The 68,338-nt window shown below is 47.3% G+C and overlaps 2 protein-coding genes across 2 annotated transcripts; both read right to left on the reverse strand.

Moving 5' to 3' along the window:
- Positions 1 to 6,218: 6,218 nt before the first annotated feature.
- S100A10 (S100 calcium binding protein A10) lies at positions 6,219 to 21,506 on the reverse strand. Its single transcript, XM_056121594.1, has 3 exons — positions 21,417 to 21,506; positions 9,282 to 9,429; positions 6,219 to 6,630 (listed from the first exon to the last, which is right to left on the reverse strand). The coding sequence occupies exons 2-3, from the start codon at positions 9,411 to 9,413 to the stop codon at positions 6,469 to 6,471; spliced, it is 294 nt and encodes a 97-aa protein (XP_055977569.1). The 5' UTR covers positions 9,414 to 9,429; positions 21,417 to 21,506; the 3' UTR covers positions 6,219 to 6,468.
- Positions 21,507 to 51,228: 29,722 nt separating this feature from the next.
- On the reverse strand, positions 51,229 to 57,031 carry S100A11 (S100 calcium binding protein A11). The gene is made up of 3 exons (XM_056121485.1): positions 56,958 to 57,031; positions 52,730 to 52,882; positions 51,229 to 51,528 (listed from the first exon to the last, which is right to left on the reverse strand). The coding sequence occupies exons 2-3, from the start codon at positions 52,874 to 52,876 to the stop codon at positions 51,373 to 51,375; spliced, it is 303 nt and encodes a 100-aa protein (XP_055977460.1). The 5' UTR covers positions 52,877 to 52,882; positions 56,958 to 57,031; the 3' UTR covers positions 51,229 to 51,372.
- Positions 57,032 to 68,338: the final 11,307 nt, after the last annotated feature.

Genomic DNA, 68,338 nt, shown 5'->3' on the forward strand with positions numbered 1-68,338 from the left:
CGTACCTTATGGATTCCGGTCTGATGTTGAGGTCTTTAATTCATTTTGATCTGACTTTTGTGCATGGTGATAGGTAGAGGTCTGAGTCCATTTTTTTGCATGTGTCTGTCCAGTTTTACCAGCACCATTTGTTAAAGAGGATTTCCTTGCTCCACTTTACATTTCTTGTTCCCTTATCAAAGATTAGATGATCATATATTTGAGGATGTGTGTAAGGATATTCAACCCTGTTCCCTTGGTCTGTGTCTCTGCTTTTGTTCCAATACCATGCTGTTTTAATTATAACTGCTTTGTAGTAGAGTTTGAGGTTGGGGAAAGTGATGCCTTCCATTTTCTTTTTCCCAAAAATTGTGTTAGCTATTCTTGGGTATTGGGCTGGAGCGATAGCACAGCGGTAGGGTGTTTGTCTTGTGCACGGTAGGCCTGGCTGAGCCGGATTCGATTCCTCCGCCCCTCTCGGAGAGCCCGGCAAGCTACTGAGAGTATCTCGCCCGCAAGGTAAAGCCTGGCAAGCTACCCATGACATATTGGATATGCCAAACACAGTAACAACAAACTCTCACAATGGAGACGTTACTGGGCCTGCTCGAGCAAATTGATGAAAAATGGGAGAACAGTACTACAGTGCAGTACTATTCTTGAGTGTTTTTTGACAATGTTAAGTCTCCCGACCCATGAGCAGGGGATATCTTTCCATTTCCTCATGTCCTCTTTTATTTTGTGAAGCAGCATTTTGTAGTTTTCTTTGTACAGGTCCTTTACCTCCTTAGTTAAGCTGATTCCAAGGTACTTGGTTTTCTGGGGTATGATTGTGAACGGGATTGATTTTTTCATGTCTCTTTCCTCTGTCTCATTATTTGCATATATGAAAGCCATGGACTTTTGGATATTGATTTTAGAGTCTGCGACTTTACTGTACAAGTCTATTGTCTCTAGGAGTTTATTGGTGGAGGCTTTAGGGTTCTCTAAATATAGTATCATATCATCTGTTAATAGTGAGAGCTTGATTTCTTCCTTTCCTATTTGGATGCCCTTAATATCTTTTTCTTGCCTAACCGCTATTGCAAGTACTTCCAGAACTATATTGAACAAAAGTGGTGAGCGTGGGCATCCTTGTCTTGTCCCTGATCTTAGAGGGAACTGCATTCTCTGTTCTTGATGTTCCTTAGAAAGAGAAATATGAGTCCCCATCCTACTTCATCAAATTCTGAAAGCTGGAATGTGATAGGACATGGGTGCTGTAGATAAGGGGTGATATATATATATATATATATATATATATATATATATATATATATATGTCCCCTTTTCAAAGAAACCAAACTTTACACGGGTGGAGTTAGGGATAGAGTGACTTCACTGTCACATTCACTTACCGTTTACTATTTCCCAGTGAGGCTCTGCTTATCACAGCTGCCCTTTCCTGTTCACCTTCACAGCCCTGGGAAACACAAGTGTCTTGCCTGGCCTCCTGGACAGGACCTTTCTTTGTGCCGTTTTTTTTTCCAGTTGGAGAAGGAGCAAGAGAGAATAGCTAAAACCTCAGACAGCTGGTTCATATCTTGCCTCTACCATTTACTAGCTCTGATCCTTGGCCAAGTCAACCGAAGAATAGGATTAGCACTTGACCCCATCACAGAGGCTGCCAGATGAGCACATGGGCCAGACAGAACCGGGAAACTGGGTACTCATACTCAGCCTCAATCTGATATTAACTTGTTTAAACTTTAAAGACGAGACAATCTTCCCTTCTGACCTAAATTTTTTTCTGACTAGACTTGTTTACCTCACAATGATCTCTTTATTTTTAAAAAGCATAAAATGTTTAAAAAATGCAAATCATAGGGACTGGAGAGGTGGTACATGAAGGAAGAAGCTTGTCTTGCATATGGCAGCTTTGGCCAAGCTTGGATTGATCCCCAGCACCACACTGGTTCCACTCCTATCTCCAGCACCCATGTCCTATCACAGTCCAGCTTACAGAATTTGATAAAGCAGGATGGGGACTCATATTTCTCTTTCTAAGAAACATCAAGAACAGAGAAGGCAGTTCCCTCTAAGATCAGGGACAAGACAAGGATGCCCACGCTCACCACTTTTGTTCAATATAGTTCTGGAAATACTTGCAATAGCGGTTAGGCAAGAAAAAGATATTAAGGGCATCCAAATAGGAAAGGAAGAAATCAAGCTCTCACTATTCACTTGAGCATCACCAAGGGTCACTCGTAACTGGAACAGCATTGAGTACCACTGGGAGTGCCCACATCCTCCCAGATGGATGAATAGAAAACCCCAAGAGGGTAATTATGAGGGCTAAATATAATAATATTTAAGAAGTTTTTCAGGACAGGAGAGATAGTATAAGGGGTAAGACATTTGCCTTGCATGCAATGAACTCCTGTTCTATCCTGGCACTGCATAAGGCCCCTTGACCACTGCTAGAAGTGATCCTTGAGCACAGAGTCAGGCGTAAGCCCTGAAAACGGCTGGGTGTGACCAAAAAAAGAACAAGAAAAGGAATAAAAATTTTCTCATATACCTGAGTCATGGTAGACTCTCTTGCTTAAAAAAATGATTTGAGGGGCTGGAGAGATAGCACAGTGAGTAGGGCATTTGCCTTGCACAAAGCCGACCCGGGTTCAATTTCCAGCATCCCAGATGGTCCTCTGAGCACTGCCAGGAGTAATTCCTGAGTGCAGAGCCAGGAGTAACCCCTGTGCATCACCGGGTGTAACCCAAAAAGAAAAAAAATCATTTTAATAAAAATATTTAATTTGGAGAACTGTTTTCCAGTGTAAAAGTAAAATGGTAGAAGAAAGCTTAAGAGAAAACATGAAAAAAACCTCATCAACTTTTCCCCTGGAACAGCAATGTCTAAAGCCAGCCCTACCCTGAAAACTGAAGCACAGCTAGCTGGCTGTCTTTCCTTTACTCTTTTCCTTTCTCTGTGTATATACTGACACACAAAATTTTATGGAAGCTTTTTGAAAAAGTGGCGCATGGGATTGAACCTAGGGGCTTCACATGTGCAAGCCAAATGTTCTATCATTGAGCTACATTTCCAACCAGGCGTACAATTTTAAATGAAAGGCATTTCAGAGGGGCCGGGAAGCATACTCAAAGGCCTAAAGCAGCACAAGCTTTGCAAATGGGAATATTAGGTTTGATCCTCAGCACTGCTTGGTGTGGGCCCCCCCTGGGAAAAATTCATTATAAACTAATTTTGCAACCTGCTTTACTTACCAAGTACTTACCAAGGATTGGAGTCGAGCATCCTCCACCCAGATCCTCCAATTTCCAGTAGGCGGGGGTCACACCCACCAACTGCCCCCCTGGTGCCGTGTAATCCCATCAGCGGCCAAGACTCAGAGACTATAAAAACCAGATCCTGGAACTGTGCGGCCACATTTGCGGCCGCGCGACATTTTATTATGACATCTCATTCCTACTTTGACAAACTGGCAGGCTCCCGAATGTAACCTGCCCACACGGCAGAGTCTGGCAAACTCCCCGTGGCGTACCCAATAGCCAAATACCAGTAACAATGATGGGTCTCATTCTCCTAAAGAGCCTTGAATATAATCTCAAGGCTAGGATGAAGGAGATGTTACTGGGGCCTGCTCGAGGCAATCGACGAATAACAGGATGATCTGTGATCTGTGATCTGATCTTTACTTACCATTTCACTTAGTGTTCTTCAAAATCATGGCTTTCAGGAACTATATAATATCCCAAGTACACCCATATTTTTAAAAAAAATTTTTTATTAGTGAAACACCATGAGGTACAATTGTAGACTTATAAATTTTTGTGCTTGGGTTTCGATTATATAACGATCAAATACCCATCCCTTCACCAGTACCCATTTTCCATCACCATGGATTCCAGTATCCCTCCCACCCCCATCCCCCCATCCCACCCTGCCTCTGTGGCAGGGCATTCCCTTTTGTTTGTACACCCATATTTAATTAACCCTAATACTATTGTTGCCTTGAGATAATGTTCAGGTTTTGGCCACCATAAATAAGACTGCATCAAATATCTTTGTGTAACCATCTTTGTAAATATTTTTCATTACTTTATTAAGACAAGTTCCTAAGAATAGAAAAACTGGGCCAAAGAAAGCATGAAAAAGATCCTGGCACATACTGCTAACATTTCCTCCCCAAAGCATGTGCTGGTCATGGATGTAAAAGTGACCATGGAAGCTTATAGCATCTCACCCCTGGCGTCTCTTGAAGTTTTCCTTTCTCGTCTGCTTCATATATTACTTTTCAGTCTAATTTCCTTAAGTGGGCTCTGTGGCATTGGTTTCTTTATATTCGCCCTGATTAATATCTGCCAAATTCCAGTCCACAGCTCTCCCTCTGGAACAAAGGGCTGGGGAGTGTTTGAGCAACCACTTTTGAATGGATCAAACCGAGGTTTCTAGACCTGCCCTTGCTGTCCCACTGGGATGAGTTGGGTAAAAAGTCACATGAGTCACAGCTCCTGTTAAAGGACCTGGACAAAGGGCTGTGTCCAAGAGATAAAATGGTCTTTTTTCTTCTTTAAAAAAAATTGTGGAGCTTATTTTAAGCCCCACAACTTACAATACTATGGCTGGTAGTTTTATACGCACACCCTCTAGCAGGGTGCCAAGTGGGGCACTTTTTAAGATCAGCTGTGTATTGTACCATGTTTGAAATCTTCCCCTTCTTGGATGGGTGTGGAGGGGCAGGAACTGCTTCACAATGCAACCATGGAGTGGAATTTTCCAGATGATTCCTCTTGATGGCTGTTAGCATGATTGTCCCTTCGACCCTCTGGGAGGCATTAGGCTGCAGCTGATGCCTCTGTGGCTATTTCAGTGGGTCAGGTTGTGGGATCTGTGTTTTTGTTGGCAGGGAGAGCCACGCTGTTTTCAAGCCATAAATATGATCTAAATTTTCCTTCTACAAGCGCCCTACTTTTTGAGCAATAGGTTCAAAGTGAGAAGTGTCATTCTCTCCCATTCTTTCCCACCCAAGGGACAGTATAGTCCCCTTCCCCTCAACCCCCACATACACACACAAGCACCCCCCCCACACACACACACACATACACATACACCAAATACATAACCCAGATGATTCTCTGGCATCTCGTGCCTTCCTGAATGTCAAGAATCTGGAGTTTCCAGGAAATAACACCTTGCTTTGGAATTTTTCTCAAAGTTACATGCCCACTATCAAGATAAATTGATATTTCTTTTCTCTTCCTCCTCTTTGGAGACTCCCTCTTGAGAGGGGATTCTTTATCTGCAGATACAGAGGCTCAGAGTGAGAAATTTGTTATAGATTTGGCGTCTATTAGAGTCCAATGTTAATATTTTCATCTAGCCATTTGCAAACTGAACCCCTGTCAGTAATACCCAGGGCTTATGTAGAATAAATCAGAAGATTCAATCTGGCTGATACATGTTCTCACAGACAGAGATGGTTTACCTGTGGTTTCTCTAAGCCCTGTAGCTATTAAAGAGATTATTTTTTTATATCCTCCCTTCCCTAGATTCAGTTTCCCTTTCCATTTTTGATCTTTGGGCCACACACCATGATGTTCAGGGCTTACTCCTGGCTCTATGCTCAGGGATCACTCCTGGTGAGCTCAGAGGACTATATGGGATACCGTGGATAGAACCTAGGTCAGCTGCATGCTAGGTACAGCCTTACCTGGTGTGCTATCAGAGTTTCATCTAACAGAATGGAAGACTTAGAATCAATCAGTGTGTCCATGGCAGGGTTGGTGGAGAGGCACTCTAGTTCGGAGTGAGAGGTTTAGAATGTGGAATACTTCATTCCTGACTCCTTCCACAGCCTGGGAATGTGACTGAAGTTCTGCTAATTAGAGGCATTTCCTTGAGACTTGGATGTGGGAACCACATCCCACGTGGGAAGAGCCTTACGGTGTGTGTCATTTGCCTGCCAGTATGAACTATGGCGAATGCTTCAGGAATTACTAAGCCTGAATAGAGCAGAGACCCAGCCCAGGAGCCTCCCTCTGTCCCTCTGTTCCTTCCTCCCTTCTTTTCTGTTTTTGGATCACACCCAGGGGTGCTCAGGATCACTCTGGCCGGGCTCAGTGGACCACATGGGGTGCCAGGGATTGAACCCAAATCAGCTGTGTGCAAGGCAATGCCCTACCCACTATACTAGCATATTCTAGGAATAAGCCTTTCTGAAGAAGGAATAAACATACTGTCAAATCAGGAAATAAAAAAGGAACTTGTTTATTGAGGGTAAAGGGAGTGAAGCAATACAAAAATCAAAAGCTTATCTGGTAATTTTTCTTTCTCTTTTGGCCAAACGGGGGTTGGATTGTATTGGGACATTTTCTAAGGGTCCAAGTCTGCTCATAAAATCCTGCCATGGGGGAAGCTGTGGAGCTGATCCTGGGGGCCCTTCGGGGGACTCCCGTGTGGGGCGGGAGTCACTTCACGCCATCTGCTGCCTACTTCTTTCCCTTCTGCTTCATATGAACAACAAAATAATCATTGCAGGCGATAGTGAGCCCTGCGATGAGTGAGAAGAAGCTCTGGAAACCCACTCTGCCATCCCGGCACTGGTCCAGGTCCTTCATAATTTTGTCCACAGCCAGAGGGTCTTTCTGATTCTGAAATGAACAAACACAAGAAATACCCATCAATGTTGGCAAAGATGAGCTTCCATGATCTGTACTGCTGACGACATGTATTATACCTCCCAGTTACCTAAATTCTTGTTTTAGTCCTACTGAGTTTTGGACGTCTCTGATGCATATTTGCCTTGACATATTTCAATAAATTTAGATTTTAAGCATGTGAAGGTGTTTAAATACATTCTTTTATGTAAGTATAAAAGAGAATGGCAGAAATATCCTGATTCAGGGCCGCAGCAATAGTACAGTGGGTAAGGTGCTTGCCTTACATGTGGCCAATCCAGGGTCCATCCCTGGTATCCCACAGGGACCTCCAGGCCTCACTTGGCGTGATCCTGGAGTTCAGAGCCAGGAGTAAGTCCTGAGCATCGCTGGCTGTGGCTCCAAACAAAACAACGAATAAAAGAAATGCCCCAATTCTAGATATAGGAGGAAGGTTAGTGAGCTGCAGTCAGGCCTCCAAATTCTCATTCTATCACTCCTGTGGCTTGGAAGAACAGAACCTGGCCTCTGACTCGCTCTGCTTCTCATCAGCTGTTTCTACAAATCTCAAAATCCCCAAGATTCTGTGTGAGAATCGCTCTAAACTGCCTTTTGTGTAGTTTAAACTTTCTATTCTAATGACATTTCATTCCGGATAGCTTGGTTAAATCCTTGAAAGAGGAAAATTTGGGGGCTGGAGTGACCATACAGCAGGTAGGGTGTTTGCCTTGCATGCGGCCAACCCAGGTTTGGTCCCCAGTATCTCATATGGTCCCCTGAGCCTCTCTGGGAATAATTCCTGAGTGCAGAACCAGGAGTAACCCCTGAGCACTTCCAGTGAGGGGTGGCCCCCAAAACAAACAAAAAAAAATAGGAAAACATAGGACAAGACCTCCTAAATGTATTTTAGGCATCAGTTTCAGATATTCATAGTGCTATTTTATAGTGGGGCTCGTGAGGTCAGAGTGTGGAGTGGAAGGCTGGATGGTTGGCACTCCATGGCACAGCTGAGGCCAGGTCAGTATGGTTTTATACCATATTAGCCACGTGGCTGGTGAGCAGTCACATACTCAGTGGGCCTTTGTGGACAACTAAGAATGGAGGAGTGTCCAGAATGTCAGCAGAGCTTGGAAATCAGTATGAGATGAAAGGCCAAAGTGACCAGCCTGGGCCCTCCCTTCTGGGGTGATGATGCTTAGAAGTGGGAGAGTGCATCTCCTGCAAATGATTTATGAATTCTGCCAACTGTACATGAATAAGGGAGCAGGTTCTGTGTCACCAGGGTGCTGGCTGGGTGTAAGCTGCACTGCATTCATAAATCCCTACTGCCGTATTTCCTATGTGCCCTAAGTATTCCGTTACTGCATGTACAATGCTGCAACCTCCAACTCGGATGAGCAGACTCAGTCCACTCTGGCCTCACCTTTCTTCCAGTCTGTGGTCAGGAGTAAATGTGAATGATATTAGGGGTCCACTTTAGAAAGAAGACACTCTTTCAGTACACTGCAAATGTATGCATGCATGGAATAAATGACATGTGTCTGGAATAAATGACACTGCATCTCCAGCATTCTGTGACACACACCCCCTTTCTGTTTTTCATGCCAGAAAGCCTTCTGGGATGAAGGGTCTGTGTCTCCTGTGAGATCTATCTGGTTTCTAATTTCCAAAATGGTACCATTAGTGCGTGTTTAGTGTGAGAACACCTCTAGTCCTTGGGGACAGGCACAGAACATTCTGTCCTTGTATCTATGTCTGCTTGGAAGGACTGGAGGAAATGATCACCACTTTGGAGGGAAATGCATGCTGCCCTCTCATTTCAGAGGAGGGAGATGAGGCTTAGAGAGCTGTCTGCTGTTAGGGTTTAGCTGGATCTCTAACTTCTGGTCTAGGTTATAACTATGTAAAACAAGCAAAAAAGCAAAGCATGGGGCTGGAGTGATAGCACAGTGAGTAGGGAGAGTAGGGAGTTTGCCTTGCACGCGGCCAACCCGAGTTTAATTCCCAGCATCCCATATGGTCCCCCGAGCACTGCCAGGAGTAATTCCTGAGTGCATGAGCCAGGAATAACCCCTGAGCATTGCCGGGTGTGACCCAAAAAGCCAAAAAAAACCCAAAAAACAAAAAACAAAACAAAAAACATCAACAATAAAAAACACCAAAAAGCAAAGCACTTATTTCTGGAGTGATGCTTGGCTCTCATTCACAGCTGACAGAATTGGAAAAAAAATTTAAATGTCTAATCTTTTTTTTCTTTTTTGGTGGTGGTGGTGGGGCTCACCTTGTAGTGCTCAGGGCTTAATTCTTGTTCTCTGCTCAGCGGTCACTCTTGGTGGTGCTTGGGGGACCACCGGTACTTCCAGGGATGGAATAGGGGTTAACCATATCAAGGCAAGTGCCATCATCCCTGGACTGTCTCTAAGCCCTCTATAAAGTCTTAATCTTAACTGACTGAAGATAAGAGGGGCAAATTATACAAAGCGGATGTGCTACACACCGGCGCTGCTGCTGTGGTGTATGAAGCACTAGGAATTGAACTTGGAGCCTTGTACACACAGGGCATGCCTCCCTCCCTTTGAACTATCTTCATAGCCTCTAGAAGCATTGATGTTCAGGTCTGATTCTTTGAGCCTGTCAACACTTACTTCCAAAAATCCAGGGAATTCCTTTTCCATGAGTACTCTCAGGTCTTCCTTTGTCAAGTAGCCTTTGTCCCCAGCAAACTTGTGAAATGTGAACATCATGGTTTCCATGGCATGCTCCATTTGAGACGGCATTTTGGTCTGTTGAAATCTATTTAAGGATGCAAAAAGAGAGAGAGAGAGAGAGGGTGAGGGTCGCTATAGCTGCCAAGTTCCTGGGGACCGTTTTTCATGATCAGGGGTGTAGCCACTGGGGCTTCAGCAACAGGACAGTCCTCAGCTGCTGCTCTGACCAAAATCTAGGAAGTCACTGGATTCTTACACCAGAATTCATAAATTTTAGTCCGAACATTAGATTCCTCACTTTCTTGTCCAAGCATTAGATTCTAGTCCAAACTGGGAAATGTTCACTTCATATTTGGACTTAGGAAGATACAGATGTTATCCCCAAAGAAAGAGGTGGAACGGTGGTCAGCTATCCTCCAGAAGAATGACAAAGAGCATACATCGTTACTAGGGCACTGACAGGAGAAGGCCCCGTCACCGGAGTAATGGTCGAGTTGGAATTGCTACTTCCTCTTGTGGGAAGGAAGATGTGGAAGAGATCAGGAGGACCAATGGTCAAACATGTGAGGAAACTGAGGCATAAATCGGCCTGCTGGGCTGCCCTTCTATATGCTGAGGTGAGTGGGAATAGGGGCTTCACACGGCAAGGGGAAAGAAAATGCAGATTCCTTGAATCCTGAATGAATTGCAAGGTTGAACCTTCACAAAATGTTGACTGTTACTTAGTTCTCTGAAAATAAGCTTTCAAAGACGTTGGTGAAGATGTTATGAGAGATAACAAGGAAAGAGTACAGTTAATATATTTATCTCGAGTGAGATTCTTCATAAACCCATTTCCCTTTTTTTATTTCAGTTATATGTTTCTTTCACTTTCAGTCTTTTCATTTTAAAAGTAACTACAACATTTTGTCATTACAATGACAACGTAAATTCATTACACGTTTTTTCTTTTGTCTTGGAAATTACTGTAGAACTTTTTAATTTTTTATGGTAGAAATTAGAACAATTTTCTTCTATGCATTTGCCTTCTACCAAATATGACTTTTCTCCAAGTTTGCATTTAAATCATTATTACTGAAGAAAAAAAATCAACATGTTTTTGTTGTGGTTACCCTCTGGGGTTTCAATTCTTCAGAAATAACTTTTCTGATAGATGGAAAGTAATGAGCAATGAACAACAACTGAAAAAAATGTAAAGATTAAGATCACAGGGTAGCTCTTAGGCCACATGGAAGGCCTTTGTTTTCGTTTTTGTTTTGAAGCTAACTGGAAGATTGGTAATTGGTGGATGATCCTTTCCAACTACCAAGTTCAATGCAACTAAAAGCCTCAGATCCTCTGGGGGCTACCGCTGATGGAAAAAGACACTCTAGTTAACCTATTTGGTAATCCGAATGGGGGATTTATGAGCCTACTAATTCTACTTACCCTCCTAATATAAAATAAAAACTATCTGGAAAAGCAAGATTCACGTGGCGTGTTTTTATTTTAAAAATAGAATAAAGCACCTATCAAAAAACAGCTGCTTCTTCATTTCTTTGGTGCTGGAAAATGGACCGGATGCCAACAGCCCACTCAGTCAAGTGTGGCTGACAGAAATTTATCAGCCCCTACCCCTGCTCCCCAGATACACAGAGTAATCTAATGCACACTAATCTTCGGGCTTGGAAATCTGCTCATAAAGAAATTTCATCTGCTGAGAATTCTTGACTAAAGTTGGTAAAATTTAGTAAAATTCTTTACTAAAGTTAAATTCTTTACTAAAGTAAATTCTTTACTAAACTTATCACTGATTGTAAGAGACATATGCATTGTTGACAGTAAAATGCAGCTGCCAGATCCAAAGCCCATATAGGAAAAAGTAATAACATGACTCGAACAGACATATTTTTTGTGGGACTAGACAGAAGTGCAGACGAGCAAGAACTGTTCATCATTAAGCATTTAATAGGAATGAAAGTCAACGTGTCAGCTCGATAGATCAGGAGAATAGACCATATACCTCATCAAACCCACTGCCTGATATTTTACAGGAGCTCAGTGGATTTTAGCTTAATTAGAAGGCATGCTTTGTATTCCCCTAAAATTTACTACCAGATGGACATGAATAAAAATTGGCATATACTACACCAAACAAGGGGGAGAAAATCACAAGAGGTTTGGAGCATAGACTAAGGAAGAGCTGGTACCTCCCCCTACTGGGTACAGGCAGAATCCCAAACATGCTTTTTGTTTCATTTCTGCTGCTGACAGATACCTGTCCAACACAGGCCCTTAATTATCTTTTACAGATGGGATGGTAGGATTGGTGGACCCAGGTTTGATTCTTATACTTAAGAATTGTAAATTCTACCCCTTAGGCCTCAGAAGAGTACAAGAAGTAGCATGCCAAAGAATGCATGTTATAGACAAGAATCTGGCCTGATTCATTCCAGAGTCCATTCCCTTGGAGCAACATATTAGTGCTCAGACAGGCTGTGGGTTGAGTTCTGGAGAGCCTCACTTTTCCCTTACCTGCACAGCAGGATCCCAGCCTCCTCCTGCCCTGGATTTCAGAAGGTCGTGGCTGAGATGTAATCTGCCTCTTCTGGATTGAAAACCAGAAACTTAAAATGATTGAAGTGTTTAAGAAAAGTGAGACCATTAAGATAGATGCAAATATATTCATGTAGATAAGCGGAGAGAAAATAGTAAAAAATCCATCTCTCCAAAACAATATACAAATATAATGCAATGCCAATAAAAATCCCAATAATATTTTAAAGGAAATAGAATCAAAAATGCTAAAGTTTATATGAAATCATACGAGACCCGAAATAACTAAAGCAATTCTGGGGGCAGGACAGTGGTGGGGGGAGGAAAACGAAGACACATGTTTCCTGATAGTTTATAATATAAACTATATTACAAATTAACAATAATTAAACCTGTATGGTACGAAACTAATAATAGACACATGGACCAAATGGAAGAGATAAAGGTCCAGAAATAAACATACATATTTTATTGATATTTATAACAAAGGATCCAAGATCATTAAACCATTAAATGCTTATAAAACTGGACAGTTACATGCAAAAGAATGAAATTTAATTATTTTTTAAGCCCATATAAAAATACATTCTGAAGATGGAGAGACAGAACAGCAGGTAGGTGGTTCCCTTGCAAGTGGCTGACCCAGGTTTGATCCCTGGCACCTCAGACGGTCTCATGAGTCCACCAGGAGTGATCCCTGAACACTTCTGGTATGACTCAAAAAACAAACAAAAATACATTTAAAATATATTCGAGACCTGCAAGTAAGACCCAGAATCATAAAGCACATAGAAGACAATGCAGATGAAATGGCATCAGCCTTAGAGACCTCTCTGAAGAACTGACACCAGCAGTGGGGGAAATGAGGTCAAAAATAAGCCACGTGACTGCATTAAATTAAAAATTAATTCAGACAGCAAAGAAAAGTAAAAACAGAACCAAAAGATAGTCTACTGATGAGAGAAGATTCCGCATATCATAAAATCCCTAAGGGATTATTCAAGGTATAAAAATATATATAAGTGGACAACAAAAATAATCAAACAACCCCATCCTAAGAAGGACAGAAGTCCTCTCCTGTCCCAAGGGACCCAGCCCCGACAGCCTCAAACCTCCAGAACTCAACTGTTGCCATGCTCACAGCTGCTGTCCACATGCTCAGGGTGAGCCGCACCCACGAGTGAATCCGTAGCAAACCCAGGTACGCGGGACTTGTGACTGAAACTCCAGGTTCAACAAAACCGGACATGGGTGATCTTCCCCCATCTCCCCATGTTTTCAGCAACTTGGCAGTCATGCCCACAAGCCATGTCTGTCTGGCACTAGATAATCTCATTCAACGGCCACAATCCAGAGAGTCATTGTCTTTCTCTCAGAAGCCATGCCACCGGACTCTGCAACAGGCTGTTTTATTTGGGGAAACTTAGATGGGGGTGGGTGAGGGCCCTCCCCGCTCCAAGAGACCCAGCCCCAGCAGCTAAAAACCTCCCTAACTCAACCACCGCCATGCTCACGGCCACTCTCCACACACTCAGATGAGCCTCACCAACGAGTGAATCTACTCTTGGACCATGCGACCACATTTGTGGCTGTGTGACATCTCATCCCTCACACCACTCATACTCCAAGAGTAGCACGCTACATTTGATGGGTTTTAAAGTAGACTAGCAAGCAATCTTAGAGGGAAATATATTTTTTACAGATGTGTGTGTGTGTGTGTGTGTGCGTGCCCACAAGGCTCAACCTTTAACAACCTGTTAGTAATCTCTTACAGAAGGGTTTAATGGCCCTTGGGTGAAATACAACAATCTTCACATACTTTGCTGTAAGGAAACTTTTCTGGAGCATTTTCAGCTATTTTTATTCATAACAAACAATACAAAATAAATTATTTCGGTTCTGCTTTGAGGCAGGGGTGGGGTTCAGGATGAAAAAATCCCAAGTATGATGGTGGGAGGGTGTAATGGTGGTGAGATTGGTGTTCAAATATTAAATATAATCAAATATTGTGAGCTACTTTATAAAAATTAAATTAAATTTTAAAAAATTTGAAAAAAGAAAAAAGAAAGGACAGAATACTTGAACAGATGTTTCTTTGAGGAGGACAAAAAGTTGGCTGACAGGCATCTGAAAGGACATTCCTCTAGGTGACCAGGGCAGTAAAATTAAAGCCACAATAAGATATCAGCACCCAGTTGGGGAATTAAAAGGAACAAGTGCTTTTCAGGGCAAAGAGTGAAAGGAACCTTCATCTGCTTCTATTGGTGGTGTGAATAGGTACAACCAGTTTAGAAAAATGGTATGGTATGAATCCAAAGAACACACAAGAATCGGGCATGTGTATCTATTTATTTATTATGACTAAAATACAGAAACAACAAGTGCATGTCAATAGATGATTATATAAAGAAGACTTCCAATGGAATACTATTCTGCTATTTAGAGAGAGAGAGAGAGAAAGAGAGAGAGAGAGAGAGAGAGAGAGAGAAGAAACTCTATTCACAGCCAAATGGAGGGTGTAAAGCAAAATAAATCAGAACAAGGACAAGTGTTGGATGGTTTCACCCATGTACACAATATAAGGATGTGAAATTGATAAAAAGCAAATGAAATGACATAAAAACTAAAGTAGTAGGGCCATGGATAGATTCTTGCTTTGCACGTAACCAACCCAGGTTCAGTCCCTGTCATCCCATATGGTTCTCTGAGCCCAACTCAGGAATGATTCCTGATTGCAGAGCCAGGAGTTAGCCCTGAGTATCACTGGATGTGGGTCAAAAACGTAACAAAACAAAAAGAATAAATAAAAATAAAGCAGTAAACAGAACTAAGGTTACTTGAAAGTGGAGAATGAAAGGGGTATAAGAAAAGAGAGTGGGTTTTATTTGCAGCTAAAAAAATAATTTTAAAAAATGAGAGAAATGAAGTGAGTGAATCTGTCATCTCTGGGAGAAAGACACAGGATCCCACTCCATTGGGCAAGAATAGAGGGAAGACATCAGTCACTGCAGAGGGTAAAAATATCCATGCCTGACACTCTATTCTGCAGTCACCCCCATCTTAGAGTGGGGTACCTCTCTCTCTCTCTCTCTCTCTCTGTCTCTCTCAAGTCTTCCTGTGGACTTAACATTTTTTAACTTAAAACACAAAAACCTGCACTTAAGTTCCCAGAACACTTCATGGTTGATTCCCAGAGGTCGTTGAGATTTGAGGTCAATGTGGAACCCCTGGTACCCTTTGTTCAGAGGACAGAGCAATAGGAAAGTGCACTGCAAAGCTAGAGAAGACAGTAATGCAGCAGATACACCCTTCCAGTGGGAGATCAGGAAAATACTGTAATCCGAGTAGTCTTGCTACACCTAATAGCTTCTTTAAGAGTGAGGCAGAGTGACACTTGGTCTCAGATTATCCCAAACTTTCATCCACACTCAGCATGAAAGGGATGGAGCCTTTCTTTCCTTCAGGACATCATCCTATGGCCTATCCTCACTGCCTCATTGGTTTTTTTGTTTTGTTTTGTTTTGTTTTGTTTTTTATCGAATCACTGTGAGATACAGTTACAAGCTTTCATGTTTGAGTTTCAATCATACAATGATCAAACGGGGGCTGGAGTGATAGTACAGTGGGTAGGGCATTTGCCTTGCACATGGCAGACCCAGGTTCGATTCCCAGCATCGCATATGGTTCCCTGAGCACTGCCAGGAGTAATTCCTGAGTGCAGAGCCAGGAGTAACCCCTGAGTATCGCTGGGTGTGACCCAAAAAGCAAAAAACAAAAACAAAAACAAACCATACAATGATCAAACAAGAAAGAGATATTTAAAAAAACAATCCTGTTCACAATAGTACCTCAGAAAATCAAGTACCTTGGGATCAGCTTAACTAAAGAGGTGAAGGACCTATACAGGGAAATTACAAAACACCACTTCAAGAAATAAAAGAAGACATTAGGAAACGGAGACACATCCTCTGCTCATGGATAGGGAGGATTAACATGATCAAAATGGCAACACTCCCCAAAGCACTATACAGATTTAATGTGGTCCCGATCAGGATTCCCATGACATTTTTCAAAGAAATAGATAAAACACTCCTAAAATTCATTAACTGTCACTGTCATCTCGTTGGTCTTTGATTTACTTGAATGGGAGCCAGTAACGTCTTCATTCATCCCAGCCCTGAGATTTTAGTAGCCTCTCCTTGTCTTTCCCAATGCTGCCATATTGGAGGCTCTTTCAGGGTCAGAGGAATGAGACCCGTTATTGTTACTGGCTTTGGCATATCAAATACACCACGGGTAGCTTGCCAGGCTCTGCCGTGAGGGCGGGATACTCTCGGTAGCTTGCTGGTCTCTCCAAGGCATATATATATATGTGTGTGTGTGTGTGTGTGTGTGTGTGTGAGAGAGAGAGAGAGAGAGAGAGAGAGAGAGAGAGAGAGAGCTGAGAACCAGAGAATGCCCAGGGTCTCAGTAATGACTGCCCATTAGATACCGGACTAGGATTATCTAGTAAGTAATTCTGTTTGGAAGAAGGAGTAGCCACTGGCGGGTACTGTGATCAAAACTGTCCTTCCCACTGGTGGGTGAATCGGGTGATTCCTTGTACGCAGAGTAGCCCAACAGGTCTGCCAGGCCAGGCCACAGCATCTAGGCAGGTCTTGCCCCTCAGTGTTGAGGATTGTGTTATTGGTTGACTGCTAACGTGTCAGGGTCATTCCAAGCAGCCCCCCCTTCTGAGAGCACAGAATCACTCGATCCATTTAATCCTTTACCTGTCTGACTATAGTTCAGTGTTAAAGGTCCTCTGGGTTAAAAACTGTCAGTTACTGTTTTACCCATGAAGCAATAAGGAAGTGTTTCACTCTAGGAGCAGATAAATGAAGCTAGCAATCCTTTTGGCATGAACCGACGCACATGGGCAATTACTTGCTTAGGTCTGGGCTGAAATCCTAGTTGCTTTGAGCTCCTAATGAGAACTTGAGTTGGGAAGGGCAGAGAGATGGGTTAAAAAAAAGGGGTGATGGCTTGGAGGCCAGCCACACATGCTAGAGGAAAAGGGAGCTCAGATAGAGAAAGGAGCACCAAATAAAGGGTGTTGGGAGGACCCTCCCAGGATGGGAGAAGCATGCTGAAAGTAGACTATAGGCCAAACATAATTGCCACTCAATGTCTCTCTTGCAAACCACAGCACCCAAAAGGAGAGAGATAACAAAAGGGAATGCCCTGCCACAGAGGCAGGGTGGGATGGGGGGGTTGGGGGGTGGGAGGGATACTGGGATCCGTGGTGGTGGGAAATGCGCACTGGTGGAGGGATGGGTGTTTGATCATTGTATAATTGAAACCCAAGCACAAAAATTTGTAAGTCTACAACTGTATCTCATGGTGTCTCACTAATAAAAATTAAAAAAAATAAATAAAAAAGAAAAAAAAAAGGGTGAGCTCTGAACTGAACAGCAGAGCCACAGGAAAGCACATTCCACACTTGGTAGGAAAATATGTGTCCTGCTAAACAGGTCTGGCCAGACCCTGACACTTTTCTTTCTCTTCCCACTCTCATTTTCTCCTGTTTCCGTTCATCGCACTTTAGACTCTGTGTTTTTCTAACTCTGATCTCTCATTGGTGCACGTCCTGGGGTGCAATGACCTCGGGGTTCTTTGATCTTTGATTGCCATCATTTCAGTCTGAAGTATGAATATCCCCTATATGTGTATGCCTGAACAACAGTCTTCAGAGAGACTCTGGGGCTGGGGAGATAGTACAGTGGGCGGGCACTCGTCTGGCATGTGGCAGACCCAGGTTTGATCCTTATCATCCCATAAGGTACCCCATGCTTGCCAGAGAGGAGGCTCTCAAAGTTTCTGTATGACTTTCATTACAAACAGGAATTTGAGGCATCAACATTTAGTCAATTGCAGAAGGAACTTAACTTTCTATGTTTAGTTCTCTTCCATTACTCATCTACTTTGCAAGTTCTGGCTAGGGTGCTGGGTATCACAGGCATACTGACCACACGGGATTTGCCTCTGAGGTCATCACAAGAGCGATCCCTTACTTAAGAATGTCCTAGCCTCGGGGCTGAAGCAATAGCACAGCGGATAGGGTGCTTGCCTTGCCTGCAGCCAACCCAGGTTCGATTCCCAGCATCCCATATGTCCCCTGAGCACCGCCAGGAGTGATTCCTGAGTGCAGAGCCAGGAGTAACCTCTGTGCACCGCCGGGTGTGACCCAAAAAGAAAAAAAAAAAAACAAAGAATGCCCTAACCTCTAGCTACTTGTTCTTTTGTCCTTCCATTTCTCTCCCCATGAGACTATAGGCTCCATAAACAAGGACCCTTTGCAGAGTGCTCTGCCCTCTCAGAGCCTGTGCACTGCATCAGTGAGGATGAAATAGTCGCGGAGGGGAAAGAACCTCCTGCCCAGTGTCTGCCCCTGAGCAGTTCCAAATGTTTGCTCTGGACCTCTGCTCAGGCTGTGCCTTCACAGAGGACACTTCTAAGAGCAGCAGGGCTGAGTCACTTGCTCTCTGGGTTCTGTCCATACCCTAGTTTCCTCACAGCCCACCCAGTGAAAGTACTTGGCAGAGTGTCAGTAAAAACAAATGTTCTCCAACATCATTTAGAACGCGTCTCATATTTCCTTAGCTTTGCTTTGAAGATTTTGGCAAGACTCTTTTCAAAAAATGAAAAAAAAAAAGGAATCAAAGTCACCAGTCTTGAGTTTGATTCCCTAAAGGACATACAGCAGGATGCAGTTCCTATCTTTCACTCAACCTAAAACCTGCCCACCAGGCCAGAGGTTACGGCGTTTGCCTTGCATGCAGCTGCCTCAGTTCAACCCCTGGCACCAAGCACTGTCAGGAGTGACCCTTGAGCAGAACCAACAGTGATACCATAGGGTGTGGCCTCAAAACAGAACAGGGGCCGAAGAGATAGTATACAGCAGGCAAGATATTTATTTCCGGGGTTGGAGCAATCGATAGCACAGCAGGTAGGGCGTTTGCCTTGCACGTGGTGGACCCGGGTTCGATTCCCAGCATCCCATATGGTCCCCTGAGCACCGCCATAAGTAATTCCTGAGTGCAAAGTCAGGAGTAACCCCTGTGCATTGCCGGGTGTGACCCAAAAAGAAAAAAAAAGATATTTATTTCCTCCTATGCAGTGGGTCCTGGTTAGATCCCTGGCACCCAAATTTTCCCCCTAGCACTACCAGGAGTGATCCCTGAGCACAAAGCAGGGTGGAGGCCTTCATCACTATTGCCTGGGGCACAATCCCCTCTCCCCCGCCTCAAACCAACCCCTCCCTACCAAATTCACAACCTTGTCCCTAAGAAAGGGGCAGTAAAAGAACATTCTAGATGGAATCCAGTAGGAAGAATTAGTAAAAGGCGTACATGCACTTTCCTTAAAGAGCTCTTGGACATCTGCCTGACAACTTCTAAGGAAGCCGGTAGTGGCCCATGGGGTGGAGAGTTAGTGGGGAAGAAACAGGAAGTGCTGAACATTAGTATAAAACAAGTAAATTCGGGATTATTTATTCTTTTGCTTTTGATGTGAAAAAGGAGATGCTTAAGAATGAGGATAAAACATCATTCAATCTTCCCCTTGCTGAGTGCTAATTTATATGCACTTGAAAGGATCCCATTGTTCCCCCTCAACTTTGAAAGACTGGCGTATATTCAAAGGCACAAGCAAGAGGCAACGCTCTTTTAAAATGCCACGTTCTTTGGAACTATCAGTGGAAAACTAGGAATCACCAGCCTCGGCCCCACCCACTCCGAGGCCTGACCTCACTAGGGCCAGAGCCCGGTCAGAGGAGGAAGGAAAAAGGGCCTACAGGATGCATCCAGAATGAGAGAGGGAAAAAAAAAAAAAGCCAAGAGAGTATCACCTAGACTCTAGGTGCCATTTGCACAGTCGGTAAGAAGACCTGAAGAGCTGAAATAAGAGATGGCAAGTGGGGGGCAGAGCCAGGGGGGCATCTGCCTTGCACACAGGTCCTGGAACACCGCCAGCAGTGATGCCTGAGTGCAGGAGACAGGAGTAACCCCTGAACACCACCAGGTGTGGCTCCAATCCATTCCCCGATGCCCCCCAAGAGAAAGATGGCAAGTGGAGAATGAAGGATCGTGGTAAAAAAAATGTCACTCTGGCTGCCAAGAACCGCGCAGATCATTGAGAACCAACGGACACACATCTGATAGGAATTTCTGATGAACTGAACTCATTCCTGCCCGGGTCTTGGACGTTATCTTCTGCAGGTTCCTGCAAACACCTTTGCAGGCAAAGATAACAGAGGGTGTTTCCTGAGCTGGCCGGGGCACAGGACTGAGAGTTCCACTGCTGTAGGCAGAAAGCCTGCTGCAGGGGAAAGAAAATGAGCAGGGCCTGAAAACGGGAATAGCCACTACCCCTGCCAAGCAGACTGGGGCAGCGGGCCAGCCAGCGCACACCCATAACCCAGCAACGGTCTGGCCACAGCCCTGCCCCTCTAATTGCTGCCCTCACCAGGGCTTGGTCAATACGTCTCTCTGTCAGACAGCTGGCCGGTCCGCTGTGACTCACTTCCTCTCGGAAAATGCCCTCTGAGATGGCACCGTTCTAGCCTTTCCTCCAGGGAGTGTCCTGTCCATACCATCCGCAGAGTATCTGGAAGCTTCGGGACCACACCCACATGGTCTCAGCGCTGAGTCACTGGCCTCCACCACCCGGGGAATCCGGAGACCACGGTGCTCACCACGCCCTGCCCCGCGCTCTCAGCTCCCAAGGCGGGCGCACGGGGGGCTGGGCACCCCGCAGTCCCCCCACCCCGGGGCTCTGCCACCTCCCACCCCGGTCCTGCTCCCAGGGATTCTGGCTGGGGCAGGAGTGCAGCACCTAGAGGCGAGGACGCGCTGTGCTCCCGGCCAAGTTCAGGTTGCAACCAGGTACCACCAGGCACGCCCGTGGCCCTGTCTCCCCGCGCCGGGCCCCGTGCAACCTGGGGGGACCCTCTGTCCGGCGTCTTCCCGGTCCCACGGAGGGAGCAAGGGGGGAGTCCCCCCGTCCGCACCCCCTCCTCGCCCTGCCCTGCAAACCCATGCAGCCCTCCCGCCGCTCAGAGGCTGTCCCGCCAGCAGCAGGGGCGGTCGGCCGGCCCGGACCCCCGGGGGCGCCGCCGCTGCCCCCCGCCCTGCGCCCTGCAGCCTTGGCGCGCTCTGGCCGCGGCCGGAGGCGGCTCGGACACGCTGGCCGCGGTCAGCTGCAGCCGGTCCGCACAGAGGAACACGCCGGCCGGGACCGCGGCTCCCACTAACTCGGGGATCGGGCAGAAACGAGCAAACGTCGGCAGCCCCCCACCCAGACCCCCGAGCACCGACTCCCGAGTTCCCGGAGCCCAGGACCAGACACTGGGAGGGGAGCCCCGGGGCGCCGGCTGCTTGGGTGTGGCTGGCGCCGGAGCAGTGGCTCGCACCCGCCCCGGGGCTTGCAGCCGACTCCCCCGCGGGACCCCCGGGACGGGCGCGGCCGGGTGGGCGCTCCTCGGCGCGCGGGGCTCACCTGGGCCGGAGGCGCGGCGGGAGCGTCGGGGCAGCGGGACTCCGGGCAGTGAGCGGCGCGCGGCGGGCGGGGCGCCTTAGTAGAGGGGCTGGGCGATCGGGAGGGGTGGGGTGGCGGGGAGCAGGGGCGGGGCCGGAGGAGCCCGAGCGGGGCTCACCCCACCCCTCCTCCTCCTCCCCTTCCTGCACCCCGGCCCCTCCGGAGCACCCGCGCCCCGCGCCGCGCGGGGAGGCGCCTGCTCGGGGCGCCCCTGTCCCCCACGGCGACCCTGGTCCCCAGCTTTGCTCCCTCCCGCAGTGCTCGAGCCTTGCGGGACACTCCCAGCCTCCGCCTGCCCTGCCCCTCGGGTTTGGTTTTCAGGAGGGTGTGTGGAAATCGGAAGAATGCGGCCGTTCAGCGGGCGGACCGTGCAACCGGGCGGTCCAGGAATTTTCTCGAGGGCGCTGCAGGGCGGAGGCCCGAGGCCCGCGGAGGCGGCGGCGGCCGGACTCGGTGTTCCCTGGCCCCCCGGGTCTCCAAGTCCACCCACCTCGGAGCGGCGGGGGCTGGCGGAGGCCTCGGCTTTGAGCCGGGACACGCACTGGGTAGAATTTACTCTTGCAACTTGGGCACGTTTGCAGGGTTGTGGTTGGCACCGTTGTTCTCCAAGCCCCCCCCCAAGAGACGCTTTGGAAAGAATGAAGAGAAAACCTGCATTTTCCCACAGAGCTTACGACCTCCCCCCAACACCCCTACACACACACACACACACACACATGCACACATGCACACATGCGCGCGCGCACACACACACATGCACACATGCACACATGCGCGCGCGCGCGCGCGCGCGCACACACACACACACACACACACACACACACACACCCCTAAACCTCCCCCCTTAAGTGTCGGTTAGGCTGAAATGAAAGTGCCAAGTGCTGCCAGCTGTTGGTGGAGTTGGTGGAGCAAAGCCAACCCCCCAGTAGGGCTTTCCTTTGTTCTAGGGATCCCGCGGGAATGAGCAGAAGTGGCTCCATGTGACCCTGCTCGGCCCCAGCCAAGAAAATCTAACTCAGCTCTCCCACCCACTCCCTGGGTTCCTAACCCGGCCCTCCCTCCCACCCACACCCTGGGTTCCTGCACGGAGCGCTGACTGCACTTGGAACCTTCAACTCTTCCAGATGCTTCCGGGCTCTGCTCCCCAGGCCCCAAGTACCGGCCGGCAGTGGAAAGAAATCCTGCCTCTTTTCAGTCCTGGAGAAGCAACAACTCGAGTTAAGCAGCGAGTTTCTGTGTTTCTTGTTTCATCAACAAGCCTCTGAGAACGCACCGAAGGATGCTGAGTCCTTTGGATTCTGCTTGGATGAACAGTCCTTTGGCTCAGAGAACTTCAAGTTTGGGACACAAATAAGCAAAAAAAAAAAAAAAAGAATGTTCTGGCTCAGTAAGTGATAGGGGACATCATGGGACAAGGAACCACAGAAAGACCCCTCCGCGTGTCTTCAGAGTGCTGACAGAACAAGTCCTAGACAGAAATCTCAGATGCTGAGACAGAATTGTTCAAAATAGGAACAGAGGGGGGCCAGAGAGATAGGACAGCGGGTTGGCACACAGTTGACCCAGATGTGATGCCTGGCATCCCATGTAGTCTCTCCAGCACAGCCAGGGGCACTGTCTGCCCGTTGTGCCCCCCCACCACACACACACACACACACACACACACACACACACACACACGGGAACTGCGGAGAGAGTCAAAGGTAATGCAATTGCCTTGCATGCAAGCTGGCCCTGACTGGAGTAGCCCACAGCACTTACAGATGTACAGAAACTTTGGCACTGCCAGGATGACCCAGAGCACAGAGCACTCAGCTGTGGCCCCCAGCACCCTCCATCCTCCCACCACAGACCCCTCAAAAATAAAATGGAAACACCATGACTTTCAATTCATGTTGTAAAAGAGGTTATAATCTTGGGGCCTTGTATGCAGGCGACTGAAGTTTGGTCCCCAGCACTCTGTGTTGTCTTCTGAGCCTACCAGGAATAATCCCTGAGCACTGACTGGTATGACCTCAAAACAAAACAGACAAAAAAAAAGTTATATTCTTCTTTAAACTGGAAAATGCAACAATATACACAAAAGAATATTGCAATATACATGGCCGACCCGAGTTTGATTCCTCTGCCCCTCTAGGAGAGCCCAGCAAGCTACTGAGAGTATCTCACCCGCAAGGCAAAGCCTGGCAAGCTACCCGTGACGTATTCGATATGCCAAACACAGTAACAATTGTCACAATGGAGATGTTACTGGGCCCGCTCGAGCAAATTGATGAACTACGGGGGGACAGTCACAGTGACTAATCCACATTTTGCTTTTCCTCCTAGGAAAACACTTCTTTTTCAAAAAAATTTTTTAAAAAATTATTTTTAATTGAATTACCATGATCTACACAGTTACAAAGTTGTTCATGATTGAGTTTCACTCATACAATGTTCCAACATTCATCCCTCACAAATGTACATTTCTGGCCACCAAATGTCCCTAGTTTTCTTCCCGCCCCAATCCCTAATCCTCTTTTATGGCAGATAGACATTTGTCTCTCTTTTTTACTTTTAGGCACTGTGTTTTGCAATACTGTTGCTGAAAGGGTATCATGCATTTCACTTTACTTTCTTTCAGTACTCAGTTCTTGCCCAGAATGACCGTTTCCAACTATCATTGTCATAGTGGTCCCTTCTCTCTCCCAACTGCCCTCCTCCTCTCCCTTGGCGGCAGACTTCCTACCATGGACCAGTTCTCCTGGCCCTCATTTCTACTGTCTTTGGATATTATTCTTATATTGTGTGTTTTTATTTTTCTCAAATGAGTGTGATCATTCTATGTCTGTCCGTCTCCTTCAGACTCATTTCACTCAGTATAGTACTACTACTCTCCAGTTCCATCCATGTATAAGCAAATTTCATGACTTAATTTTTTCCTAACGTCTATGTAAGTATTCCACTGTGTAGATTATTTCTTTATCATCTGTTCTTGGGTACTTGGGTTGTTCAGTAATCTTTTTTATTCATGTGTTTCCTTCTAGTCTTTTTTTTTCTTCTGTTTTTTGGGTCAGACCTGGCTGTGTTCAGGGCTTACTACTGGCTCTGCACTCAGGGATCACTTCCGGCTAGGGTTGGGAGACCACATGCAGTTGTGGGGATCAGACCTGGGTTGGTTGTGTGCAGGAGAAGCAACTTGCCTGCTGTACTATTGATCTGATCTCTGTTATTCTAGTCTTTTTATGCATGTAAACTAGATTTTTGTATCACTTGCGGGAAAGATATTTTTTAAAAGTTGAGCCCAGAAAACTGTCTTGATTTTGATCCCTAAAGTGAGTTCAGAGAGGTGAACTGGAGCAAGGGAGCTTCATCCATGTCTCCCCCACCTTCACCAAGCACAACTCTTGCCCACTGAGAAAGTGTGTGCAGGATGGGAGAAGCATGCTGAAAGTAGACTATAGACTAAACATGATTGTCACCCATTGCCTCTTTTGCAAACCACAACACCCAATAAGAGAGAGAGAGAGAGAACAAAAGGGAATGCCCTGCCACAGAGGCAGGGTGGGCTGGGGGGGATGGGGGGGATGGGGGGTGGGAGGGATACTGGAACCCGTGGTGGTGGGAAATGGGCACCGGTGGAGGGATGGGTATTTGATCATTGTATAATTGAAACCCAAGCACAAAAATGTGTAAGTCTGCAACTGTACCTCATGATGTCTCACTATTAAAAATTTTTTTAATAAAATAAAGAAAGAAGAAAGAAAGAAAGAAAGAAAGAAAGAGTGTGCAGAGAAAAGTTCTTGTTGTCATCTAGTAGGGGGAAAGAACCATTAGTAGTCTCTACCCCCATGGGGTACATCAATTTTCCCTTGAGGAGTTATCAGGTATCATTCTTGCTGAGCTGGCAAAGTACAGTCACTATGACACTAATAAGCTTATGGTTGGGTGCAGTGGTAGTTATTTAGCAGAGGGTGAGGAAAATTGTTAGAAACAAAAAAGTTCATTCAACTTTTTTTGTGGAGGGGAGGGCTGGGCAATACTTGGCAGTGGTCAGGGCTTACTTCTGTCCCTGTACTCAGTCACTCCTGCTGAACTCAGGCAGCCATATGGAGTGCCGGGGATAGAATGTCTAGGATGTCTGCATGCAAGTCAGGTGCCCTTAGGACCCCCTGTACTCTCTCTCTGGCCCATATTCATTGACTTTCTTTTTTTAATTTTTATTAGTGAGACACCATGAGGTACAGTTGCAGACTTGCAAATTTTGTGCTTGGGTTTCAATTATACAATGATCAAATACCCATCCCTCCACCAGTGCCCATTTCCCACCACCATGGATCCCAGTATCCCTCCCACCCCCCCATCCCCCATCCCACCCTGCTTCTGTGGCAGGGCATTCCCCTTTGTTCTCTCTCTCCTTTTGGGTGCTGTGGTTTGCAAAATAGGCATTGAGTGGCAATCATGTTCGGTCTATAGTCTACTTTCAGCATGCTTCTCCCATCCTGGGAGGATCTTCCCAACACCCTTTATTTGGTGCTCCCTTCTCTATCTGAGCTGCCTTTTCCCCTAGCATGTGTGACTGGCCTCCAAGCCAAGGAGCAAAATTCTTGTGAGATTCTTAAAAGGAAATCCTAAAGATTATAAATTAATATTTATTTCTGTTCCATAATACGTTACTATTTTCTTTGTCATTAAATATTTATCAAGAACATAAATGTCTTCTCCCCTTTCCCTCAACAAGTGACTCAGATTATCCTGTGGCTTCTCTGCCTTCTTCTCTGAGGGCTGTGAGTGCAGCGCCATGGGACAGAGGGAGCTGGGTCTCCACCCAGCTGAGGATGGCAGGGTGAGAGTCCTCTTCACGATGGACACATCTCTATCCTCATGGAGCTCTTTATACTTCCGGGTCCACAAATCTCTGCCTACCTGTTACCGCTCACGAGAAGTGATCGCTAGCAGTTCTCTAGAAAGTAGTTCCTCCTTGGGAACCACAAACAGACATGGGAACCAGTTTTGTTTCCTGAGAGACAACGGATTATATTGAGAATTAAAGCACCAGAACAAGAGCAGCCAGGCCTGGGTGATAGTGGAGAGTGAGCGGACAGAGGCCTGAGCCCGGGTGGGCCCTGGAATGAAGAGACAGCTAGGCTGGGCTGTGCTCTGTTCATTTATACTAAACACTTGGGGGTGGGTGAGCAGAGGCATCTTTCTGTTGTGCACCAGTGTCAAGGCATCAATCACTGCCAGGAAGGGACAGGTCGTGACAGGCCACCTTCGGGGCTCAGGCAGTCCAGTGCGAGCAGCCTGGATGCGTGAATGAGTGAGAGGAGGAGAGATTTTTATTTTTTGAATTGGATCACAATGAGACACACAGTTACAAGGTTGTCCATGATTGGGTTTTAGTCATACAATGTTCCCTTCACCAGTGTATATGTCCCACCACCAGAGTCCCTGGTTTCCCTTCTGCCCCCTCCCCCACCTGACTTTGTGGCAGGCACTTTTCTTCTTTCTGGAGGAGGAGAACCTCTTGTCACGCAGGAAGCCTCTCATCAGATTCAGTACAAGGCTGAGAAAGAGCCTCTTGATTTGGTGGGGGCCATCTGCTGCGGTATGACTGTCATGAAGGGGGGTGTTCCTTAAGTTTGGACGGCACATGCAGAAGGATTAAGGTGCTGTCTGGTAACTACACTTGAGATCATACTTGAGCATCACTGCATAATTGGAACAAACCAACTTACTCCTCTCAATATTCTGAGATATCTGTGAGACAAAGTGTTCCTTCCTCTTTGGGGGTGGAGGGTGATTTTTTTTTTTTGCCCGCTTCCCGGAGCTGGGTTTTATAGTCTCTGAGTCTTGGCTGTTGATGGGATTACACTACACGGCGCCAGGGGTCCAGTTGGTGGGTGTGACCCCCACCTATGGAATTTGGAGGATCTGGGTGGAAGATGCTCAGCCCTGATCCAAGTAGGCTTGGAGATCTCAGCTCCGAGACCCACGTGGCTTTGTTCCTCTGCCGGTACCTTCATGTGTGCGGAGAGTGGTCTCAGCACGGTGGTGCCTGGTTCTGGAGGTCTTTGGCTGCCGGAGCCCTGGTCCGGGCGGGGAGGAAAACTCAACCCGCTCCCCTCCAAGGGGCCCCAGCGAGGACAGCCAGGCGCGGGTGCAGAAGACTCTTATTGTCTCATTCCTACTTTGGACAAACTGGCAGGCTACCAAATGTAGCCTGCCCACACGGCAGAGTCTGGCAAACTCCCCGTGGCGTACCCAATATGCCAAATACCAGTAACAATGAAGGGTCTCATTCTCCTAACTCTGAAAGAGCCTTGAATATGGCACGTTTTTAAAAATCTCAGGGCTGGGACAAAGGAGACGTTACTGGGGCCTGCTCGAGGCAATCGACGAATAACAGGATAGTTGTGATTGATTGATTGTGATTTTTTTGCCCAGGTGATGCTCAGGGCTTACTCCTGGCTCTGCCCTCGGGGATCATTCCTGTTGGGGATCAGGGGACCATAGATGGTGCTGTGGGTTGAACTTGAGCTGGCCATGTACAAGACAAGAGCCCAGCCATTGTACTGGTCCTGTGACAAAGCTTTCTTGCAAATGCTTACTGTTTTCTTCGCGGAGTTTTGCCCAGCACCACCCTGAATTCAGATGTTGTTTTGCCCACCATTCTGTGTGCCCAGACGCTGCGGTAAGGGCATGGTTCATAGCTGAAGCAGAAAAAAACTGCCTGTGCATTTGGGAGCTCTTGTAAGAAGTCATCGAATTCTTCCGGGCCATATCAGTTGAAAATCACTGACTGACAGTAACCCTGGTCAAGACTCTTGCTGATAATCCAAAAACCAAAGCAGAATAACCAGCTAGTATGGACATGCTAGAATAACCATACTAGCACGTCCGAAATAAGGAAATATTCAGTAAGCACTTCCCATGTTTGTTTTTGAAACACTAAGCTGTTACTGTTTTTGTTCTGTCATACATAATAATTACCAACTAAAGGGCTACTTTTGGATAAACATCTTTGCTTGCATATTAATTTTTGGAGGATCTCCTCCTAGCAGTGCCATCTCGTCAGCTTGTTTAGGCAGAACCTAAAGGACACGTGGGAGTGAGCCACAGGGCAGGGCAGACAGGAGGAGCATGTGCCAGGCAGAGCCAGGGCTCGGGGGCAGCCGCTAGCCTGCAAGTTCTTCCATTTCTGCAAGAGCCAGGGCAGAGCCCCTCCGGGCCTTGGTCAGGGGTCACCCTGAGAGAGGGGCCTTCTCAGGGCACATGAGCTTTTCTGCTGAGACTTTGGAGTTCTTCCAGAGGGGAACAGAGAGCTACTGAAATGTTAAGAAGCAGGTCGGTTTCCCCACTGAGCAGCTGTGTGTGGGTACCCACAGGTCAGCTGACCACAGTAAACTTGAATCTCCTTTGCGGGGAAACAGGGACACTCACTGGATCTTCTGGTTGATGGGAAATCTTGAATCAGCTGCTGATCCCGAAGGCACCAGCTGAGGCTCTGCGGCATGACACTAGAGAGCAGATCCAATCTTCCCGACGGTCTCTAGAGAAATGGCTTCCAGGTGGCCAAGGAGTCCCATGGTCTTGACTCTGACTTTAAAACTCTGTAAAGGGATTGGAGCGATAGCACACCAGGTAGGCAGGTAGGGCGCTTGCCTTGCATGAGGTCGACCTGGTTTCTATCCCCAGAAAGTAGTTCCAGGAGTGATTCATGAGTGCAGATCCAGGAGAAAATCTGAACATCGCTGGATGTGATCCAAATACCCTCTCCCAAATGTTTTCCTTCTCTCCTCTTCCTCCTCCTCCTCCTCTGCCTCCTCCTCTTCCTTCTCCTCCACCTCCACTTCCTCTTCCTCCTCCTCCTCCTCCTTCTCCTCTTCCTCCTCCTCCTCTTCCTTCTCCTCTTCCTTTTCCTCCTCGTCCTCTTCCTCCTCCTCCTCTTTCTCCTCCTCCTCCTTCTCTTCTTTCTCTACCTCTCTTCTTCCTCCTCCTTTTTCTCCTTCTCTCCCTCCCTCTTCTTTTTCTTCTTCCTTCATATCAAACCTAGGACTCCAACACATACAAGGCGAGGTCTTCATTGCTGAACCCCAGCCCCAGCCCCAGCCCCAGATGACAGCCTTTTAGAAAAAACACAGGAGAGGCTGCGAGACATCACAGGATATGGGGGTCCCGCTTTCCTTGCACAGGGACACCATGTGATCTCTGGCATCATGTGACTTCTGGAGCACCTGGTGTAACCCTGGAGGCCCCTGAACACCAGTGGATCTGGCCTTGTTGGCTCCTGAGCACATTAAGGGTGTCCTGGGATGTCCTTGGGCTCTAGCATGAAACTCCAAGTTTAGGGTTGGAATCCACCTACTTTAGCAGTGAGCTACAAATTCTAATGACTATAACCCACCAAATATTTGATGAGAACCTTCGTAGCACCTAGCAGCTTCTGCAGATGTGTCATTGGCCAAGACAGACAAATTTCTGTCCTCGTTTCATTGTCATTGGCCAAGACAGACAAATTTCTGTCCAAATTTCAGCGCCCTACCCGCTGTGAACTCTATAGACTAACAGGAAAAACAAAATACAGAAAAAGGGGAAAACCAAGCTGATAGAAAGTTTTCCATGTTGGGAAAAATAAGGATGTGAAGAGAAAAGAGTTGATAGGGGCCTCTTTTATGGAGAAAGTCAGGGAAGACAGTAATGAAGGGAAATATTTATTTTTATTGTTTGGCTTTTGTTGGGGGGGGCACACCTGGCTGTGCTCAGGGCTTACATCTGGCTCTGAGCTCAGGGATTACTCTTGGTGGGGTTTTGGAGACCATATGTGGCACCAGAGACCTATACAAGCCACGTGCCCTGCCTCCGAACCGAAGTGGATTCATTTAAACCCACTTAGAGAAGAGAGTATCTCGCCCGCATGGCAGAGCCTGGCAAGCTCCCCGTGATGTACTCGATATGCCAAACACAGTAACAACAAAATTTCCAATGGAGACGTTACTGGGCCCGCTCAAGCAAATCGATGAACAACGGGAGGGCCTTTACTTTACTTTACTTTAGAGAAAGAAAAGAAGCCAAGATTGCAAATAAAGGAGGGGCACGGTGGGCACTTTCCTGGTGGGGGCTTCCGAGGTGAGATGGAGGAAGTGGCACAGCCGGACAACGGGCCACAGTGTTCAGGAGCACCAGCTGGGAATGATGTGGCTCTTCTGTCATCTCTGTGATCTCATACTTTCCCCCCTGACCTCTCCAAACCTTAATTTTCTCATCTGGAATGGTCACGGTCAAGGTCTTCCTGTTGTTCATCGATTTTCTCGAGCGGGCCAAGCAATGCCTCCATCATGAGACTTTGTTGTGACTGTGTCTGGCATATCGAATACGTCACGGGGAGCTTGCCAGGCTCTGCCGTGCGGGCGAGATACTCTCGGTAGCTTGCCAGGCTCTCCGAGGGGGGCGGAGGAATCAAACTCGGGTGGGCCATATTGGCTGCGTGCAAGGCAAACGCCCTACCACTGTGCTATCGCTCCAGCCCCTCATCTGGAAAGTGGACTTAATATCACAACATCAACGATCTCACGATGATGTGGATATAAATGAGAAAATGCACAAAAAGGCTTAGCAGGGCAGAGTGATATTTGCAGGAATCAAGGGTCACACTTTTTTGGTGTGGTAGTGGTGCTCCCTGGGGAGGGTCAGGAGGGGGTGGGGACATTCTTGCTTCAGGTGCCTGGGAGAGCAGGTGCTTTTGAGGAATCCCAATAGCAGTGCTGTCAGGGCCCCCCTCAGTGATGAGGACTGGCACTAGGGATTAATCTTGCACCTCAGACCAGCAGGCCACGCCCTGAGTGCTACATCTGGTGCCCTTCTGAGGTGACTTTTGTGTGGTTACCCTGAAGATAGGTCCCAATCCCTCAAAGTCTTACTTTTAAATATCTTCCCTGAAAATATCAGATTCGTAATAAACACTCAGAGACAAACAGGACCTTAACAAAATTCAGTCAACAGCCGTGCGTCTACTTACTTGTATGATGGGCTGAGGTGTCTGACAAGAAACACCTGGAACTTTAGCATTTTCCGTTCATTTCCTAGTCCTAAGAGATCCCAGTCTCCCAGGTTTCTGTAAGGCTGAGGCAAAACTAGGTGTCTCTTCAGTTCCATAGTTAGACCTGAACAGAATAGTTCAGGTTGTGTGAATCCCCAGGGTGTTTGGTGTTATGGGGAAATTGAGTGAGATTGGGCCTACCCTCGGGGGCTGTGGTCTGTTGATCAAACATGCTGCACCCTTCTGCTAAAATATATATATATATATATATACACACACACACACACATACACACACACACACACACAATTTGAGAGTAGCTAGGGCCGGAGGGCTTGTACGGGGCTCAAAGCATTTAAAAAAAATTTTTTTTATTAGTGAAACACCATGAGGTACAGTTATAGACTTATAAATTTTTGTGCTTGGGTTTCAGTTACACAACGATCAAGTACCCATCCCTCCACCAGCGCTCATCCTCCACCACCACGGGTCCCAGTATCCCTCCCACCCCCCATCCCCCCCATCCCACCCTGCCTCTGTGGCAGGGCATTCCCCCTTGTTCTCTCTCTCTCCTTTTGGGTCCTGTGGTTTGCAAAAGAGGCATTGAGTGGCAATCATGTTTGGTCTAGAGTCCACTTTTAGCATGCATCTCCCACCCTGGGAGGGTCCTCACAACACCCTTTATTCGGTGCTCTCTTCTCTATCTGAGCTTCCTTTTCCCCTAGCACATGTGGCTGGCCTCCAAGTCATGGAGCAAAATTCCTGGGGTCAAAACATTTACCTTGCTTGTGGCTGACCCCAGATGGAGCACCGGCTGTCTATGGCCCCCACCCCAGCAATGCCAGGGGTCACTTCTGAGCACCTGGGCAGGACTAGCCCCTGAGCACAAAGTATCTCCCCCAAAACAAAACCACGCGAGACCAAGAGATTCCTCAGGCAGAAACCAGGGGTGTGTGAATAGGGGACTTGACTTAAGTCAGGGGATGCTCGCTGTGCATTCGGGCATGTGGCTGGGGAGGGTTCGGGCCCACTGAAAGGTGATTCCATTGGCCCCTGGTCGCTCACTTAATCACTTAACTTCCCGTTAGTGGTCGATTGGCTCGAGCGGGCGCCAGTAACGTCTCCATTTGTCCCTGTCGCGTGCTAGTGAAGCCCAATGGCATCTGTTCGCTCTAGCCTCAAACCGATCGCTCGTGATCTTGATGAAGAAGTCTGACCATCTGGTCGGTGGTCTAGTCCAAAAGTAGTGAGTGGTCGCAAGGTCAACCTAAAGTCAACCTGCAGCAAACTATAAACTAAACTCCTGGTCGCTCACACCTCGTGAAATGCAGGCTGCTGATTCTGAACTGCAGCGTCCACTGCAGTGCTGGCCAGCGGATGCCGGCCCCGAGTTCACTCCGACTCAGCTTCCCAGCTGGCCGCTGGGGAAGCTGCGGGGAGCGTCCTGGGAAACCCCGTCCTGGGGCGCGGGTCCGGGCCTTGCTTTCTGCTTAAGGCTCTGCGCGCCCCCTGGTGGCTTTGGAATGCATAGCTCTCTGTCGAGTGCTCCCTGGGGCCGGCAGCGCCAGGGGCGTCCTGGGGGCTGGACGTTTACCAGCTGGCTTGAAGTTCGAAGTCCGGGTCTTGCCTGGTTTGCTCAGGCCTTCAGCGATGGTGGGAGCGGTAAGGCTCTCTGCTAAGAGGCAGAAAAATGAAGAGGAATTTTACCTTGAGCTTGTGATGCTTGATGAAACCAAACCAGGTGAAACCAAAACTTTGATCAGGACACATGCTTCACCCAAATTTATTGGTTGGGAGTACAGGGGTAAGGCACTTGGCTTGCACCTGGCTGACCTAACTTTGTGGTTGACCTTTTCTTTTTTTAAATTTTTATTTTTTTAAAAAAATTTTTAATAGTGAGACATCATGAGGTACAGTTGCAGACTTACACATTTTTGTGCTTGGGTTTCAATTATACAATGATCAAATACCCATCCCTCCACCAGTGTGAGGTTGATCTTTAAGTAGATGCATGTTTACAGACTTTTTTTTTTTTTTGGACAAACTGGCAGTCTACCGAATGTAACCTACCCACATGGCAGAGTCTGGCAAACTCCCCGTGGCGTACCCAATATGCCAAATACCAGTAACAATGAAGGGTCTCATTCTCCTAACTCTGAAAGAGCCTTGAATATGGCACTTTTTAAAAAAATCTCAGGGCTAGGACGAAGGAGACATAACTGGGGCCTGCTCGAGGCAATCGACAAACAACAGGATGATCGTGATTGTGTGATTGATTTGGCGGTGAGAGGGCAGTTGTGTACCTGGCCACTTGTACTCAGTTTTTGGGGTCACAGCTGTACACCTGGCAGTTGTATTCAGGCGACCAGGTGGAACCTTGGTGTCTCACATGCAGTGTGTGTTATTCCTTTGGACTGCCTTCCAGCCCCTCATTTGAATAATCTGATTAATTAATTTTCTGTTTGTTTTTGTGTGTGTGTGTGGGGGGGGGGTGGGCAGAACTGACTATGCTTAGGGCCTAGTCCTCAATTTGCTGCCAGGGATCATTCCCAGGGGTGCTTGGCATTCCATATGCAGAGCTGGAATGGAACCAGGTTCTACTGTGTTCAAGGCAAGCGCCCTACACAAAGTGAATATAGTCTCAGCTATTAAAAAGCGGCAATCTTAGGGTCTGGAGAGATAGGACAACACGCTTGTCTTGAACACAACCTACCCGGGTTCAAACCCCAGAACCCTATATGGTTCCCCTGAGAACTGCCAGGATTGAGCAGAGTCAGGAACAAGCCCTGAGAGCAACCAAATATGGCCCCCAAGCTAATAATAATAATTGCAATAATTTTATCATGTTTTCTCTTGTGTTTTCTCTTTATAATCACCCAATAAATAGTTAAGATTGATCAATGTTAGTATAATATTAATTGCTGTGGCTGAAACGATAGCACAGCGGTAAGGCATTTGCCTTGCGCGCAGCCAGCCCGGTGGAGCTGGGTTCGATTCCTCCGCCCCTCTTGGAGAGCCCGGCAAGCTACCGAGAGTATCTCGCCCGCACGGCAGAGCCTGGCAAGCTCCCCGTGACGTATTCGATATGCCAAACACAGTAACAACAAGTCTCAAAATAGAGACGTTACTGGGCCTGCTCGAGCAAATCGATGAACAATGGGAGGACAGCTCACATTTACTATCCCTAATGCTCACTTATAAGAGAGATGCTAGGTCTGTTTCAAGGTGAGGAAAGGAGATCTCAGAGCGGTCACACTGATGACCCTATTAGCACCCAGAGAGTCCTGGTTTCTAAGTCTCCCTCTTGAGAAAAGCGACTGCCAGGGAGCCTGCAAAAGAATTCAGTTTCTAACCCTCTTTCTACCCAACAATCATGGAACAGTAAGGAGAAGTAACACCTACTATGTGTCTGGTCACGCTGTGGGTCACGCTGACCCTACAGGAAGGTTTCCTGTCATTAAAGCTACACTCAACGCTAATACACCTACTGCAATGTTTAAAGGCCAGATTATATTGAGAAGTTTATTTTATTTTAATTGAATCACAGTGATATAGTTACAAAGTTGTTCATGATTGAGTTTCCGTCATATAATGTTACAACACCAATCTTTTCTCCAGTATGCACTACCTACATTGAGAAGTTTTAATGCTCTTTAAGACATGGAGGGCTTGAACGAATTTATTTGCTAATAAATTAGCAAATAATTTATTAGCAAAGGTGATATTTTTTATTTTAATCTTAAATTTAAAAAAATTGTTTATTTTGGCTGGAGTGATAGCACAGAGGATAACGCATTTGCCTTGCATGCGGCTGACCCGGGTTCGATCCCTCTTGGAGAGCCCGACAAGCTACTGAGAGTGTCCTGCCCGCACGGCAGAGCCTGGCAAGCTTCCCGTGGCGTATCCGATATGCCAAAAACAGTAACAACAAGTCTCACAACGGAGACATTACTGGCGTCCGCTCGAGCAAATCGATGAACAATGGGAGTGCTATAGTGCTACAATTAATTTGAGGAGGCCACACCCAGCAATGCTTGGGGGTTACTCCTGGCTCTGTACTCAGGGATCACTTCTGGCAGCATTGGAGGACCATATGGGGTGTTGGGGATTGAACCTGGGTTGGCTACATGCAAGACAAATGCCCTGCCCACTACACTGTGTCTCTGGCCCTGAGGCCATAGATCACATTTTATTTATTTATTTATTTATTTTCTTGTTTTGGTCACACCCAGCGATGCACAGGGGTTGTTCCTGGCTCTGCACTCAGGAATTACTCCTGGTGGTGCTCGGGGGACCATATGGGACTCTGGGAATTGAACCTGGACTGGCTATGTGCAGGGCAAATGTCCTACCCACTGTACTGTTGCTCCAGCCCCAGCCAGAGATTTTAAGTCATGCTTTCTAACAAGAGACCATGAACTTGCTCAGGCTGAGGTAAACTAGAGTGACAGTTTCACCCATCCAACCTCCTGCACTCTGATGTCCCAAGAGACTTCTTAAACTCAGGGCTTGCCACAGTGAGCCCTAACTGCCCCTCTCAGTAACCCATGCTGACCAGTGATTTATTTATTTATTTATTTTTGCTTTTTTTGGGGTCATACCTGGCGACGCACAGGGGTTACTCCTGACTCTGCACTCAGGAATCACCCCTGGCAGTGCTCAGGGGACCTTATGGGATGCTGGGACTCGAACCTGGGTTGGCCGCGTGCGAGGCAAACGCCCTACCCGCTGTGCTATTGCTCCAGCCCCTGACCTGTGATTTACACCAGCATTTTTCCACCTTTTACACACATAGCCGGAGGTTGGTGACACTGGTTTGTGGATTATAACCACAGTGGAACCTAGTTTTCAGCCTTTCTATATCTGCAGACCAATACCAGGCCATAGATGGGTGGTTGAGGCAGATTGATGTTTCCTACCAAAATCCTTTGCATGCCTATCCCCAGTATATTCTGCCCAGAATCAATCTTTGAATGCAAAGAATCCAGTCATCGAGGAGGTGCACAGTGCACAGGCAAGTTCTGTCAGTCTATCTCCCCACTCCTTGCTGCCTGTCCCTCTCCTGAAGTGTGAATTTGTCATGCATAAGGAATGAGCCGTCTTCATCCATGCATTCTGCCGCGTCCGGCGCTGCAGAGCCGAGCCAGGGGAGGGCCGTCAGGGTGAAATCAGCACTCGAGTCACACAGGGTTCCGTCATTCAGGAGATGGCATGAATGCGCGTGTTTATTCAGAGCACAGGTACAGACTTAAGTATGTTTCCACAACCCACCCAAAAGAAAGGAAAGGGGATGGGACGTGGGAAAGTGGATGGGACGATGAATAGAGCCATGCACCGTTGGTCAGTCACAGTGGGCAGAGCCATGCACCGTTGGTCAGCCACCTGGTGACCCTTTCGACCTAACGCTACCGGTCGGAGCGGCCTGCTTTGTTACAGTTTTGACATATCCATAGAGACTGTGCTGTTCCTCGTACATCATTTACAAATCATTTACGAGGGTGCATTTTTCCCAAACTGAAACCTCCTGTACTGGGAAGTTGCCCAGCTTTGAGCAGGACAAAGGGGGAATGAAAAATCAAGCATTCTTTTACTTGGTCAGTAGGCAACACATTCCTTCCAGCACCCGGCCCAACAGCTGCATTCAGCTTTCCAAAGCCAGCCGGACAGTCTCATCACTAGATGGCTGGAGTGAGGAGGGCTATGTTGGAGCCAGCCTGAGCATGAAGTGTGAGCAGGTCCAGACGCGTCCCCAAGGAAGCTGAACTCGTAAGGGACCAGCGGAGAGCTGTAGCCACATCCGCCCCTGTAGCTCATGTGCAAGAAAGCAACTTCAGCTAGTCACAGAGAAGGTGATTTCTGCTTAGAAATTGCCCTGTCGGCTGATTTAACATCTTCCTTCCCGAACCAAAGTCTCCTGAGAATTCCTGATAGCGTGCTCCTTCCTCTTCCTCATTCACGCAGCTCAGTCTTGGCCCCACTGAGATTTCCTCCTGCAGGTTTCTTCAACCTGTACCCTCCTGTCCATTCTCACTACCTTCTTCCAACCCCAGCCCTTCATTATCACCCTCATTACCCTCACTTCTGGCCCTCATTTTCTCCCAGCTCCAGCCAGGGTGGTCCTACCAACTTGGTCTAACCGTATCAACAATCAGTCTTTAGCCTGAAGTTCAAATGCACCAAGAATGGGATTGGAGAGATAAGACAGAAGCAAGGTGCTTGTCTTACACACAACCTACCCTGATTTTTTTTTGGCTTTTTTTTTGGGTCACGCCTGGTGATGCACAGGGGTTACTCCTGGCTCTGCATTCAGGAATTACCCCTGGTGGTGCTCAGGGAACCATATGGGATGCTGGGAATCGAACCCGGGTCGGCCGCATGCAAGGCAAACGTCCTACCCGCTGTGCTATTGCTCCAGATCCTTTTTTTTTTAACAACCTACCCTGATTTGACTTCTGGTATCCCATATGGTCCCCAGTGCCCCACCAGGAATGATCCTTGAATGAAGAGCCAGGAGTGAGCCCTGAGCAACACCCAACAACCCTCACCCCTCAACCAAAGAAAAATAAGCATCAAGTATGGGGCTGGGGAGATAGCTCAAAGGATTAATATCTTTCTAAATGGTTTCTGGTACCAGTTCCAATACCTCCACGAGCCCACTCCTCTCCCCACCCCACCCCCGTGTGTGTGTGTGTGTGTGTGTGTGTGTGTGTGTGATGTTCCCAGTACCTACAAACAATTGTCCAGACACCAGCTGTGTTTTCTACTATGTAACTTAATTTTATAACTCTCTGGAGAGTGCCAGATTCTACAAATTAAGGGATTTAGTACCACAAAACACCCCCATCCTGTACCTCACTTGAAATGCTAGTCACAGCCCCGTGTTGTTGCTTTTACTTCTGACCAAGTGCTTATAAGTAAGAGGTTGTGATTATTATCTGCTTCCTTGGGTTTGACTAATTTGCTGAGTGGTTCATAGAACTCAGGAGACCTGCTGACTCACTAGATTATGGAATCATTCCAGAAGGCTGTAACACAGGAAGCTCACAATGGAAGGAATGCATGGGGCAAGGTACCTGGAAGGATGTGAGCCTCTTCCCTTTTCAGGGGTGCCTCCTCCAGCCTCACCACCTTTTTGCTTTATGGAGGCTGTTTCATGACCACCATGATCAAACCACGGGCCACTGGTGACTGATTCAAACCCCCAGCTCCCGGGTCAGGGATGGGACTGAAAGTTCCAATTCTCCAATCACCTGCTTGGTTCTTTTGATTGCCAGCTCCAATTCTTTACGGGGGAGCTCGAATTTACTTTATTTTCCCCCCTTTACTTAAACACTATGATTTGCAAAGTTGTCCATGATATGCTTGTTGCAGGCACTTAACATTTCATCCCCAATCCCACCATCACTGTCACCTTCCCTCCACATTGTCCCCATTTTCCCAACCACCCCTCAAGTCTGCCCTCGTATCAGGCACATATATAAAAAAATAATTGATTTTATATTGCTTGTTGTAATTAAATAGCTAATGGAATTATCAAAAGAATATGCTTCTGTAAGAGAAAATTTGTGAAATTGTTATAGCTCATCAGGGGGACAGTAAGTCCTTGTCTGGGGGGTTACTAAGCTGTTGTTGCTTGGTAATTCTATTGTGTTAATGTTTTTATTTGTTGAGCTCAGTTGGCTGCTATGTTACTTTTCCATCTAATTTGGCATCCCAACTGGGATGTCAGTATTTGTAGTTTGAAGGTATCATGGCAGAGTGTTCCAGAAACTCCAGGATATCTAACCAAGCGGTGATTTTACATGACTGCTCTTGTGGGATGTGGGTGTGACTTCCGGGGCTTCTGGAAGTATGATGTGTGTTGGGGGGGGGGCGGCTTCCTGCCCCCACTCCAAGAAGACCCCAGAATTCACAGCCTGAAGACTGGAGTACCTGAAGTTTCTGGCAGTCCGGTGTCTCTGCAGAGCTCAGGCGTGAGGCGGTGGAGTTGGGCCGTGGGCAAGGTGACAGCTGTGGGGGGTGGGGGTGGCTTCTGGGGCTTCAGCGGGGTGAGCACTCGGCCCACCCCCTGTTGAGAGGACCCCAGAGTTTCCAGCACATAATGGTCTTTATTAAATTGTTAGCTATTACCATTAGGAATAATGCCAACAACAAAGGGGCAACATTTAGGAGGTCGAAAACACTGAATAATTTAAGTTGAATGATGTCAAGTTGAATATCATATAAAGGAAGACATGGTAAGATGCTGAGACAGTGGGGATCTTATGGATCAGGCTGAAGCATTGATCTTAGGAATTTGGAAACAGTGGTTGGAGATAAAGTAATATAGCTAGTATATATTGCCGGAGAGCCCGGCAAGCTACCGAGAGTATTCGATATGCCAGACACAGTAACAACAAAGTCTCCAATGGAGACGTTACTGGGCCCGCTCGAGCAAATCGATGATCAACGGGAGGGCCTTTACTTTACTTTACTAGCTAGTATAAAACACTTGCCTTGCACGCAGCTGAGCTGGGTTCAATTCCCAGCACCCCATTTGGTTCACTGAGCCCACCAGGAGGGATTCCTCAACACGGAGCCTGGTGTAAGCCCTGGCACAGCTGCGTGAGGCCCCACCCCCTGCCTCAGACCTCCACCCTTTGTGGTGCCTTGCAATTGTGAGGTCCTGGGTTTGATCCCAGGCAGAGTCCTGTCTCCACAAGTCCTTGCATTGGTTCTGCATTCCAACCAGAGGTGACACTGGTGACACCTCAGATCACGTCTGATGATCATGCTTACACTAAATTGCTTTGAGGGTGGATAGGTAATGAACCAGGAAGCGAAATAGTTCTTTTTGGCTGGGCTGCCTTGCTGGTGTCTGATAGAGGGGGTGGGGCTGTAGTCTCTCTCTGCCCTCCCTGCCTCTCTCTCTCTCTTCTCTCACAGGTGCTGGCCTCATGCTGGGCCCTGCTCACAGTCAGTGCAGACTTGCCTTTAACTGCAATCATCCAGGAATTCTTTAGGCCATGACGGGGAGATTTAGGAGATTAGGGAATGTGGAGAAACAAAGAAGGATTATTACTGGCAGGCACAGGTGTGGTCCTATCACTGCCTGAATTCCCTGCACAGCTCTCACAGTGTTTGCAGACAGTTACAAAGGGTCATTGTAAAAAAATTAAATAAATAAAAGGTCACTGTGAGGGTCAGAATGTTGAGTCAGCCAGGAGGCAGCGGGCGCTGGGGCGGGCTGTCGGCTCCCCCGCCCCCTCCCAGCATTGCTGGCACACGCATCGGTGTGTAAGTCAATTTTGTGGTTCCTTCTGTATTTATAGATTACATGATTACATATTTCATTTGCTTTCTTTTCAATTCCTGCATGTACTCCTGCTCTTTACTTTCTTTCAATAAACTTCAAACATGCTCACGGTTTGGGTTTGGTTTGCTTTCAGATAAGGGGCCATACCGGCTGGCACTGAATTGAACCCATGGCCTTGCCTGTGCTAGGCATTGTGCTAGACCAGTGGAGGTCCATCAGCGACCTCAGCGTGGAGCCCATCGAAGACCAGGCCCTCCCTGTGTCTCTCTTTCTCATTTCCTGGGTAGTGGTTTGCATCCCCCCGGGGTTTTACTGAGGACATTCTAGATACTCTCTGAGCCCAGGGATCTGGTTCCCCAGCCAGCTGCACCTTCAGGAAGCACAGGGACGTGCTCTCACTTTCCTCACTGTCCCTCAGAGTTCACCCGGGGTTGCCTGGGAAAGCTGGCTGTGTTCTTGATTTTCATCACTGATGGTGTGATAAGTCATTAAGGTAGCTTAATGTCTTTTTTTAACTATCAGCTCAGTTCCTGTACAGCAGAAACACGTGGCCCCAATTCTGGGCTGCTCTGACCACTGGGAGGTTCCTTTTTGCCTTAGGGATTGGGTACTTACCCTTTTGAACTAACCACATGTTGGAACTTAAAGATACAAAGCGGGGAATAGCACTGCGGGTAGGGTGTTTGCCTTGCAACACAGCCAACCCGGGTTCAATTCCCAGCATCCCAGATGGTCCCCTGAGCACTGCCAGGGGTGATTCCTGAGTGCAGAGCCGGGAGTAACCCCTGTGCATCGCCAGGTGTGACCCAAAAAGCAAAAAAAAAAAAATAAAATAAAATTTAATGATAAGAGGACTGGAACTATAGTACAGGGGTAGGGCGTTTGCCTTGCACGCGGCCAACCTGTGTTCGATTCCCAGCATCCCATATGGTCTCCTGAGCACCGCCAGGAGTGATTCCTGAGTGCATGAGCCAGGAGTAACCCCTGTGCATCGCCAGGTATGACCTAAAAAGCAAAAAAATAAAATAAAATAAAATTTAATGATAAGAGGACTGGAACTATAGTACAGGGGTAGGGCGTTTGCCTTGCACGCGGCCAACCTGGGTTCGATTCCCAGCATCCCATATGGTCCCCTGAGCACTGCCAGGGGTGATTCCTGAGTGCAGAGCCGGGAGTAACCCCGGTGCATCGCTGGGTGTGACCCAAAAAGCAAAAAAAAAAAAATAATAATAATAAAGATACAAAGCAAGGTAGTAACAAAGGGCCAAAGACAGCACAGTGGGAGAACTCTGAAGGAATCTGAAAAGAGAGGGGGTGTAAAATGGGAAGGGCTGGAGTCCCTGGGGGAGGGGGAGGGGAGCACTGGGAATGAGTGTGGTGTCAGGATTAAGTACACAGGAGACCATGATTGACAGTACTGTCACTCACAGGACTCCAACCAATTAAAAAATGTACTAAATGGCGGAAGAAAAATTAAAAAAATAAAATAAAAATAAAATCCGTAGCTGTTTGCAGTAGGGACGGGCTTGCTTTGCTCTATCTATCCTCAGTCATGACAGAAGTGCTAGTGTTAAGGCCTGACTCTCTGTCCACAGGGATGGGTCTCTGCTTGACTCTTTGTTTTCTGGACTTTGTTCACGAACATTCTCTAGAACTGGATTTTGGGCCAGCGCTAGAAGCCCCTGCTGGCCCTGCCTGTGTGAGGGCCTGAGCCATCGCTGCCTCACATTGTGACTGCTGCCACTGACACTGTCATAGTCCCCACCCGAGGCTCGAGCAAACTTTTTTTTTTTCCTAGTGAAAAATAGACATACTTCTTATTTATTTTTCTTTTAAAAATTTAATTTCATTTGTATCAAGTTGTTCACAATAATTTATTACATTCAATATTCCAACATCAATTCCACCACCGTTATACCTTCCCACCACCATTATTTCAAACTTTCCCACCACCACCACCCAAGCCTGCTCCGAAAGCAGGTCCTAAAAAATTTATTTTGTATTGCTTGTTATGAATTATCTGCTAAAAGTGATCCAAAAAATGTTTCCTTAGAGGAAAGTGTGTGAAGATTGTTGCATCTCACCCTGGAGCCACTAAGTCCTTGTATAAGAGACAACTAACCTACAGTTACAGGTTGAGGCTTGCGTGCTAATATATATATATATATATATATATATATATATATATTTGATCGAGATTAGTTGCCTTCAACTTTACACCCCATCAAATGAGGTCTGCTACTCTTGGTAAATCAGTGACACAGAGTATGAGATGTCGCACGACCACAAATGCAGCTGCACACTCCTGGAATTCTAAAATTTTAAATAGGGTGATACACTGGAGTTAAATTTTTAACTGGAAGATGACTTTGGGGTCTGGAGGTATCTCTGCAGCTTGTTGCTCTCTTCTGAGATTTGTTTGTGAATCTCTGGATCTTGGCCATTAATGAGCTTATAGGTGCCAGAGGCAGTTCATAGATGTGATTGCCAGGTTTCTGGAAGCACAGGGAGATGGGGGAGGTAGCCCATTCCCAACTCCATGAGAGCCTGGAGATTTCCGTCACAAAACCTGCATACCTGAGTTTTCCAGCAGATTCATTCTTTTTTTTTTTTTAATTTTTATTAGTGAGATACCATGAGGTACAGTTGTAGACTTACAAAATTTTGTGCTTGGGTTTCAGTTATACAATGATCAAATACCCATCCCTCCACCAGTGCCCATTTCCCACCACCACGGGTCCCAGTATCCCTCCCACTCCCCTCATCCCCCCATTCCACCCTGCCTCTGTGGCAGAGCATTCCCTTTTGTCCTCTCTCTCCTTTAGGGTGTTGTGGTTTGCAAAAGAGGCATTGAGTGGCAATCATGTTTGGTCTATAGCCTACTTTCAGCATATAGCAGATTCATTCTTATGGATGAGGCTTGTCTCAAGACTGTGTAGATTGGCTGTGAGCATGGTGGCAATTGGATTCTGGAGACTTTCAGCTGCCCGGGCTGTTTGGGAAAGTGGTGGGTTCATCTGCCCCCTCTAGGGTGTCCCTGATGAGACAACCTGGCATGGTGTCTAGGCTCAAACAAACTTGGCATCTGCTGCATGGTGACCAACCACTCAAGTGTGCAGCCCCTGGACAGGCCCCCCAAAAAAATGACAATAAAGGGAAGGGAAAATTAATTTTATTTTATTTTGCTGTTGGGGCCACATGTTACTCCTGGCGGTGTTTGGGGGACCATATGAGATGCTGGGGATCAAACCCAAGTTGTCATGTGCAAGTGCCTTGCCCATTATATTGGGTTCCAAGAAGGGGGAAATTCAAAAAAAAATTTTATTAGTGAAACACCATGAGGTACAGTTATAGACTTACAAATTTTTGTGCTTGGGTTTCAGTTATACAATGATCGAGTACCCATCCCTCCACCAGTGCCCATCCTCCACCACCACAGGTCCCAGCATAAGAAGGGAGAAATTTAATTGAAAATTAGATTTGACTGAAATTTGTGTAGGACACCAAAGGTACAGATGCTAAAAGGAGAGTAGGTAATCAGACTGTAAAATAAACATTTCTGTGCATCAAAGGATACTGATCAATGCATGAAAAGGCAACCCATTGGATGGAGAAAGTTTTTATAGACAGAATATATAAAGAAGCCCTACAATTTAATGATTAATAAACAAATCAATCAATAAATGGACCTCAAAAAAAAACCACTAGAACAATGTGCAAAGGTGGGCTGAGGACATGGCTGGGTGAGCTCATGCCCCTTCTAAAGTATACAGTCCTACATTTATATCCTGACACAGATTTTTTTTAAAGGACAGTCAACTAATTACATGTATAAATTTTCTGCCGTCTTTTTCCATGTAGTTTTTCAGCAAAAAATGGTCAGAGGAGAGGCTGGAGTGATAGCACAGTGGGTAGGGCTCTAGTTTTGCATGGGTTGACCCTGACTCCATCCCGAGAATCCGATATGATCCATCAAGCCCACCAGGAGTGATCCCTGAGCACAGAGCCAGGAATAAGCCCTGAGCATAGTCAAGTGTGCCCCACACCCCACCAAAATGGCACCTCCCCAACTCCATGAAAAGATGCAGAAAGAATGCTCAATATGACTAATAATTAAGGAAATGTAAATGAACCAAAAGTGAGACCTCATTGTACCCAAGAGGATGACTATGGCCCCCAAAGGAGAAAATGACAAGTGTCGGTAAAGATGTGGAGTAATTAGAACCCTGTTCCTTGCTAGGCCAGTAGGGATAAAAGTATTGCAACTGCTATGGGAAATAGTATGGCAGTTCCTGAGAAGTTAAACACAGAGTTTTGAGGAGGAAGAGCTGGAAAGGGGGCAGATGGATCCCAGGCAGCAAGAGGGAATTGACTTCAAAGGTGTTGAGACCCAGCACTGAGCATCCTGGCCCAGAGGTCTGAGAGAAGTAGCAGGCTGAGAGCTGGGCCAGCACCCACCACTAAGACGCTCGCTCGAGGAGGGCTGGAATGAGTGTGACTTCTGTGCTGAGTGAAAAGAGGAACTAACACCCAGGTTTACAAGCACCATCGGGGTTGCTTTTAGCAGCTCTTTGATAATAAGATGGAAAAAGTCAACAAAAGCGGTAAAACTGGGAACTAGGAGAAGAATTGTTTATTGCAAAACAGTAAAGCTGCCATCTTCTGTAATGTGGAATTTTTTGGTAAATAACCAAAAATAGGGAATGAAACAAAAGAGATTCTGGGAGAAGGATGCAGAGTCCCTGAAGAACACTGGACCTGGGGCTCAGAGATAGCTCAAGAGGAGGTCATTCTGCAGGGGACTGATGACCTTCAGGCTGGGTGTGATTCCACCTGCCATTGGTTATCTGGCAAACTCCCCGTGGCCTACCCAATATGACAAATACCAGTAACAATGATGGGTCTCATTCTCCTAAAGAGCCTTGAATATAATCTCAGGGCTAGGATGAAGGAGACGTTACTGGGGCCTGCTCGAGGCAATCGACGAATAACAGGATGGTCGTGATTCGTGATTGGTTATCCTTAGTGCCACAACGAAGCGTGTGATCCACCACCAAGTTGTGTGAGCCCCACAACTAAAGTGTATGGCCCCTGGTGAGCATCACAGCTGAGAGTGTGTGACCTCTGGTCACCAGGACAACGATACCAACAACAAAGGGGGAGAAAATGGGAAAAAGAAAATAAAATGAAGGACACGTGGGAGAAATAAAACCATTGCAAAGTGCTTCTTGTGTATGTTTGATCCTTGTTTCTGTAGCCTTCATTTCACATGCTCCCTTCTGCTCTCCCTCGGTTGGATTTTCAATATATGCAAGGGGTTCACCCCAAGATTAAGTGTTGAATGGAGAGCCAGAGGAACAGAAAAGGGGGTAGGGTTTATGCCTTGCATATGGCCAACCCAGTTTCGATCCCCAAGCACTGCCAGGAGTAATTCCTGAGCATCACCAAGTGTGGCCCCCAAACAAACCAACAACGACAAAAAAAAAAAAACCCAAATGCTGAGTGTGCAATGAGATCTTTTAGAACATTCAGATCCTGCCTGCCCTGTGTTCTGAGAGGTCATAGCCCTGAATTGCTGATAATCATCTCAAGAGTTCAGGGAGGGGCCCTCAGTGTGGGTCAGTGTGGGAAGAGCACCTTCAAGCCCAGCAGAGACAGGCAGTGGCCCTGAGAGCCGGCAGGAAACCTTTCTTGAAATGAGTAAAAAAAAATCCTGCTTTTCAACAAAATGGGAGACTAACACCCAGGAGTGACTGAGATTAGTACCAGGAATTTTGCTCCATGACTTGGAGGCCAGCCACACGTGCTAGGGAAAAGGAAGCTCAGATAGAGAAGAGAGCACCAAATAAAGGGTGTTGGGAGGATCCTCCCAGGGTGGGAGAAGCATGCTGAAAGTAGTCTATAGACCAAACATGATTGCCACTCAGTGCCTTGCTTGCAAAACACAGGACCCAAAAGAAGAGAGAGAGAACAAGGGGGAATGCCCTGCCACAGAGGCAGGGTGGGATGGGGGAGGAGAGAGGGATGCTGGGACCCGTGGTGGTGGAGGATGGACGCTGGTGGAGGGATGGGTACTTGATCATTGTATAACTGAAACCCAAGCACAAAAATTTGTAAGTCTATAACTGTACCTCATGGTGTTTCCCTAATTAAAAAAATAATTTAAAAAAATCCTGCTTTTGCTTAAAACAATTTAAATAGAATTTTCTCTCTCTTGCCACAAGAAAATTTCTAGCTGTGGGACAGAGGCTGAGTGGCTGGGCTAACGATCTGAGCGTTCTAGAGAGCTGTGGGTGGAGACTGTGGAAAAGTGGGTCATCAGCAGGGGGCAACATCCCGAGTGTGGAGAAGGGGTGTGGGAGGAACACGGAGCATGCAGAGAGCCAAGTGGTGTCTGCTGAGAAAGGGAGCAGCCGGGCATGACGGTGCACGTGAGGAATGCGTGTCCCAGACAGAGTTCAGCCGGCTTTCCTAGCAGAAAAGGTGTCCGGCTGCCCTGGGAAGATTCAGTAGAAGGTAGAAGGCAATTGTGTGGGGAGGGTGGGTGAGCGTCCCAGGCAGATCCAGGCCCAGACCGACAAGGGCCCATGTTCACTATTTATTTTTTCTTTTTTTCTTTTTTTATTGCTCTGCCCCTCTCGGAGAGCCTGGCAAGCTACCGAGAGTATTCGATATGCCAAACACAGTAACAACAAAGTCTCCAATGGAGACGTTACTGGGCCCGCTCGAGCTAATCGACGATCAACGGGAGGACCTTTAGTTCTTAGTTAGTTAGTTCTTTTTTTATTAGTGAAACACCATGAGGTACAGTTATAGACTTACAAATTTTTGTGCTTGGGTTTCAGTTATACAATGGTCAAGTACCCATCCCTTATCCCTCCACCAGTGCCCATCCTCCACCACCACAGATCCCAGCATCCCTCCCATCCCCCATCGCCCCCATCCCACCCTGCCTCTGTGGCAGGGCATTCCCCCTTGTTCTCTCTCTCTTCTTTTGGGTCCTGTGTTTTGCAAGAGAGGCATTGAAGTTATGAAATTTACATACAAGTGGTACTACATGGAAAGTATCATGTTAAGCGAAATGAGTCGGAAAGAGTGGGATAGACACAGAAAGATTGCATTCATCTGTTCACTATTTATTTTATTGCCACATCCAGTCATTCCCAAAGGGCTCCTCCCAGCTTGGTGTTCAGTTGTTCCACCCCCAACAGTGCCTGAAATTAAAGCCAGGACTCCTGAATGTAACGCGCGTGCTCAGACCACTGGGTTGACCCTCGAGTCCAAGGCCTGTGCTTGGAACCAACAGGCTCGTGTGGCTGGAATTAGAGGAGTCCTGTGTGAGTGCAGAGGCAGGGAGGGGGAGTCAGAGGAAACCAAGCCAAGTCTCTCGCTCATCTATGTGCCTTAGGCAATAACGACAAGGACAGCGATGCTGAGGACAGGGTGGTGGCATGCCTAGTACAGAGCTCTCTCTCTTTGGGGAGTCCTGGACGACCTGGAGCTGGAAGGTAGCCAAGGCAGAAGCTTCCAGAAGGAGAAAGGACCACAGAAGGGGCAGAACCGGAGGGACAGTGAGTTGTTAGGGAAGCTGCTTTAGTGTCCAGGTGAGAGGTGGTGGTCAATACCAGGGGTGACTGGGGATGGGATCAGGGAGGGTTCGAGTCGGGGGGGGGTGCTAGGCTGGATGTGAGGAAGAGAGAAACATAGGATGAAAGGCTCAGGGACATAGCACTGGGTTTGACCGCGAGTACTGTCTGCAGGAGCTCAAATTTAAGCTGAACTCCAGCACTCTGTGATCTGGGCACTGCCAGGGCCAGGTATCACACTCAAGTAAACAGACAAGCCCCCATGTGTCACTGCCGATTTCTATATTTCTGGGTGGGGCAGCTCCTGAGTGGACATTCCAGGGAAGGGGCATTCTCAGGGTTTGAGAAGATAATAAGCTCAAGTAAGTATCTAAAGAATGAGAGGCAGGCTTCTGTCGCTGTTTTATTTGGGGCCACACCTGATGTTTCTCAGGGATTACTCCTGGCTCTGTGCTCGGGGGACCAAGTGGGATGCTGGAAATTGAACCAGGGTCAGCCATGTACAAGTGAAATAGCCTACCTACGGTGCTATTGCTCTGGCCCTGAGGCCAGCTATGTGACAAGAATATTTTCTGTCTTCTTCACTCCCGAATACCTGATACACAAACCTCGGGATACATCACAAGCAAGGTCTGTTTTGTTTTCATTCAGGAGCTGAAGTGAACTTAGGAGGTGAGTAGGTGAGGGGGTGAACCAAGACAAAGGAGTGCTATGCACACGGCATTGGGTGGGTGGGTGGGGGCACAGCCTTGGCAGAAGCATGGTTGTGGTAGGGAGTTCACCTTTGCGACTTCTTAACTGTGAGTCTTGATTCTGCTTTGCCGAATCTTCTTCCTCTTACTATCCTCAGTTTCATGCTCAGTGGCAGGTCTGTCCTCTCTCTCTCTCTCTCTCTCTCTCTCTCTCTCTCTCTCTCTCTCTTCTTTCCTCCCCCCTTTTCTTCTCAGGCTAGATCTCTCCGAACCTCAATTTCAGGTATCCATTGGGTATTGCCAACTGGACCTCCAAATGGTACCTCTAATACAATGCAACAAACACTTACTGCTCTCATTTCCTCCTCCCCAAATCAAGTACTTCCATCCGAAGTCTCTCTCACCTTGCTTATAAGAGACACTCCATAGCGTTGTTGAATTAGAAGCTTGGTGTTCATCAGATCTTCTTTTTATTTTTTGGGGGGACCACACCTGGTGCTCAGGGTCTACTCCTAATATATATATATATATATATATATATATATATATATATATATATAGTGTGTGTGTGTGTGTGTTCTGGGGGCCGCAGCAATGCTGGGGACAAAATGGGCCTCTTAAATCACATCATGTGCTCAGTCTGTCAAACTATTCTCCAATCCCGGGATCTAACTTCTTATCAAAACTTGAGGGTGTCAAGCAAATGAAGATCTTCCAATTGGTTGCTGAGCCCGATGTCTTAAACTTCAGAGCCCACATTCCCGTACCAAATAGCAAATGGGTCAGAAACTTGATGGAACCTGACGTTTTTCCCATTTCTTCCCAAGCAGTGTTTTTTTCATGCTGCTAATGAATTAAGGAACTCATTTTAAAAAAAAAAAAGAAAAGAAAAATCTTGAGACATGCTTGCCTGAAGCACTGTCCTTCGTTCTGGAAAGTCAGGGTCTAAAACCAAAAATACACACAGGAGAGATGGTGCCAATGACTAAGAGCACTCTACGGTCCCACAAACAATACATCCCTCAGTCTAGGGTGTGGTACCCCCAACCTCCACCAGGTAATAAATCCTACCACTACCTCCATCTCTAATGGCCTCGGAAATGGTATGTCACTGTCACTGTCCTCCTGTTGTTCATCGATTTGCTCGAGTGGGTCCAGTAACGTCTCCATTGGAGACTTTGTTGTTACTGTGTCTGGCATATCGAATACTCTCGGTAGCTTGCCGGGCTCTCTGAGGGGGCGGAGGAATCGAACTCGGGTCGGCCAGGCTGGCTGCGTGCAAGGCAAACGCCCTACCTCTGTGCTATCGCTCTAGCCCTTAGAAACGGTATGATTCATTCTATTAATTTATGAAGAAGGAAATTACATGTCATTCTGTTAATTTATGAAGGAACTTATCTGCAGAGGTTTTATCTAAGAAGCTAAAAGGCACATTACAGTTGGGTGAGGATGCGGTGGTTTTTTGAAACACCTGTGTTTCCTGTGACACTCAGGGGAGATGTACAGTGTTGAAAGCTGCTTCTCCCCAGCTCTGAGTGTCTCTGACCCCGGGTTAACCTTCATTGCCTCCTTCTGAGGCTCCAACACGGCTTCCTTAACAGAAAGATGAGAACCTGCAGCCTGACACTAGCCCAGGCCTGTGGACAAGAAAGGTCTTGTCCACACCAGCCCTTTCTCTCCCCAACATGGGGTTCATTTTCACCTTGGGACTTTCACTACCCTGGCTGCTTTTCCTAGAAAGGCCCTCTTCCCTCTCTCCAAATGTTTGTTCCTTCTCACCCTCCAGGTCTCGGTACAAACCTTCCTTCTGGAAAGTCAGGGTCTAAAACCAAAACATAAAAGAGGACTCCCCTGCCCCAAGGCCTCTCCCAGAGTCCAGCCCACACCCACTGGCCTTTTTCTATTCATTCATTGCCCACCACCAGAACGAAAGCTCTGGGAGGCTGACCCTGGTGACTTTTGTTGACTGTCTGAAGAGACTCTGGAAGTGCCCACAGGGGGTGAACAGCGACAGAGTAGGGGTGACTGATGACAAGAAACATTGAGCCTCCATGAGTCTGAGCACTGCACTCATAACTGTCTACATTCACGATGCATTTTTTATTAGCAGCAATTTCATTCAGCAGTCTAATTTACACTCTTCCTTCCATGCACAAACCTACTGAAACTCCAGTATTTGTTTTTTTTTTAAAAAAAAATCTGTTTTTATTAATAGGAGTGGCTGAAGAGGGTGTTGGGGTGCTGGGCTCAGGGGATGTGTGGGTTGAAGAGGACATGGTGACAGGAAAGCCGTGGGTGTCAAGGCCAGGCTGGGCGCTCCTCAGCGTTACTTCCTGCAATGGGCAGACTTAAGAAAGGATTCATGGCAGGCAATGGCCAGGCCACCAATGAGATTAAGAAATTCTTGAAAATCGAGCTGCCCATCGGAATTAAGGTCCAGTTTCTTCATCATGCGGTCAAGGACGCCAGGATCCTTTTGATTCTGTAAAAACAACGACAATAGACACTAACGGTGCTTGCCAGTGCATGTCCTAATCCTCTTCACATCTGGGGTCACCACTGATTCTCACATGAATGTGAGTTCCTGTTAGGGTGGGGTTCAGATTCATCTTCCAGACTCAGGGACAAAGGGGGCCAGTGAGGTCCCCTAGGCGAAGGCCTGGGACTTGAACCAGGGTTTGGGGGTTCTTTCCAACTTTCTTGCTGTGACTGTTAGGGTTATTCAACTGTGCTATAAAAGCAGTAAAACACTTTTTAAGTGTTCCTGCAACTCTTGTGAGGGGCATGGGGGGCAAGGAGTAAGAAGTATCTGCAGGTTCACACCCCCCTCCCCTGGGTTAATCGGTTACAAAGAGTTAGTGAAATCAAGAAACAAAGTCAACCCTCACTATAGTAGTATGCTAAAGCCTCAGGAGGCATTACTGTGTCCCAGCCCAGGAGAACAGCATCTGCATCATTGCAGAAAGTTCCTCAAGACACTGGGGGAGGCTTGCAGGAGGGAGAAAGAAATTTGAGGTTCTTTTTATTTTTTTCTCTTTATGTCATGTATGGGGCTGGAGCGACAGCACAGCGGGTAGGGCGTTTGCCTTGCACGTGGCCAGCCCGGGTTCAATTTCTCCACCCCTCTCAGAGAGCCCAGCAAGCTACCGAGAGTATCTCGCCTGCATGGCAAAGCCTGGCAAGCTCCCCGTGACGTATTCAATATGCCAAAACAGTAACAACAAGTGTCACAATGGAGAGTTACTGGTCCTGCTCGAGCAAATTGATGAACAACGGGAGGACAGTGACAGTGATGTCATGTACCATTTTGTAAGCCCCTCTCCCTAAATGGAAAAAAAAAAACCCAAAAGGCAAAGAAAAATTAATCCCCAGTCTCTAATGCCTCTTTTGATCACGGATTTTTTCTCCTTTTCTTTTCTTCTTTTGGTTCTGTGCCTAGGAATCGCTCCTGGCGGTGCTCAGGGAACACTGTGGTGCCCTAATAAAATCCATCATGAAGAGCATGAACTCAACTTAGTGAGTCACCTCCCTCGCTCAAGAACTGGGATCTTGAAATGCCTTACTTAGAGAAAGAGGAAAGGAAAAGGAAAACGCACTGGGAGGGAAGGAGGCTGTGATCCAGCTGTCTTGTGCCAGCCTGGTTTCACGCTCGGAAAAGTTTGGGGTGAGGGGGCACACGATACCTGTGTGAAGGCAGCCAACTCTGTCCTCATGAAGCTCAGGAACTCGGTCTTGGAGAGCTGGCAGTTGTTGCCGTCCTTGCCGGCATACTTCTGGAAAACTGCAATCAGAGACTCAATGCAGCGCTCAGTCTCGGTGGGGCCAGACATCGTTGCCTTCGGAGAGAAACATTCAAGGCTCAGATAAGGCGTCAAGGGCCAGATGCCGACATTCCAGAGAATCTCATCTCTTTATTTTGCGCGCGAGCACATTCCTAAGAGGCTGAGTCATTTTTTAGCGTTTAAAAAGGGGCCGAGACAACCAGAATCATTTTTCCGTGGGCTTCTGTTCCCTGTCCCCCACCGTCCACAGGTCACTCTGCAGGGACAGAGCGGGTCAAGGCGGGGCCTGCAGCCTCTCCAGGAGGGGCATGGGGTCAGCAGATGTCCCTAAACACAGCTGCACGCCGACCACTTTCCTCTGCGCCTGCTGACCCTTCTCCTGGAGCTCCAGAGGTTTCCAGGAGCATTGAGGCCCGTGTTTGTGCCAGCTCTGTGCAACGGTGCACTTAGCTCCTGAGACTGGGGACAGAACCAAACACCAGTACTACTGGGAAGGAGGAAGGACGAGAGCTTTCGAGTCTCCCAAAGCAACTTTCACATTACTGTAGGGAACCGACAGGAGAAGGAAACAGGCCCTGGCAGAACACTAGGGTCTGGACCTGCACATCACCGTCTTCTGTCTTTGAACTTTGCTCCTTTTCTTCCAAACTTCTCTGGCTACCTCGAGCCAGAGAGTGGCCGGTTTCGTAACGGGCCACGCACAGCTTCGGGCTGCATCTGGAACACCCACGGCTGGCGGCCACAGAGCTGACCCACAGTGACTTTTGTTGCACCAGGACAAAGGAAGCATCTGGGAAATCCTGCAGGCCGTGCTGGGCACTGGAGTGAGGAGCCGTAGGCGGCCCCCGGTGGATCAGAGACGCAACTGCAGACTGACCGCTGCCCCGGCCACACCCTTCCAGACTTGCAACTCCGGGAATGAACAATGGTCTATGCTTGGATGGTGACGTGTACCACTCACCGTGGTGAGTGGCTTTATCATTAACTGTATGGACTCCCCGGAGCACAGAGCTAGAGGCTTTGTACTGACTTGCTTCCTGATTCCTCCTCTCTCCCCTGTCCCCACTCTTCCCGGAGCGTTCCCAGCTTGTTGGATCCTCCCCAGGATTTTTCCCGTATTACTGGATCCTCCACACCCACCGAAGGGAGCTTTTTTTCTTAAAAATGTGGTAGGTTCAAGGTTTGGGGGAGGGGGGAAGTGACTCACCCTCGCCTAGAAACGGATCATGTTTGCACAACAACTTGCCTTGTCAGAGCCAAAAACCACAGTCCCAGTAACATGTCAGACTCACTAGCAGGAAGGTGGGCCAGGAAGACCCCAGATACCGGGAACTACCAGAGGAGAAGTAGGTAGGGCCTATGGAGTTTCACAGCAAGAGTTTCCCCCTGCCTCTATCCACTGTGGAGCTGAAACGCCTTGATTTTCAAAGTGGTTTTCTGCTCTACAAAGGTAAGAGGAGAAACCATTTTTCCTTTAGCTTCATGCTTGACTTAGTTTTTTGTTTCTCTTGAAAATGACTGTGATCAGCCACACAGAAACATATACAACCCTATGCTAGCCCCTCCCCACCCCCACATTCCGGAACAAAAAACCAGAATTATTAGTTTCTTAAAAGGCAACTGCAAAATCTGGAGAGCTGGAGAGGTTTCTGGGTGGTGGAGTTGGGGGAGGGTGTGCCCCCAAATAAGAAAGCTTTGCCTACATAAAGTAACAAAATAGGAGACTAACACTCAAGAATGGCCGAGATTAGTACCAGGAATTTTACTCCATGGCTTGGAGCCCAACCACACATGCTAGGGGAAAAGGGAGCTCAGATAGAGAAGGGAGCACCAAATAAAGGTGTTGGGAGGATCCTCCCAGGATGGGAGAAGCATGCTGAAAGTAGACTATAGACCAAACATGACTGCCACTCAATTTCTCTTTTGCAAACCACAACACCCAATAAGAGAGAACAAAAGGGAATGCCCTGCCACAGAGGCAGGGTGGGATGGGGGGATGGGGGGTGGGAGGGATACTGGGATCCATGGTGGTGGGAAATGGGCACTGGTGGAGGGATGGGCATTTGATCATTGTATAATTGAAACCCAAGCACAAAAATTTGTAAGTCTACAACTGTACCTCATATGTCTCACTAATAAAAAAGTTAAAAAAAAATAAAAAAGAAAGCTTTGCCTACGGGGAGGCAGTAGCTGGAGGATCCGAAACCCCGCCTTCTGCCTGGGGACCAGGGGACCCAGGAACTCACTGTGCCCAGAGTCCAGAGTCTGGAGTAGTAGAGGAGGAACACAATATGGAAAGAATTTTCAAATACAAGCTAAACAGTCCAATTTGTAGAATTGGGGTGGGGAGGAGGGAAGGGATGAAAATAGGAAGGTTTGGGAAAGAAACAAGGATTTTTTGTTCTCATTTTAGTCTGTACCTTCCCTTTTTTCTCAACAACCTTTCCTTCTTTCTCTCTTCTTCCTTTCCCTCTCTTTACCAAGGAAATAATCTCTCTTTCTCTCTCTCTCTCTCTCCAGCTATGTGTTCAGGGGGTCACTCCTAGTAAATCCGGGTGAGCATATAAGGCGCAGGGGATTGAAACCCAGTTTGGCCGTGTGCAAGGCAAGTGCCCTACATGCTGTACGATCTCTCTGGCTTCTCCTTCTGCTTTTTTTTTCTTCTCCTTGCGTTTGGACCTCGCCTGGCCGTGTTCAGGGCTTGCTCCTGGCTCTGTGCTCAGGGACCACTGCCGGGACCATATGGGGTGCTGGGAATTGAGCCTGGATGGCCCTGTGCAAGGCGAGTGCCCTGCCTGCGGGAAGTATCTCCCTACCCCTCCAGCCTTAGTTTCAGTGGCCACACCCTGTGGTGCTCAGTGGAAAGTACTATGCAAAGCAAGTACCCAGTCCTTCAGCCATTTTTTCACTCCCCAGTTTATCCATCTTCCCCGGGGTTTTTTGGAGAAAACATTCCTGATCTTCTCCACCTGTTAGTACCACCTGACACTCATCTCACCTGGAAAGGAGAGGAGGGAGACTGGGTGGGTGCTGGCAGACACACTACAGCCGGGATTGGCAAAGGAGTCTTGTACAGTGGGATGGAAAATATTTTAGACCGATGCAATCTCTAGACGGCTCCCCCCTGCGTTCATTTGCACAGATTCACCCAAAAATCAAACGGGCTTGGACAGGAGTCAATCAAATTTTGAGGAAATCGATTAAAAAAAATTTTTTTTCCCCCTGTCCTCCAAAACCTAGCGTTCCTTTGGTGTTCTTTTCACCCTTTGAAACGGGGAAAAAAATAAATTGATTTTTTAAAAAGTCATCCCGTCGTTTGCAGCTGGCGGATGTGACAGGACCCTATTTGGCCCCTGGGGCAGAAGTTGGCGCCAAGAGAAAGGAAAAGACTGAAGTGGGGACAAACTTTTTTACTTTGGACAAACTTGCAGGCTATCGAATGTAGCCTGCCCACAGGGCAGAGTCTGGCAAACTCCCCGTGGCCTACCAAATATGCCAAATACCAGTAACAATGATGGGTCTCATTCTCCTAAAGAGCCTTGAATATAATCTCAGGGTTAGGATGAAAGAGACGTTACTGGGGCCTGCTCGAGGCAATCCACGAATAACAGGATGATGAAATGAAATGAAATGAAGTGGGGGTGGGGGGTGAAAGGGGCATCGTGTCCCAAAGACCCGGAGCCGAAAGGGAGGGGCAGGGCCTGGCCAGCCCGGCCGCTCCCACATTCCCCGCCAAGGTTCGGCTTCACTCGGTGCCTGGGTTCGGCTCGATGCCAGCGGCCCGGCTGAAACCTGCGCCCCCGGCCCGGGCAGATGCTGCATCTGGGGGCATCCGCCCCTCACCACCCCCGGACCCCCGCCTGGCCTGGCGTCCCTCTCCCCAGCCCCAGGGAGCGCAGGCAGGACCCGCGCGCGGCCCCTTCCCGGGCGGGAGGCCCGGCCGGGGCGCCCCGAGCGCGCAGCCCCCTTGGGTCCCGCCGCCCCGGGCCGTTATTCGGGCGCACCCAGAGCCGCCTCCTCCCGGCCTCGCTCCGGCCACGTCGGAAGCAGAGGTCAGGCCGGGAGGCGAGTCGGGGCGCGGCTGGTCCCCCGCTGTCCCCGGGGGGAAGGACAGCCCGGCCCGGCTTACCGCGTCCAGGGGTCGCGAGGCGCAGGCGAGTGCGGAGCCGAGCGGAGTGCGGGGCGCGCGGACTGCACGGTCGGTCGGTCGGTCCAGCGGTCCCCGCCCGTCCCCGCCCGTCCCCGCCCGGCCCCAAGTCCCCGCCCGCGCCCGCCTGACTCACGCCGCCCCCTCGCCGGGCCGGGCCGCAGGTCGGGACTCGCCGGCCTCTGTTCTCTTCGCCCTGGGAACCTCGAAGAATTGCCACTTTTCTAAATCACTGGATTTTTTTTTTTTTTTTTGCTTTTTGGGTCACACCCGGGGATGCTCAGGGGTTCCTCCTGGCTCTGCACTCCGGAATTACCCCTGGCGGTGCTCAGGGGACCATATGGGATGCTGGGAATCGAACCCGGGTTGGCTGCAGGCAAGGCAAATGCCCTACCCGCTGTGCTATAGCTCCAGCCCCATAGTTTTATTTTTTATTTTTATTTATTTTTGCTTTTTTGGGGTCACACCCGGTGATGCACAGGGGTTAATCCTGGCTCTGCACTCAGGAATCATCCCTGGCGGTGCTCAGGGGACCATATGGGATGCTGGGAATCGAACCCGGGTTGGCTGCAGGCAAGGCAAATGCCCTACCCGCTGTGCTATCTCTCCAGCCCCATAGTTTTATTTTTTATTTTTATTTATTTTTGCTTTTTTGGGGTCACACCCGGTGATGCACAGGGGTTAATCCTGGCTCTGCACTCAGGAATCATCCCTGGCGGTGCTCAGGGGACCATATGGGATGCTGGGAATCGAACCCGGGTTGACTGCAGGCAAGGCAAATGCCCTACCCGCTGTGCTATTTATTGCTCCAGCCCCATAGTTTTATTTTTTATTTTTGTTTATTTTTGCTTTTTTGGGGTCACACCCGGTGATGCACAGGGGTTAATCCTGGCTCTGCACTCAGGAATCATCCCTGGCGGTGCTCAGGGGACCATATGGGATGCTGGGAATCGAACCTGTGTTCCCCGCACGCAAGGCAAACGCCCTACCCGCTGTGAATCAGTGGTTTTAAAGAACTTTTTTTTTAAGTTCTGGAGGTTTTTTGTTTGTTTCTTTTTTTGGGTGGGGGGTCAGACCCTGGGATGCACAGGGCTGACTCCTGGCTCTACACTCAGGAATTATTTCTGGCGGTGCTGGGGGACCACATGGGATGCTGAGAATCAAACCCTGTTCGGTGTCTGCAAGGCAAAGGCCCTACCCGCTGTGCTATCCTGCAAGGCAAACGCCCTACCCGCTGTGCTATCGCTCCAGCCCCTGGATATTTTGATAAGATCTTATTTTTTCCATAATGTTACCAAAATCATTTTTATTTATTTTTGCTCCGTGGTCTTCTGGCATTCTGTGTGTGTGTGTGTGTGTGTGTCCCTGGTGCGTCTTCCCCGTGGCGGACTTGGCGCTGGTCTTTTAGGCCCACAAATAAATCTGTCTTTGGACACGCTCCGTTCGGGGAGGGGACGGTAAAGTGGAATCAGGGATCCCGAGAAGTTAGAATTGTTTTTCTGCACAACTACAAATTGTAGTTCTGTACATGAAAGAAGAAGGTGCTAGACACTATGGGGATTATGGTGCTTGCCTTGAACTTTTAATTCCTGACTCAGGAATTAAATCTCTGATACCACAAATGGTTCCTCAGCACTGCCAGGGGTCAATCTTGAGCACAGAGCCAGGAGTAAGCCTTGAACATCACTGAGTATGACCCCCCAAAATCACTGGATATGACCCCCAAAACAAAGAAACAAAAATAAATAAGGGGGGAGATATTTCAGAGATTTTATTTGATTCTCTGAAAAATTTAAAGAACCATGTAAAGAATTCTTTAATAGTTTAAGGAATTTTAAAGCATTAAATAATTTTTCTTATAGATTATTTTATATTAGAATTGTGAGTCTGCCCACATTGCCATCCTCAATAAAGGAAAACACCTCCTTTAAACTCCTGCTGAAGGCCCCTCTCAGTTGCTGAAGTTTTGCTTGATTTGACACTGCCTTGGTTACAGCTGATTGGAATGGGAAAATTCTAGGTTCAAGGACCGCCAATGACAATAGTCCATCTGTAACAAGAAGAGCTGGGTGTCAATCAACTCTTTGTCCTTGAGAAACTGAAATTAGATACCCAAAGATTACCTTGTCTTCAGAAAAGCTGAAACTGAACGCATAGAGAGACTCCAAGACTCCCAAGCTTATGGGAAATCAAACGTACAAAGAGGCAGATCCTATGAATAGGTAGAAGTTGTGAAGTCTAGAAAAAGTGTCTTCCTTTTGCTAATTCATTTTCTATTTGCTATTTAGACAGCAGAAAGGCAGTTATCTGGGTATTAACTGAGTTGTATAAATGGTAAAGCCTTGAGAGAGAAGAACGGTTCTATTTTACTAGTTGTTGTTCTTCCTGAAGCTGGTTGTTTTCTTTCTGGATTTTCTGTAAGATTATTTCACTTACTTCTCTAACCCATGAGGCAGCTTGAGTGAAGAAAAGAGCCAAATTAAATAAAATGAATTGCCCAGGACAAGTCTGGGATCAGCCCCTCTTAGGTAGGGCTGCCTTTGTGGCAAGTTCCTGGGATTGTGTTGAAAGGGGCCCAGTCAGTGGTTTACAGTTTGAGAAGGGAGAATGCAGGAAGTGCAGATTTTCTAAGTAGATACACAAACTATTTGTCAAACCAAAGAGCTGAAGCTGACAAGGGGTTGAGCATGAGTCAGGACAGATAAATGCGTAGCAAGAGACAAAAATGAGAGACATGAGGAAAGGGGTTACTGGAGGAAATGTGGGGACTTTATTCTCACATGCAATCTGAACTCTTTGCAGACTAGTAGAGGCTCATAAATGATACAGTAGAGCAGTGTTTAACTAAGTAGTTCATACCACAGACTGGCTCCTCCCAACTTCCTTGGTGTTCCAGAGGTGTGGGAACCTCTAATGTGATTGGGGGGTTTTCTATTTGTTTGCTTAAAGAATTTCTGGGGGGCCAGAGCCATAGTACAGTGAGGAGGGCCTTTGCCTTGCACATGACCTATGGGGTTCAATCCTCAGCATCCCATAGGCTACCCCAAGCACCGCCAGGAATAATTCTTGACTGCAGAGCCAGGAGTAACCCTCGAGCATCACCAGGTGTGACCCCCCCCAAAACCTCTACTGCCCAATAAAAGAATTTCTGGTTAAGTTAGGGTTTTCTGTGTGTTTTATTTCCCCCTTGAAAGGGGGTGGTAGGCTAAAGACATCAGAGTGTGACAAGCATAATTTTAGGTAACCAAGGTACAATGGCAATGCTGGGAAGGACGTGGGTGAAACTGTGTGAGGAAAGCAGGGCAAAGTGTGATTGAGTTGGGCAATGAAGGAGACTAAGAATCCATCAGGTTGGAGCAGGGAAGAGTGCTCAATAGCTAGAGCTCATGCTTTGGATGCAGAGTCCCAGGTTGAGTATGCAGTACTGAATAGTCCACCAAGCAAGGCATGATCCTCGGAGCACCAAGCGCTTCCAGACAATGAGCTGGGAGGAGCCCAGAACACCGCAGTCTGTGGTCCAAAAAACAAAACTGCAGCATACTTAAAGCAACAACAAAAACCATTCCCCCGATCCCCCCTCCAAAAAATCCTCAAAACCCCAACCCCACAATTAGGCAGGATAAGACCATATCTAGGATCATAGGTGCTAAAACAAGACTGTGGGATTCAAACTCCAGAAAACATATTATTTATTAGAAAGAGCTTCATTGTATCATTTCTCTGCTCTATGCCTGACCTAGACAATGGAGAAAATGCCTGTATCTGCTTCGTATGATTGCTATGCTGGTTATGAGGATGTTGGTATTATTCCCACAAAGCGTTCAGATTTAAAGCTGTATCTTCAGATGCCGGAGAGATAGTACAGCAAACAGACGCTAGCCTTGCACGTGGCCAACCCGGGTTTGATCTCTGGTATCTCATGTGGTTTCCGAGCACCCCCAGGAATAATTCCTAAGTGTGAAGCCAGGGGTAACTCCTGGGCATCACTGGCTGTGGCCCCAAACCAAAAACTCAAGCAAAAAAAAAATTATCAAAGACCAAAATAACGCTCTGTCTTTAGTGGTTGTCTCTACCGTGATTTGTGCCAAAGCAAGAAAGAATGAAGTGTTTGCCTCTCAGCATGCAGCTGCTCAGGAGCCCTAGATACTGAGTCTGAAGTGATGGAGATTGTGAGGCAGAAACTGTGGCATGAAACCAGAGAGATGAGGACCAGAGAAGTCACGGCTTTGCCCAGACATTTGGATTGTATCCTATTGTGAAGTATCAGGGACAAATGATTTTTTTTTTGTTTTTTTGCTCTTTGGGTCACACCTGGCAATGCACAAGGGTTACTCCTGGCTCTGCACTCAGGAATTACTCCTGGTGGTGCTCAGAGGACCATATGGGATGCTGGGGATCGAACCTGGGTTGGCCGCGTGCAAGGCAAACGCCCTACCCACTGTACTATTGCTCTGGCCGCTCTTAAAATTTTTTTTTTTAAGTGTAGAAATGTAACAGGGGACAATTAGAAGCAAGGATCATAGTAGTATATTTTTGAAAACAATTGGATGAGATGGATATGAAGGCCTTAATCAATTGGGTTTGACCTCTACTTGGATGTGGATATGGGGAGCTTGAAAGGAGATAACTTGGTGCTGGATTGATAGCATAGTGGGTACGGTGTTTGCCTTGCACGCAGCTGACCCGGGTTTGATTCCCATCATCCCATGTGGTCTCCCAAGCACTTGCCAGGAGTAACTCCTGAGTGCAGAATCAGGAGTAACCCCTGTGCATCGCTGGGTGTGACCCAAAAAGCAAAATAAAATAAGGAGGGGGATAACTCACTCTAAAAGAGAATAGGGGGCTGGAGCAATAGCACAGCAGGTAGGGCATTTGTCTTACCCGCAGCTGACCTGGGTTTGATTCCCAGAATCGCATATGATCCCCTGAGCACCGCCAGGGGTAATTCCTGAGTGCAGAGCCAGGAGTAACCCCAGTGAAAGGCCATGTGTGAGCCAAAAAGAAAAAAAATAAAGAAAAGAGAATAGTCACATTTATATAAATCTCTCTCTCTCTCACACACACACACAACACACACACACACACACACACACACACACACACACATGCTAGCAAGTGGGTTGCTCGACCATGAGCATGAAATCTTATGTCAGAGTCCTTGCATATCTGTCTACCAATAGTCTTCCCTATTTTTCTACTCATAGTCTTAATCTGTTTGGCCACCATAAAAAAATTTTATACTAGGTGACTTAAACAACAGAAATTGATTCTCTGGGTTCTGGAGACAAAGAAACCCGAGAGCAAGGTGCGGTCAATGTGGTTCCTGGTGGGAACTCTCTTTGTGACTCACAGAAGGTGAAGGCCTCTCCTTGCTCCTGCCCATGGCGCTCAGTGAGGTTTCTCTTCTTATTATGCTTTCTTTTTTTTCTCTCTTTTGGGCCTTACCCACAGTGCTCAGGAGTTACTCCTGGCTCTATACTCAGGAATTACTCCTAGTGATGTATTGGGTCCCGTATGGGATGCCGGGAATTGAACCTAGGTTGGCCATGTAGAAGGCAAGCACCTGACCCCTGTACTATCTCTTCAGCACCACTTTCTTTTCTTTTAGGTCACAGTTCCATTGAATTAGGACCCCATTCTTAGATCCTCATTTAACCATAATTATCTGCTACAGACCTGCTCTTCAGATATTGACACTTTAGGGATTAGGGCCTCAACATAAATTTGGGGTGGAGAAGGGAGACAGTTTAGTATTTGACATCCTCCTTTACTCAGATTAGAACTCATTTTCCACCAGCATTCCTCATCCTCCAAGACTGACCTAGGCATCTATGCAAAAACAGAGGTAACAGAACAGACCTGAGTCTCCTGAACTCATAAAGGCCTGCTTGCAAAGGAGTCCTTTGGCAAGGTAGCTGGATTTCAGAAGGTTTACCACCATTCCCTCACTGTACCTATATTGTATGAATGATGGCATTTGTGCCAAATCACTGCTTTCCTTCTTGGAGTTGAGAATTTTGGTACACGTTATGTAGAATGCACGTGTTTCCAGCATCTGTAAAGACTTTGGGCATTGAGTCAAATGTAGGTTTCTTGTAGTCACAACTTCAACTGGAAGCAGGTGGAATTAAGTTTTCTGTAGCACAACATGTGCCCATAGCAATGGTAGTCCTTACCACACTCTGCAATTCTTTCTGTTTGCTTTTTGTCATCTTTACTAAACTTGCACGCTTGAGGGCAGGCCTGTGTCCTGCTCACTGCTCACTCACTTCCCAATGCAGTGCCCCTGTCTGTCAGGACACTCTTCCCATGGTAGGGCTGGTTTGAAGCATCTGGCCTATAGCGACTAACAAGACAGATAAAGAAAGTTCTATTTTGATGTGATTAACTTCGCTCCTTACGTTCAGTAAGGAGAAAGATGATCTAGCTTAGGGGAAAGAAGAGAAATGATCCAGGAGGCAGGAGGAGAACCAGAATCTTTTCTACCGTCATAAAATTTATGGAGGAGAGACTTCCCAGATGGAGAGAGCTGGGCTGGACCCATACTATAGAGGGTGGATACCTTGACTTGCATGTGACTGTTCTGGGTTTGATCCCCAGAACCCCATATAGTCACCTGAGTACCACCAGGAATTAACCCTGAGCGCAGAACCAGGAGTAAGCTCTGAGCACCATTGGGTGTTGCTCAAAAACAAAGCAAAAAATTGAGAGAGTGGTTGAAAATGAATGTCTTCAGAGACACAATTTGATGAAGGTTTAGATGTGCCCATTGAATCTGGCATATAGGTGCTTGGCAGTCCTTCCCAGAGGTTTAGTGTAGTGGTTGAAAGACAAATGGCTGTGGAAAGGCAAAAGGCGAGAGAGAGAGAGAGAGAGAGAGAGAGAGAGAGAGAGAGAGAGTTATTCATTTGAGGGAACTGACTCTGAAGGAATAGGGTGGCAGACAGAAGGACTGAGGGAAGATTTGAAAGCTCACAGGGAGGCTTGTTGTAGGTTCCTGTACAGAATAGGCTCGTAGGCTGTGAAGGAGTATTTGTCATTGTCACTGTCATCCTGTTGTTCATCAATTTGCTCGAGTGGGCACCAGTCACGTCTCCATTGTGAGACTTGTTGTTACTGTTTTTGTATATTGAATATGTCCTGCGTAGCTTGCCAATATTTATGAGAAACAGCCTCGTTCCTGACGCCCCATTCGCTCTCAATGGAACGACCATCTCCGAATGCAACAGCTATGTGTACCTAGGTCGAGAAGTCAACATGACAAATGACCTGGCACCCGAGCTGCGCAGGAGGAAGAGAGCAGCTTGGAACGCCTTCACGAACGTCGAAATCGCTAAGAGGACGAAGAACCTCCGGCTCCAGGCACATCTCTTTGATTCCACTGTTCTTCCTGCATTAACATATGCCTCAGAGACCTGGGCCCTACGCAAACAGGATGAGAACGCTATTCGGGTCTCCCAAAGAGGAATTGAAAGAGCTATGCTTGGAATATCACGTTTCACTCAAATGAGAGAAAGAATCCGGAGTTCCGACCTCCATGGAGGATCAAGAATCAGGGACCCTGTTTCGTTTGCCAAAGTGTCAAAAATCAGATGGGCTGGTCACGTAATGAGATTTAAAGACGACCGCTGGACTAGAGCTGTTACCGACTGGATTCCACAGGATGTCAAAAGACTGCGTGGCCGCCCACCTACCAGATGGTCAGACTTCTTCATCAAGATCATGAACGATCGGTTTGAGGCTTTTCATGTTCCTAGAGCGAACAGACGCCATTGGGCTACACTAGCACGCGACAGGGACAAATGGAGACGTTACTGGCGCCCACTCGAGCAAATCGACGATTAACGGGAAGTCAAGTGATCAAGTGATGAAGCTTGCCAGGCTTTACCGTGAGGGCGGGATATCTCCGTAGCTTGCTGGGCTCTCCGAGACAGGTGGAGGAATCGATGTTACAAGGGCTGAAAGTTACTGAGGACAGAGTGATGAGTGGAGCCACGGGTGGATGGAATGACACTGCAAAAGTAGAAAGGGAGAAAATCAGAAGAAAGGTTGTAGATAGTCCAGAGAGTTTGGAGGGCTGTTGAGGAGCAAGCCCTTTGGTAGTCTGGTCACTGCAGGAAGCAGGAGGGGAGCATGTGAATGACAGTGGTCAGGAAACTGGAAGAGGCTTCAAAGGGCATTATTGAGGCCATCATGGCAGATTAGGATGCTGCATCATTTCTGTGGTGAGTCTGTTCCACACAGAGGTTGATTGTGTGACTGAATGACTTTCTCCAGGTCTACTTAGAAAGTTAGTCTTTGAATTCAGAAGAGTGGGCTGTGGACTAGATTAGGGTTCGGGTTTCACAGGTGGCAGTAACAAAGGATGCCACTATACCAGAGTTCTGGGTGGGAAGGAGAAAGGACGCCACTGGATGGTATTTTGAGCTCAGGAGAAAGGAGGAAGGCCAGCGAAGGGGAGTGGACACAGAGTCTCCATGAAATAAGAAAACAAACAAGTTACATGGAAAAGAAGATGTAAGGAGTTTGGGGTATAAAACAGTCTTCCTGTGAGTTTTAGAGCCCATAACTCTGTGTCACTGATTCACCTTTGTGCCTTTGATAGCAACTTGTACATAGTAAGACCTGACGAGTGTTTTCAAGATTGAAGGAACAGTGTTCCCAGAGTAGGGCTGTACCTGGTTTAATTGTGTATGATTTAATACTCATGACATAATATTTGTTGCTACAAGAATTGTCCTACTCTGTTTTAAATTTTGGAGGGTGGGATTTCAAGAGATTTCTGTTAAGATAGCGATACGATTTGACAAGTATTTATTGAGTACCAGATTCTGTGCTTGGGTTTGTAGATATGAAGATTAAAACATACCTGTGAGGGGCAGTAAGTAGGTTGAAGGACACACTCTGGTCGAGGATATGGTGTTAGCCTACTGCGTGCATGAAACCCTATTATTAATAACATTGTTGGACTGAAACAATAGTACAGCAAGTAAGGCACTTGCCTTGCACAAGGCTGACCCGGGTTTGATTCCTGACAGCCCATATGGTCCTCTGAACCCACCAAGAGGAATGCTGAGCCAGGAATAAATCCTGAGCATAGCTGAGTCGGACTCCAAATCAAACAAATAAACAAAACTAACGCCCCCCCAACCAGTATTATATATTACAGTGATTAAAAAAAGAAGTCATGGTTCTTACATTTGAGTAGGAATCTAATTTGACTAGATTAATTAAACAGGACTGAGATCCTTCCAGATACTAAGTTCCCTGCACCAGAAGGAATTCAGCCAATCTCTTTGGGAGTGCGCGCGCGCGTGTGTGTATGTGTGTGCATGTGTGTGTGTGTGTGTGTGTGTGTGTGTGTGTGTGCTTCCCATTATGTCCTGGTCATATATCTTGACAATAACTGAAGGGGGGGAGATCCTTAGGCTTCTTTCATAAACTACAGCTCTTGCCCAGAGTACTGCAGTCATGTTTGCATGATTAAGGGATAATCTTCATCTCCACCCTATAATCTCCAGATTATCATAGTGTAAACGAAAATGCTGAATAAAATATGAAAAGGGTGAAGTTTTGGATTCTAACCCTCTCACCTGCTAGATAAGCTGCTTTCTAATTCTGAGCTTCCATTGTTTCCTCACTGATAAGATGGGGATAGTAATTAAGGAGATAATGAATATAAGAAAATCCTTTAATGGAAAGAGTGAGCAAAAGGAAATGCCCGGCCACAAAGGTGGGGTGGGGTGGGAGGGATGGGGTAGGGGGGTGGGAGGGATACTGGGATCAGTGGTGGTGGAGAATGGGCACTGGTGGAGGGATGGGTACTCGATCATTGTATAACTGAAACCCAAGCACGAAAGTTTGTAAGTCTACAACTGTACCTCATGATGTTTCACTAATAAAGAGAGAGACAGAAAGATAGATAGAAAGAAAGAAAGCTCTTTAATAGTAGGGTGTTGTACAAATGGTAATTACTGGAAGTTCTTGCTGTGTGGATGAAACAAAAGTGTGCTTTATAAACTGCACAATTTGTGTGTCATTGTTATGCTTCCCTCCTCTCACTTTCCTTTTCTTTTGCCTGTCAGTGAGCCCCTCCTCCTCCTGCCTGTCCCTCCCATTAACTCCCTCCCTTGTGCTCTCACCTGGCACTATCACAGCAGACCAAGCCCCTGTGCAAGCCGATCTGAGTCAACTCTGTTTTCTACCACCACCTGCACGTTTTCATTTCTCTTCATTTTTTTTTAGACATTTTTCACACTAACGGTTGAAAAATCACTCAAGCCTTCCATACATTTAATTTTAGGGAGAGTTGAGAAGTTTGCTCTTTCACAGTGTCGCCTAGAATTTATCATACATGCATCGAAATGCAGTTTGGGAGAGATAAGGGACTATGTGACAGTGGTGGAGGGATCATGAAACATAGTGCAGGATTAGTGGAGCAGCACTTCCACTGTAAAAGTATTCAGTACTATTGTCAATATGACACCTCACCCAGCAAGCTACCGAGAGTATCTTGCCCCCACGGCAGAGCCTGGCAAGCTACCCGTAACGTATTCGATATGCCAAACACAGTAACAACAAGTCTCACGATGGAGACGTTACTGGGCCCGCTCGAGCAAATCGATGAACAACGGGAGGACTGTGACCGTGACCAATTTATTTATTTGGCCTTTTTTGGGTCACACCCAGCAATGCTTAGGGGTCACTCCTGACTCTGCACTCAGGAATTACTCCTGGTGGTGCTTGGGGGACCATACGGGATGCCGGGGATTGAACTCGGGTTGGCCACGTGCAAGACAAATGCCCTACCCGCTGTGCTATGGCCCCAGAAACCTCAATTAAAAGAAAAGGAGAATCACTGTTCTAGGAGGTTACACCCGATCAGATGTATTTCTAATCCATTGTGATTTTAATATGAAAATACTCAACATCAAAATGTTCCCAAGGATCTACATGGCTTGATTTCTTGTTCAAATCCTCTATCTTGGAATTTAAGGCCCCAAACAGCACAATCCCAGCTTTTAGTTTAATTATTTCCCTTTATTCATTGCGAAGTCCCGTCAAGAGGAAATTTTTATAACTTCTTGCAAAGGCTAGGATCTTCTAGTCAGCACTTCTGGTTAGCACATTGATTAAAAACATTGAAATTCTCTCTTTCTTGTGCTGACTGGTCCCTCTTGTTTGATCCGTTGAGTGATGCCCTTTGAAGTCCCAATTACACTAGATCCTCTTGGGGGCCATAATCAAGAAATCCTCATAATCAAGTAGTGAAAGGGTTAATAGCTGGCATGGAAGGGTCTGTAGGAGTTGAGGCCTGGTCATAAAAATGTGAGGACTTGTATATGACAAAGAATTTAAAGACC

The sequence above is a fragment of the Sorex fumeus genome, unplaced genomic scaffold, assembly GCF_029834395.1.
Source record: "Sorex fumeus unplaced genomic scaffold, SorFum_2.1 ptg000001l, whole genome shotgun sequence".
Taxonomy (NCBI): Eukaryota; Metazoa; Chordata; class Mammalia; order Eulipotyphla; family Soricidae; genus Sorex; species Sorex fumeus.

Coding starts and splice junctions, on each gene's coding strand:
- S100A10 (XM_056121594.1), bottom strand. CDS start 9,413: ATGCCGTCTCAAATGGAGCATGCCATGGAAACCATGATGTTCACATTT. Junction 6,631..9,281: donor AATTCCCTGGATTTTTGGAA/GTAAGTGTTGAC, acceptor TGTTCATTTCAG/AATCAGAAAGACCCTCTGGC.
- S100A11 (XM_056121485.1), bottom strand. CDS start 52,876: ATGTCTGGCCCCACCGAGACTGAGCGCTGCATTGAGTCTCTGATTGCA. Junction 51,529..52,729: donor AGTTGGCTGCCTTCACACAG/GTATCGTGTGCC, acceptor TTGTTTTTACAG/AATCAAAAGGATCCTGGCGT.